This window comes from Dipodomys merriami, unplaced genomic scaffold (assembly GCF_024711535.1).
Source record: "Dipodomys merriami isolate MVZ:Mamm:240054 unplaced genomic scaffold, mDipMer1.0.p SCAF_1, whole genome shotgun sequence".
NCBI lineage: Eukaryota > Metazoa > Chordata > Mammalia > Rodentia > Heteromyidae > Dipodomys > Dipodomys merriami.
Window position 1 is genome coordinate 44,004,269 of NW_027202270.1, and position 56,112 is coordinate 44,060,380.

Here is a 56,112-nt window from a genome sequence, read left to right on the forward strand (position 1 = left end):
TTGAATTCAGGGCTTTGCACTTGCAAAGCAGGCATTCTGCCAGTGTAAGCCATGGGTCCAGTCACCTTTTACATAGGTTATTTATAAGGTAGGGTCTTGCTTTATGGCCTAGATTTCAATCCTCCTACTTGTGCATCCCCATATCACTGGGAATAACAGGTGTGTACCACTGTGCCCAGCTATTCGTTGAGATCAAGTCTCAACTTATATGCCTGGGCTGGCCTTGAAATGTGATCCTGCATCTCTGATCCCAAGTAGCTGGGATTACAAGCTTGAACCATAACACTTACCTAAAATCTTTTTTTTTTTTTTTTTTTTTGCCAGTCGTGGGGCCTGAACTCTGGGCCTGGGCGCTGTCCCTCAGCTCTTCAGCTCAAGGCTAGCGCTCTACCACTGGAGCTGCAGCACCACTTCTGGCTTTTTCTGCTTATGTGGTGCTGAGGAATCAAACCCAGGGCCTCATGCATGCAAGGCAAGCACTCTACCACTGAGCCACCTTCCCAGCCCCCTAAAATCTTTTTTTAAACAAGACTGAAGAAGTTTATTGTAAATATGTAAAAACCATATCACACTTTAATATACCACAACTAATCATTTATTATACTGTTTAAGAATAAAAGCAATCCCAGTGGTATTTCAGACTTATCATTTAACGCAATATATGCTCATAGACTCTAGACAGTATTTTAAAATATACAATCTCTCTGAAAGAAAATATTCAACTAAACATAACATAGATAACTTTTAATGTAAGTAAAATGTTACAAGATATTAAAATTAAAGTCATCATAGGTTTGTCACAGCACAATATACAGAAAATTGCAAGCATCCTGTTCAGAGTATACAATCTTACTCTTGAGCAAGTCGTTCAATAACACGTCTGTAATCTTCTACTAGTTCCTGGAAGCTTTGTTCCAGCTGTTCATGTTGCAACTCAATTTCTATCTGGTTCATCTGATTTGTCAGTTCTTCTGGTCTGAGACATTTTCTCATTTTAGCAAGATCTCTCTGCTTTTTCTAAGTAACAAACAATTATTTGTTAGAAGAAAGAATTTTTTTTTACATTCCTATGATTTTTAAGTCTTCACTATTAAAAGGAGGGAAAAAAAAGAAGGCAACAATGCTCGATAGGAAATGCACTCATTACCTTACTCATGTAACTGTAACCCCTCTGTACAGTATTTCTACAATAAAAAACTTATTTTAAAAAAGGAGGAATATGCCCAAACTTCTGTTATATAGCTATTTTCTTAGGGAAGGTTAAACATAAAGATAACTATGAATTATAAATGCTGCAAAAGGAGTTAAATATAAACAGGTGACTATTAGCCTCCTCCAAAACGTAATATAACTCTGGCCAGGAAAGGAGGTATATAGTTCGTGACAGAGTGCTTGCCTAACATGTATGAAGACAGAAAAACTCTCTCTCATGCTCATCAGTGTTGGAAAACATTAAAACATTCTTTAATAAATATATCAACTGAGGATAACTGATATGAAATGCAAAACAACCACTAAGCTACCTGACCTAATTAGATTAATTTTAAATTCTAAGGTGGCACTCTCCTGGCATTATGCTCATTGCTAGGATACCTTATCAAATGATATATTTATGGACACACTAATTTGAACAAACTTCAGAAAGATAAATTAAAAGTGTTATCCTTAAATAGTATACATACACATATTTTCCACTTATTTATTAATTTTTTATTTTGGCATTACAAGGTTTGAACTTAGGGCCTCATATTTGCTAGGTTGGCAAGATACCTCTGAGCCATACTTCCATCCTTGTGTTGCAATCCACCTAATTTTAGGCTTCTCATCACTGGGATCATAGGTGTAGCCGATGAGAAATTTTCTAGCCTCCTTCTGATGGGGGTAGAGAGGGAAGGTTGAAGTCTCACAAATTTTGTCTGCTGTGGCTGGCCTAAAACCACTACTCTCCCATTTTCAGCCTCCCAAGCAGCTAAGATTAATTACAGGTGTGAGGTACTGGTGCCTGGCTTAAAAAGTATGTATTAACTGAGTTTCTACTAAATTCTAGCTATAAAGTATCTTATTAAATCCTCATTTTAATAAGGAGATATAATATGCAGAGATGTTTGCAATAGTGAGCTGGTATCAATTTTTGTGCAGAATAATACATGCCAGTGATGTCTTATACATATAAATTAAGGTCTAAAGAACCAGTTATGGGGGCTAGTTAGGTGGCACAATGGTATAGTGCTTGCCTAGCATGCATGAAGCCTTCGGTTCGATTCCTCAGTGCCATTAAATAGAAAAAGCCAGATGTAGCCGGGTGCTGGTGGCTCACGCCTGTAATCCTAGCTACTCAGGAGGCTGAGATCTGAGGATCGCGCTTCAAAGCCAGCCCGGGCAGGAGAGACCGTGAGACTCCTATCTCCAATAAAACCACCAGAAAACCGGAAGTGGCGCTGTAGCTCAAGTGGTAGAGCGCTCACCTTGAGCTGAAGAGCTAAGGGACAACGCCCAGGCCCAGAGTTCAAGCCACACAACCGACAAAAAAAAAAAAAAAAAAAAAGCCAGATGTGGCACTATGGTTCAAGGGGTAGAGTGCTAGCCTGGAGCAAAAGCAGCTCAGGGACAGTGCTCAGACCTTGAGTTCAAGCCCCAGGACTGGCAAAAAACAAACAATCAAACAGAAAACAATAAAACAGCTATGTCAGTAGTTCAAACCAGAGATTATGAAAGCCTAAATGGAGCCCAGCAGAAGAGCTGGAGTGGACAGGTTAAATTTAGGGGAGAAAGCACTAAGAATAACAGTTAAGATTTTGATTTTAGGAATGTGGCACTACTACAGTATCTAAAGCATTCATATATTTAAGATAAATGTTCTAGATTATCCCAATTGTTTTATTTATATAATGGAGTTGATTTTATATGGAGATGAGTAATCATGTATATTAACGTGTGATCCTAACCATTCTGATAGGTATTACATGGAGGAGAACAGGAATAAAGGAATGATATCCCAATTCAAACTCTAACAGAAATCTCAACTCTTCCTCTTGTCTCAAACTGCTTTTCAAAAGACAAATTGAAAAGCTGGGGCTGGTGACTCAGGCATGTAATCCTAGATACCCAGGAAGCTTGAGATCTGAGGATTAGTTTGAAGCCAGCCTGGGCAGAAAAGTCTATGAGACTCTTATATTCAATTAAGTAGCAAAAAGCAGAAAGTGAAGGTGTGGCTCATTTAAATAGTAGAGTGCCAGACTTTAATGAAAAAGCTAAGAAACAACACCCAGGCCCTGAGTTCAAACTACAGTATGAACCCAACCCTCCCCTGCAAATGAATAGCAACCCAAATCACGACAGACTATTTCTTGGATTAGTTAAGGGATTCAAAAACATAAAATTTAAGTAGGAATATTATGGAGGATTTCTATAATGGAAAGCCTATTTTCACTTTTAGTAAAGTTAATTTAGTAAAGTGATCTGTACTCTATTCAAATCCTGGCATGTACTAGCTTTATTTCTGTTTTATACTGTAACAAGAATATAATGCTTAAGACTTTTCAAAGTCCTACCTTATATGGGCTAATTAGTCTTCTTTTAATATCCATTTCATAGCTTGTGAATTGCTCAGCATCACTCATGTCAGTTACTAGAAGTCGAAGAATTTCATAAACACGTCTAGCATGTTGCTAAAAAAAAAATGAGGAATATAAAAAAGTAACGTTTTTCCAAAAGAACACAAAATATATTAATTATCTGATATGGGGAATAAATTGTGTTGAATACGAGAGAAAAAGCAATGAAAGAACCTGCATATAAGGACTTAGCAGTATAATGGGGGTAACAAATTATTGAGGATGGTTTATTTAATGACAAATATGCACAGCCTGAGAGTATGAAAAATAGTCAAAGCCATACCTAGAAGAAAAAAATATAAAGCTTGAGCTGAATCTTTTCCTTCTTTTGTGGTACTGGGTAATGAACCTGGGGCCTTGAAAAATGTTAAGACAAGTGCTCTACCACTAAGCTACATCCCTACTCCCTAGTTGCAATCTTTTTTGTTGCTGCTGTTAGTGCTGTGGCTTGAACTGAGGGTCTAAGTGCTCTCCCTGAGCTTTTATGTTCAAAGTTAATGCTCTACCACAGATCTCACCCTCCTAAGTAGCCAGGATTACAGGCGTGAGCCACCACTCCTAGCTCTGAGTTGGATCTTTTTTTTTTTTTTTTTGCCAGTAATGGGTTAAACTCAGGGCCTGGGCACTGTCCCTGAGCTTCTTTTGCCCAAGGTTAACACTCTACCACTTGTGCCACAGCACCACTTCCAGTTTTTTTTTTTTTTCTGTTTATATGGTACTGAGGAATCAAACCCTGGGCTTCATGCATACTAGGCAAGCACTCTACCACTAAGCCACATTCCCAGCTCCCTGAGTTGAATCTCAAAGGGACAATATCATTCTAGAAACAGGGGAGTCCATTGTGCCTATGTGTGCATACATGTACACAGAACAGAGTATTTTGACATTAAAGCACAAAATTGGAATACAGAAGGGATAGAACTTATATACAACATTAAAGAGGTAGATTTCAACCCAGTAGTATCATATTCGTGGCGTGTGTGTATGTGCATGTTGGTACTAGAGATTGATTGAACTCAGGGTCTAGGCTCTATCCCTAAGCTCTTCTGTTCAACACTAGTGCTCCACCACTTGGACCCACAGCTCCACTTTGGTTTTCTGGTGGCTAAATGGAGATAAGAGTCTCACAGACTTTCCTGCTTCATCTGTCTCTGAACTGCAGTCCTCAGATCTCAGCCTCCTGAGTGAGGTATTGTGTTCTTCAATAGGAATGGAAGGGTGTGTGTGTGTGTGTGTGTGTGTGTGTGTGTGTGTGTGTGTGTGTGTGTGTGTGTGTGTGTGTGTGTGTGTGTGTGTGTGTGTGTGTGTGTGTGTGTGTGTGTGTGTGTGTGTGTGTGTGTGTGTGTGTGTGTGTGTGTGTGTGTGTGTGTGTGTGTGTGTGTGTGTGTGTGTGTACACAGACATATATAGAGAGCTGAGGGACAGTGTATTGTGTTCTTCAATAGGAATGGAAGGGGTGTGTGTGTGTGTGTGTGTGTGTGTGTGTGTGTGTGTGTGTGTGTGTGTACACAGACATATATAGAGAGCTGAGGGACAGTGCCCAGGCCCAGAGTTCATGCCACATGATCGGCCAAAAATAAATAAATTAATAAAATAAATTATTGAATATAATGACTGTATTTGCTCATCCCTCCTCTCTCCATTCATGTGTTCCACTCTGAATGTGTTTCAGCTTCCTGGGATTTGTTTTGTTAAGCAGTTTGTTAGCTATTTAGAGGAGTTACACCATTGGACTCCTCCCCCTAAGTATACCATCCTTTAGGAATGGGATGGGGAAAGATGGAAGAGAATGGTCATAACCTGACTTCTAGAATTAAAAGCCCTTTGTACAACTTAATAAAAATAAATAAATTTAGAGTGATCAGACCCTATACACAGTGACAGTTAAAGGGCAAATAAAAGGACTGGGGGTTGGGGGAGAGACATAGCTAAATTAGTAAAGCACAAGGCCTTGGGTTCTGAAGACAGGGAAAAAGTAGTCAAGAGAACATCAGGAGAAATCAGGAAGTTCTAGAAGCAAGCTAAGGAGTAATAGGGCTTTTCTGTTTGTTACTATGCTTGTGTATTTTTTTTGGTGAGAAAATGAGTATGAGAAGGCGGAGAAGACATATTAACTTACTAGAATGAATATGTGAGTCAAGTCTGAAAAACTGAGTACTACTTGGCCAGGCAAACAGAAAAAGGAAGTGTTTTCAATAAAGGAAGCAGTGTAACTTGGTGGTATGGTATACACCTATAATTCCAGCAGTCAGGAGGCTGAGGGATTTGTAATCCTGGCATTTGGGAATCTGAGGCAGGAGGATTGTAAATGTGAGGACAACTTTTGCTACATAAGACTTTGTCTCAAAGGCAAAAAGAACAGAAAACTCCTCCAATCCCAGAAAAAAACAATGATATGGGAGCATTGGGTATAGTATATGTAAAAGAATTCAGAAGAAAGCTGTAGCATAGTTGGGAAATGGCAACAAGTTCTATAAAGCAAGAGAATGTAGGGAAGTCACAGGAAGTTACAGCAAGGCAGGTAGGATCCAGATTACAATGGGCTCAGTAGCCTTTTAAGAGTTTTGACTCCCCTGCCCCCTGTAAAAAAAAAAAAAAAGCTAATTAAAGAATGTGAGCCAGGCACCAAATGCTCATGCCTGTAACCTTAGATACTCAGAAGACTGAGATCTGAGGATCATGGTTCAAAGCCAAGCTAGGCAGCAAAGTCAGTAACTTTATCTCCAATTAACCAGCAAAAAACAAAACAAAACAAAACAAAAACCAACACTGTACTAGCTGGTCGCTGATAGCTCATGCCTAAAATCCAGCTACTCAGAAGGCTGAGATTTGAAGATTGCATTTCAAAGCCAACCTAAGCAGTCCATGAGACGCTTATATTTAACCTTATATCCAAAAAAAAGTTGGAAATGGCGCTGGGAAGGTGGCTCAGTGGTAGAGTGCTTGCCTTGCATGCCTGAGGCCCTGGGTTCGATTCCTCAGCACCACATGAGAAAAAAGCCGGAAGTGGCGCTGTGGCTCAAGTGGTAGAGCGCTAGCCTTGAGCTGAAGAGCTGAGGGACAGCGCCCAGGCCCAGAGTTCAGGCCCTACAACCAGACCCCAAAAAAAAAAAAAAAAAAAGTTGGTAATGGAGCTGTGGCTTAAGTGGTAGAGAGAAAAACCTAAGGGAGAGAGAACAAGGTCCTGAGTCCATGTCAAAATACCATCACAAAAAGAAAAAGCTGGACTGGAGGTTGGCTTAAGTAGTTACTGCATACTTTTTTTTTGCCTATATTAATCTTTTCTTTTTTAATGTGAAAATACTGTACAGAGGGGTTACAATTACATGAGCAAGGTAATGAGTACATTTCTTATCAAGCATTGTTGCCTCCTCCTTTGTTTCCCCTTCCCATCTCCTCCCCACCTCCCTGTTGCATACTTTTATAATCCAAATCCTACCTTATTCTTCAAAGTTTAGATCAAATGCTATTTTTTCCATGAAATATCTTCGTTTATGACTCCCTTTTCTGAATTCCACTATTTTTCTATTCCTATCTTGAGATATTTACCTCTTAGAAATTAAACAAATGTAGGTTTCAGCTCTTCTCCCTATCAACACTGTCTCTAGAAGTATAACCGCTTATTTTTTTTTTTAAGCAAAAGAAAAATAAGACTATACATCTTTACATTTAGTACAGTGATCTAGGTTTGGATCTGGAAAGTCGTGTGTGTGTGCGCGTGTGTGCGCGCGCGCGCATGCGTGTGCGTGCACGCACGCATGCACATATGCTGGTCCTGGGGCTCAAACTCAAGGCCTGGGCACCGTTGCTGAGCTTCTTGCTCAAGGCTAGTACCCTACCATTTGAGCCAGCTTAAATGGAGATAAATGAGTCTCACAGACTTTCCTACCCAGGCTGGCATCACATTATGATCCTCAGATCTAAGCCTCCTGAGTAGCTAGGTTCAGAGTATGAGCCACTGGCACCAGGATCATACGTGTATTCTTAATGTCTTTACATTATCTTTAAGCTAGTAAAAATATTTAAAATTTAAATGTTTTCCTCCTTCAGAATAAAATACCTTATGGGCTGGGAAGGTGGCTCAGTGGTGAAGTGCTTGCCTTGCATGCATGAGGCCCTGGGTTCAATTCTTCATCACCACATAAGCAGAAAAAGCTGGAAGTGACGCTATGGCTCTGGTGGTAGAGCACTAGCTTTGAGCTGAAGAGCTGAGGGACAGAGCCCAGGCCCCACGACCAGCAAAAAAAAAAAAAAAAAAAAGAATAAAATACCTTATTTATTTTGAACTTCTGCTGTGCTTGTATCGCCATATCTTCATTAAATCCTTGCATTAGCTTTTCCCGGGAAAAACAGGACATATCTTGACAAAGCTTCACAAGCACAAAGTCTCGTAATTTCACATAGCTTTTGGATGGATCTTCCGCTAATGAAAGAAAGCAGAATAACATTCCCTTAACCAACGTAACTCTATCATGTTATCTCAAGGTACATTTTAAGATAGGGTATTATATATACAAAAATTAGAATATGAAATGACTATTTCTTAAAATAATTATCTTTGTCAAATAAAATCACAAGTATATTTTTGCGAAGATATTTATTTGTGCTGGGCACCAATGGTTCACACCTGTAAACCTAGCTACTTAGGAGTCTGATATCTGAGGATCACTGAAGCCAGCCAGGGAAGAAAGGCCATGAGACTCTTATCTCCAATAAACTACTCAGAAAAGGCCAAGGGGCGCTATGACTCTGTAAAGGAAATACAAATAAAAACAACCCTGAGATACTACCTTACCCCAGTCAGAATGGCCTATATCCTAAATTCAGACAACAACAAATGCTAGTGGGGATGTGGGGAAAGAGGAACCCTACTGCACTGCTGGTGGGAATGTAAACTAATACAACTACTCTGGAAAGTAATCTGGAGAATCCTCAGAAAACTAAACAGACATACACTACAACCCAGCCATAGCGCTCCTAGGGATCTACCCTGAGCAACAGGAATTAAGATACAAGGGCACCTGCACTTTCATGTTCATTGCTGCACTGTTCACAATACCCAAGATAGGGAAACAACCCAGGGTGCCCTATTACAGATAAATGGATCCAAAAACTGTGGTACCTATACACAATGGAATTTTACACAGCCATTAGAAAGGATAAAATAGTGGCATTCACAGGGAAATAGATGAAACTAGAACAAATCATATTGATTGAGCAAAATAAGCAAAGATTGGAGCCAAATGGCTCATGTTCTCCCTGATATGCAGATGTTAAAATTAAAATGCAATGAGATATGACAAAGTAGAACAGGACTCAAGTTACCCATACCCAGTGAGACCAAAAGAGGATAGTCTCAGGAGAAAAGCACCAAATTGTAATACCCAAGCAATGCTTCATTTGTATATAAAATAATACGCATACTGAAAAGAACAGCAAAGATAAGGAAACAAAGGACCTCGTCTTAATTTGTCCTATCGTTTTTTTAGATGACTCTATTCTTAACCTCATACATGGTATATACATGTGTACATCTGAGGAAAGGTGGGAGCAGAGCACAGAATCAGTGGAAAAAGGGTGAAAAACTACAGCAAAGGGGCCCATCAGCTGCACTGGACATTGATGAAAGTGAACTAAGCAACTCAAGAGCAGTGAGAGGAGGGAGAGAATGAGAGAACGGTTGGTACTAAGCAAAAGGTAAAAAATGTACATTATCACCCATTTTTTTTTTTTGTTTTTTGTTTTTGTCAGTCATGGGGCCTGAACTCTGGGCCTGGGCTCTCTCCCTCAGCTCAAGGCTAGCACTCTACCACCTGAGTCACAGTGCCACTTCTGGCTTTTTCTGTTTATGTGGTGCTGAGGAATCACACTCACAGCCTTGTGCATGCAAGGCAAGCACTCTACCATGGAGCCACTTTCCTAGCCCCTATTACCTGATCTGTTAAAAAATAGTTTTATTGTTAAAGGTCATAGAGTTCATAAGCAAAGTAGATTAAGATAATGACTATCATTTTGAAGACTAAAAGGTGTTTGTGACTTTAAAATAATTTTTAAAAAAAGAATAGGGTGAAGGCTCTCAGAAGTTTCTGGTATTAGTCACAATGTATTGGAAAAGAGATGCTGAAAGGGTGGGTAGACAAATGAAGAGAGGAATGGAGTGGGAAGAATGTAGTCATACTATTGAATTCATATCCTATGAAACTAAGAAAACTGAGGCGAGGGTTCAGGAGGGAAGGAATGGCGGAGAATGATGAAAGGAGTGACATTAAGCAAGATGCATTATACCAATAAATTATAAACTGGGAAAAAAAATAAAGCTCAGGGACAGTGCCCAGGCCCTGAGTTCAAGCCCCATGACCAACAACAAAAAACTTAATCTCACATTCTTACATCAAGTTGCCAAAAGTTTCCCATTTTAAATGAAAGATTTTAAACTGCTAATATTATATTTGTAGCTTAATATTAGGAGCCATAACTCAACTCATTCTTTAAGCTCTTTAATGAGAAGAATTGGTCTAAAAAAAGAATAAATGAAGACACTAAATAATTTGTAACTCTCTTCCTTTGTTCCTGTGCTCCAAAGACAATATAAAGAGGAAATTTGATTAAATATATTCTAGATACGTAGTCAGAGATTATTCTGAAATTAAATTTTCTAAAATTTTTGGAAAATTGGGCTGGGAAGGTGGCTCAGTGGCTTGCCTTGCATGCATGAGGCCCTGGGTTCGACTCCTTAGCACCACATAAGCAAAAAGAAAAAAGCTGGAAGTGGCGCTGTAGCTCAAGTGGTAGAGTGCTGGCTTTGAGCTGAAGAGCTGATGGCCAGTGCCCAGGCCCAGAGTTCAGGCCCCACGACCGGACCCCCAAAAAAATTTTTTTTTGGAAAATTAGGGGCTGTGAAGGTGGCTTAGTGTTAGAGTGCTTGCCTTGCATGCATGAGGCCCTGGGTTCAATTCCTTAGCACCAAATAAGCAGAAAAAGCCAGGTGGTGCTGTGGCTCAAGTGGTAGAGCTCTAGCCTTGAGCTGACGAGCTGAGGGACAACACCCAGGCCCAGAGTTCAGGCCCCACAACCAACCAAAAATTAATAATAATAATTTTTTTTGAAAATTAATTTTTGAAATTTCTAAATTTAAAACATTCTTTTCAAATATATCATATAATAACATGTGTTGACTTATCTTTTAAATTGTTTATTGTTATCATAAAGGTGTTATACAGAGAGTACAGTTAAAACAAATCAGATAAAGAGTACATTTCTTTTTTTTTTTTTTTTTTTTGGGGGGGGGGGGTCCCGTCCTGGGGCCTGAACTCTGGGCCTGGGCACTGTCCCTCAGTTCTTCAGCTAGCGCTCTACCACTTGAGCCACAACGCCACTTCCGGCTTTTTTTCTTTTTGCTTATGTGGTGCTGGGGAATTGAACCCAGGGCCTCATGCATGCAAGGCAAGCGCTCTACCACTGAGCCACCTTCCCAGCCCCAAGAGTACATTTCTTTTTCGATAATGTTGTCCCTTCATCTATCTTTACTTATTTTTTTGGAGGGGAGGGTAGGGTTGGTTGTGAGGCTTGAACTCAGGACCTGGACACTGTCCCTGAGCTTTTCTGCTCAAGGTTAGGGCTCTACCACTTGGAACCACCACAGCTCTACTTTCTGTTTTCTAGTGGTTAATGGGAACTAAAGGTCTCAAGAACTGCCCAGGCTGGCTTTGAATCATGATTCTCAGATCTCAGCCTCCTGAGTAGCTAGGATTAGAGCATGATCCAGCAGCGCCCTGCTTTTCATGTATCATTTTAAAAAGCCTTGCCATTGTTAGTAGACTATGTTTATGATAGAAAAATATTATATTTTAAGCCAGGCATGGTAGTGCTTGCCTGCAGGAGGGTGCTGGATGATTTGGAGATCAAAGCCAGTATGTGAAAAGTTGGTGAGACCCTAACTCAAAAAAACAAAAGGTTTGAAAAAATCCACATATAATAGTGTATAAAGGGACAAGAGCTAGGGACATTTAAGGCACAAATATAATTGCTCACAGTACACTACTGATAGAGTAATTAATAATATGTATATATGTATGTATTTAAGCAAGATCAATTTCTATTGCTACATGACTCCTTTGAGAATTCTGGAGGAAACAGCTGATTCTATCTATACAGTTGACAACCTTAAAAGGAAAACAATACATTTCATAAGGAATTCTCTGCCAATATTTTTACCTCAAAAATGAGTTCTTAAAAAAATGGGTGGTGCTGGGTGCTACTGGTTCATGCCTGTAATCCTAGCTACTCAAGAGGCTGAGATCTGAGGCTTGTGGTTTAAAGCCAGCCCCAGCTGGAAAGTTCATGAGACTCTTTATCTCCAATTAACCACCAGAAAACCGGAAGTGGCACTGAGGCTCAAGTGGTAGAGTGATAGCCCTGAGCTGAAGGGCTGAGGGATAGCGCCCAGGCCCAGGATTCAAGGCTGACAACCTTACAATTTTGTTGGGGTTGGGGGGAGAGGAGGATTAGGTGGGGGGGCAGGGGGGAGGATGGGAAGAGATGGGAAGGGGAAACAAAGGAGGAGGTTACAATGCTTGATAAGAAATGTACTCATTATCTTGCCCATGTAATTGTACCCCTCTGTACAGTATTTTCACAAAAAAAAAAAAAAAGGTGGTGCTGAACACTAGTGGCTCACCCCTATAATCCTAGCTACTCAAGAGGCTGAGATCTGAGGATCATGGTTCAAAGCCAGCCTGGGCAGGAAAGTCCCTGAAACTCTTGAGGGGCAGCGCCCAGGCCCAGAGTTCAAGCCTCACGACTGAAAAAAAAATTAAAAAATGGGTGGCAATTATATCACTAACAACCTAAGCCCCTGACTATAAATTTTAATTATTATTATATCTGCCTGTATCAAGTAAGTCCAGTCAATACAAATAGCAAAGGAGATACAGCCAATGAAAATACATCTCAATGAGAACAGCTGACAAGCATTCTTAGTATTTTACAATGCTAAGAAATGCTAATACCAAGAAGAAATGCTAGCCAATACCCAGTTGTCAAATGCAGAAGTTTTTTGGCATGTTTAACTTTACTCTTTAGACTTCAGTTTCTACTGAATAATAGCAATGAATAAAGGCTACTATTATTGATGACTCTTCACTGAGATTTAAGAAATAAAATTCTTTATCTGCTAATTGGTGCTAAGTATCAAGGATTTTATTGGCTGGAGTAGACAGAAGAAAGTGGTTAAGAGGCTTCAGAGAAACAACCCCTGCTGGCACATTACCCACTAGAACAGACAAAGACTACTTATGTGAACTCCAGATTAAAATCCCTCCAAATGTCCCTCATGTAGCACCAAGTCTCAGCTCTATAACTAAATAGAAGCTAAGCAACTTCAGCTCAGCTAAAAGAAGTGATATAGTTGTACTATTTTAATATACTTTTACATGTTAGTAGACTAGTAAAGGTGTCACATAATTTTAAAGTTTCAATATAACCTAAATTTACTAATTACTCTTCATCTCCCAAGGTCCAGCCCACTTAACAGTAGCAGGACAACAAGAGGAAAAGGTAATTCCACTCTGTACATGTGGATCTCCCTTTAAAAACAACACTCTGAGTCAGGGGTACAGCTCAGTGCTAAGATGCTTGTCTGGCATTCACAGGATTTTGGTTAAATTCCCAGTATAGCAAACACAGCAAATATAACAAATACAGACAACTTCCTTCTAGTTTATAAATCTACTCATACAATTTACTGTTCTAGGGAAACTTTCCATTAGTCTATTTACAACCTGCTAGTCTCATAGTCCCTATTTTTTTTTGGAGTCTTTAAATAAATTATTAAAATTCCAAGCCAGGCACTGGTGGATCATGCATGTAATCCTAGTCACTAAGGAGGCTAAGATCAAAAGTCCATGATACTTGTTCGTGTGTGTGTGTGTGCGCGCGCGCGCGCGTGTGTGTGCGTGCGTGTGTGTGTGTCTTGGTCATGGGGCTTGAACTCTGGGCCTGGACACTGTCCCTAAGCTCTTCAGCTCAAGGGTAGTGCTCTACTAGTGTGTGTGTGTGTGTGTGTGTGTGTGTGTGTCTTGGTCATGGGTGTGTGTGCGTGCGTGCGTGCGTGTGTGTGTCTTGGTCATGGGGCTTGAACTCTGGGCCTGGACACTGTCCCTGAGCTCTTCAGCTCAAGGGCAGTGCTCTACCCACAGCTCTACTTCGTTTTCAGGTGGTTAATTGGAGATACGAGTCTCACAGACTTTCCTGCCCAGGCTGGCTCTAAACCTTGATCCTCAGATCTTAGCCGCTTGAGTAGCTTGGATTACAAGGGTGAGCCACTGGTGCCTGGCTCCAAAAGACTCCTATTTCCAATTACCACTAAAAAGGCCAGAAGTGAAGCTGTGGCTCAGATGGTAGAGCACTAGCCTTGGGGGGTGGAAGGGCTAAGCTCAGGAATAGGCCATGATTTCAAGATCCAGAACCAGCACAAAAATTAATTAATTCCAAAACACTATAAAACAAGTTAATATTTCAACACATATACTATTGTAGCTTTAGAAACGAAAAAAAATATCCAACTTGGATGTGGCAATGTAAGCCTAGAATCCCAGTACTCAGGAGGCCAATGCAGGAGGATTACAAGTTTGAGGCTAGCTTAAATAGTAGGTTGAGGCTAGCCTGGAAACAACCAAACACAAACAAAAGAGCAAACGTTTTGTGTATGTCTATGTGTATATAACACTTGGAACTAAACCGAAGGTCTTGTGCATGACAGACAAATGCTTTGTCACTGAGCTACAACCCTAGCTCACAGTGTACTCAAACTTTTGTGTGTGGGTAGTGGTATTCTCACTAGGCAGGCACTTTACTTAAGACATTCTAGCCTATATTCAAACCTAATTTGGATGAATGTCTGGTACAGGTTGAATAACCTTTTCTGAAATGGGTGGAGCCAAAAGAGTGTTTCAGTTTTCTGAAATTAAAAAATGGTAACCTCCCTGTTCACCTTTATAATAACACACACACACACACATACACACATGCTTTGTATATGTGTGTGTGTGTATGTGTTTACACCAACTTTACCAATTGAACATCCCTAACCTGAAAATCTAAAATAGTGCAGAAACTTGAACCTTTTTTTTTTTTTTTTGGTTGGTCATGGGGCCTGAACTCTAGGCCTGGATGCTGTCCCTCAGCTCTTCAGCTCAAGGTTAGCACTATACCACTTGAGCCACAGTGCCACTTCAGGCTTTTTCTGTTTATGTGGTGTTGAGGAATCAAATCCAGAGCCTCATGCATGCAAGGCAAGCACTCTACCACTGACTGAGTCACCTTCCCAGCCCATTTGAACCTTTTGAAGTGTCTTAGATTTTTGGAATATTATAGAATTCAGATTTTAAGATTAGGGACTTTCCATCTATACAGTATTTTTCATGAGGGAAGAAAAAGTGGTTTTTCATATAATTAGCAACTTTATTTTGCTGTTTTGTTTGCTGGCAGTCCCAGAGTTTCAACTCAGGGTCTTGTGTTTGCCTACAGGCCCTGCTAGACTCTATCACTTGGGCCAAACTGTCACCCATGTTGCCTTTCAGATATTTTTCAGGTAGGGTTCTTTGCTTTTCTTGTACAGACCAGTGTGGAATTTGATTCTTCTACTAGATGCCTCCAGAGTAGCAAGGGTGACAGACAAATACTACCACATTCACATTATTTATTGAGATGGGAGTCTCAGTAACTTTCTGCCTGGGCTGGCCTCAAGTCTGGATCCTACTGAATTCTATCTCTCACGTAGCTAGGATTACAGGCATGAACCACTATGCCCAGCCTTAATCAGAAACTTTTTTTTTGGGGGGGGGGATCAGTTGTGGGGCTTCGACTCAGGGCTTGGGTTCTGTCCCTGAGCATCTATGCTCAAGGATAGTGATCTACCAATTGAGCTACATCTCCACTTCCTTAATCGGAAACTTTATGAGCAACAGGTCTGAAACTAAAATGACAACATAAATGTTCCTAAGGCCACTGTGTTCCTTAGCAGCTGGAGGGTAACTCCTACCTACTTCTTATTTACTTATTTACTTTTTTGAGATAATGTCTTGCTATGTATCCCAGGCTATCATCAATTCATGATTCTCCTGCCTCAGCCACCCAAGTGCTGGGATCACAGATTTATACCATCAGGCCGCTCTTAATACTACTTTTGTGGCTAACTCATTGTGAAAGGTATTTCCAAAATAAATAGGTCTAATTTTGCCTTATCTATTACAGTTATGAAAGTACTTATTTTAAGACTATAAAATACTCACTTTAGGAAATGTATATTCTTTTTTATTTTATTTTTTTGTCGGTCATGGGGCCTGAACTCTGGGCCTGGGCGCTATCCCTCAGCTCTTCAGCTCAAGGCGAATGCTTTACCACTAGAGCCACAGCACCACTTCTGGTTTTCTGAGTAGTTTATTGGAGATAAGAGTCTCACAGACTTTCCTGACTGGGCTGGCTTTGAACCTCAATCTTCAGATCTCAGACTCCTGAGTAGCGCATGAGCCACCGGTGCCTAGCTTAGAAAATACATATTCTACTCAGGAACTATTTACCTCAATTTTTTTCTCCCTAAGGTTTAAAAAAGTCTGTCTCTACATGAAAATGAATGCATGGGCACTTTTTACATGATGCAACTGTTTGTCAACTAAATTGAGCATAGTAAAATTAGACCATACTTGCAGTGTATTTATACATGATCAAGATTTCCCCAAAGATATTTAGTTCATTATCTTCAGTTTGTTCAATTAAGCACTTCACAGTTAAAGATGCAAAGCAATCCTCACCAAGGCTTATGATCTAAAATGTAACCTGGAGGCATCTTTAACCACCTAAAGAGACCTGAGGGTATTGCTGTTAGTTTAAATGGATAGTTACATCTAACAAAACACATAAAGAACTTACATACCTGTAATATCAAGAACTGAAGGAGATGTAATATAGTATCTATGAACTGTTTCAAGAAGTTGAGCACCATGGCCTTGACCTTGAAATGGAGTTAATATCAGCATCTGACTACAATAAAGAAATTATTTTAAAATTAAAATATCATGACAGCCAGTTAAAAATTACTGTATATTATGATCATTTTAAAGGTTGTGATTTTTTTTTTGAATCAACCTTCAGGAAACCCAAAAATTGAGATACTCAAAATTGGTTTACTATGCCATACTGTTTCAAAGGAAACAATCAAATAAATCAGTACATAGGCAATGAATAATAGTGATTTTTTTAAACAAATCAACACTATTATAACAAGTATTGGAAACTTCAGCAGTTCCTTCTTCTGAAATAAAAGACAAGGCACGTGTTATACTGCCAATTACCTTACACGTGGCCGGGTTTTGTCTGGGTACACATAGTAATTATAGACTGTCATGTAGCCTACGGTCGCAAAGAGCGTAGCTCCATCCTTATTATACTTCTCAAATCTGCAGATAAAACAGAAAGCCAAGCAGGTCAATTACAGTCGCGCTCCCATGCAGTGTCCATTTTCTTTTCCATTCTCTGACTGAATTTTCAGTGTCAGCAAGCTACTCTGTGAGGGCCCAATGGGTACACCTGCTATGTTCTGAATGTACAATTCACTTAATTGGTGTGCAGCAACTTGGATAAATCAGACCTCTTTACATCACTTCAGTGCACTTGCCTATTATAAAGATGAATAGGTGGCAAGTAAAAGAAAACACAGGCAAAGCTCATTTTACTGTTTAAGCCTACATTCAGGGCCCTAACGGACAACAGCATTTAATTCAGCTCTATTCTCAAGGTCTCCCAAAGCATAATGAAGGAAAACTCAAGCCTCATAAACAATAGTTTTTCTTTCCTGGGAAAAATATCATTATACTGTCCCAATAATTGGACTGCCACAATTAAAATGCTGCCTTTGTGGAGGTAATAAGGTCTACTGTGGCTTTAGAACTGTACTTACACTAGAAAGTAGTGCCATCTTTCATCATCCACGTCAATAAAGCTAGCAGTTTCAATAAACCACATCAAAAAGGTCTGAAGCCTTTCATGATATTCTCGAAAGCCTCTACATGTCATGTCAGCCTAGGGAAAAAGCCAGGAAAAGTCAGGTGAAACTCATCACAGAGGTAAGTGAAAGTCTGTGGAACACAAAACTATCCTGTGGGAAAATGTTTAGAAGTCTCAGATTAAATGTGTACACAGACACAGACACAGACACACAGACACGACACACAAACACACACACAATAGATGTTTTTAATGCCAACAAATCTTGTTTCTCAAAGCTAGAATACATCACTGAAAATAACAACAAAACTGCACACTGGTTTTAGGCAAATGGAAAGACTTTGCTATTTATATTTTTCTTTACCTTGTATATCTGAAATGTAAAGTTTTCTCCTCCCGTTGGACTGAGAACTGAGTATGTATGGAGTAAGGTTCCAAAGGGCTTGAAATCAACTTCCTTTTCCAGCAGAGAAAGAAAATCATTTGTGTTTGTGCAAAACCCAGGTGGAATGATTTGTCTGATTTTACCCTCAACATCATCTGCCTGCCATGAAGGATAAAGAACACAAAAATTAGCAGCAAATTTGATTATAGTTGAACATGTTTCTTTTAAATGCACGTTACAAAATTTTAGTTCACAAATTAAATATGCAGTGAGTTTGAGGTGAAGTTTGTGTGCACAAACTACTGTCACATGAAACTGAGATAAGCGTAATATAAAAGTAGGTAAGAGTCAGGTGGCCTAATATCAAGTACAGAAACAATGGCACTGCTATTGAAATTTCTAGATCATGTATAAAAACATTGACTACCTCCTTCATAAAAATCTGAACTGGACAAAACAAAAGGCTGCCTATTATTTTATGTGTGTCAAAAGAGACCATATTATTCAGGATACAAAAAGATCACCAGCAGTAGTAAGGTTAAGGCTAGAGTATGACTAAATGAGTATCAACTTCACAGTGAACAAGTAGACAGGTAACTCTCTCATATGTCAAACTAAGATGATAATTTTTAAAATATCCCCATTTAAGAAATATACAAATTTATAAATGAACATATTATCCACTCATCCCTATAACATAACAATTTTTATAACCTTGGATTTGTGATAGTATAAAAAACACAAGACTGGACAACAAAATTAAATCCCAAGATTAAAATTACCCTTGTTAAACCACCTCAATGAATGTTTAAAACTATCAGCTGAGCAGACTTCATAATCCTTTTCAAGACCCCAAAAGACCACTTGATTGAATACATTTACTACTTCTCTTTAACCATGAATATTTGATGAAGTCTTACAATAAAGTATTACTTCTTCTCACCAGGCAATAAAACTTAATGAATTGGTCTCAACTTAACAAAACCTTATCCCTCAATACAGTCCCTAAAAGCCTGACATTACATTCAACAAAATGAGCTAGCATTCTATTCAAACTTTTTCCTGAACAATGAAGCCAGGTTTTTACTTAATGGAGTTTGCCGTGAGTTCAGCTGTAATGTTTGTATTGTATCTATTTCCACAAGGACTGACACAAGAACACTTTGTGTTAACTTACTAAGCAGCTCTTTCATACCGTTTACATGCATGATGGGTATTAGTTCTAAACCAAGACCCTTGCTACTTAGCATTCAAAACAGGGAAATTAAGATGCTTAGAACAAAATACACTACAAAAGGCTAATACAACATGCTACTAATTCCTGTCCTTTCAACCATCTTAACTAAGTAGAAGCAATGCACCTGCAGCTGAATAGCACTTTATTATCATTCAGTTACATTTTAGGAGAACGAAGGATTGAGTTGATCACAAACAAGTTTTATTTTCAGTGCTTTGGTACCACCAACATTTATATGTAATTTGTTTATAGCTATAAAAATAAGAACTATTATTTAAAATGTAGTTCTTCAACCTTCTGCCCAGCCGTTTATTTCTAATACATACACCACCAATCCTTGCAATCAATCCATTTATTCTCATGATCAAATAAAGTAAGTCTAATAGTATTATTTTTACTTGTCCTAAAGTATACACTATTTGATAAATATTCCTTTGAAAGTGCTATCTAATGTAAAAAGACCACCTTAAGCATATCCTTAATAACTGTACCAGGAAGTTATTATGAGGGATGGTTCCAATGATTTGTGGTATAGAAGGTAAGTCAAAAGCGACGGATAAAAGTAATATAATTATAGCTCAGGTTTTTAAATGTCATAAATATATTTTTAAATAAAAGGAGTTTATAATCTGTTAATTTTTTTAAATCTGCACAAAACATTCATGGCATGTACCACTTTAATCTTCAATAACTTTCTTTATATGTCCTGTCTTCTAACCATGATCATTCATGTCAAGCATGATCAAGTCACTTTACCTATCTTGCACCAAATGTACTTCAAAGGCTCTCAGAAACAATGTTAAGTTTCAAGTGGCAGTTCTGGTGGAGGAGAGAGCTACCCAAAGGTCTAAGCTCCAGAAAGTTGAAAGAGTTAACATTTAACCTTCATCCTTCAAAAAATACGTACTGGAATAAACATCTTCAAATAAAATACTTCACTCTGGGCAAATCTGTATGTTATTTTAAGAACTTTTATGGGGAGCAAAAGCTAAGTTTTAAAGCAAGGAATCTGTTTATGGGTGTGTAAATGTCTTACGTGTATGTATCTCATTTACTGATATAAAACACAACTTAAAATCAAATCTAGAATTAAGAAGCTGGCCTTATTAAAAAAAAGTCAACTAAAGAAAAATGTCTGTGGAGTTGTCTTTTATGACGTTCATTCTTCATTTTGGATATACTTGTCAGATAATAATAAAAACAGCACTGGAAAAAATATAATCAACGTAGAATTAAAAAGAACTGAAACTTTTAGATCCTACACTTGTGATTAAAAAATTAGACTCTATGTCTGAAGTGTTCTTGTGTCACTACCTTCAAAAATGTTAATTCTAAATTTCAGTTAAAATCAAGTAAAAATACAGAAAGAGTGGCTGGGCACCAGTGGTCCATACATATTCAGGAGGCTAAGTCAACCAGGGCAAGAAAGTCCTTGAGATTCTTCTCTACAATTAAGCACAACAGAAGCTGGAAGCGGCTCAAGTAGTAGAGAGCTAGCCTTGAGTACAAAGTCTCAGGCAGAGTCAGCTCTCAGATGCTGAGTTCAAGCCCCAGGACTAGCACTCTCCCTCCCACCCCCAAAAAAAGGAAAAAGAAAAAAAATATAAAAACAATAAGAAGCTGGACGCTGGTGGCTTACGACACCTTTAATCCTAGCTACTCAAGAGGCTGAGATCTGAGGGTTGAGGTTCAAAACCAGCCTGCAGGAAAGTCTGTGAGACCCTTATCTCCAATTAACCACCAGAAACCCAGAAGTGTCACTGTGGCTCAAGTGGTAGAGCACTTGCCTTGAGCTGAAGAGCTGAGGGACAGTGCCCAGACCAAGTTCAAGCCCCATGACTGACTAAAAAAGATGAAATTCACAGGTAATTCATAGGCAATATAAACCTATCCATGTATTTCAACTTTTTCTATCAAATCTCTCCCAGAAATACAATTAGCAAGATTGAACAATATTAGTTACATACCCTTTCACTGAAAATATTGAAACTACTCCAAGGCAAGAAATATTAATAAAAGCAAAGGACAAAGACAAAAAAGAATAAATCAACATATCAATAATCAATTCTATTGTATTTATAAAATTCAGAATAATTGGGCTGGGAAGGTGGCTCAGTGGTAGAGCGCTTGCCTTGCATGCCTGAGGCCCTGGGTTCGATTCCTCAGCACCACATAAGCAAAAAGAAAAAAGCCGGAAGTGGCACTGTGGCTCAAGTGGTAGAGTGCTAGCCTTGAGCTGAAGAGCTGAGGGACAGCGCCCAGGCCCAGAGTTCAGGCCCCACGACCGGACTCAAAAAAAAAAAAAAAAAATTCAGAATAATTGTGTTTCATTCAAAGTAGATGTTTAGTGAAGTGATTTTATAGGCATCTTAACTATGACTAGAGAATTTCAGGAACAATTAGAGAATCAGCTTGGGAAAAAAAGGATAATGGAAGATTAATGACAAACAATTATAATAAGCAATTTTTTTGTGTGTATGTATGTGGGGAAGTGTGAAAGGTGCTGGGGCTTGAACTCAAGAGACTCGGTGTAATCTCTTAGCTCAAGGCTAGCACTCTACCAATTGAGCCACAGTTCCACTTCAAGCTTTTTGGTGGTTAATTGGAGATAAGAGTTTCTAGGATTTTCTTGCCTGAGCTGTCTGTGAACTGCAGTCCTTAGATCTCAGCCTCCTGAGTAGCCAGAATTACAGGTGTGGGCCACTGGCACCTGGTGAAAGTTAATTTTTGTGAACAGACTTTCTGTGTATATGAACTCTCTAAAATGTATGATTTTTTCATATTCCAAAACAATGCTACCTAGGTATGATAAATAAAAATTCAAATATTATATGTAGAAGTTTCATACCGAATACACACCCAAAATTTTGATTTTTCACTAAAATTATTTCTCAATTTTTTTCCATATTAAAAAATTATTTTCCAAATTATATTAAGTGAAGTAAGCCAGGCCCAAAGAAACATAGGTCCTATGGTTTCCCTTATTTGCAATATCTAGTATAGGTATGAGTCAAGTGGAAAAGGTCAGATAATGTGATGTTAGGAAAATGAACCCTTAAATATGTATTTTAATGTTTTCGTTTCTTTCATGCATGTGTTTCTAACGCATTTATAAGATTATTTCTTTGTTGCTTTGTATGTCCCTCCCCCACAGTGTAACCCCCGCTTTCACTATATTTGATGTCAGTATAACATGTGGAGGAGATGGGGACAAACAAGTCGTTTAAGGATTCAGGTGGACCTGTTGCAACAATGAGAAGTACAAAATGTCATGTCAAAACCAGCTTTACAATGTCGGTGTGTGGGGGGGGTATGATTGGGTGGGGGGGAGGGGGGAGGCTGGGAAGGGAGGTGAAGGGTAAACAAGGAGGAGGCTGCAATGCTTGGTAAGAAATGTATGCATTATCCTGCCCATGTAATTGTAACCCCTCTGTACAGTATGTTCTCAAATAAAATAAAATAAAATATTAAAAATAAAAATAAAAAAATAAAAAAAATTATTTTCCATATTAGTACCATTAATACTTAGGCAATGAATGGGGTTCTCTCATCTATCACTTCCAATTCATTTCAAACCCCAATAGCTCTACCTCCAAAGAGATCCAAATATCTCCTCTTAACACTGCAATGCTCTGGTCTTCTTTCTTTCACTTCTGTTTCCTACAATGCATTCTCTATATAGCAATGAGAATCATCTTTACTTTTGTGCCAGTCTTAAAGTTTGCAGGTCCTTGAACTCAGGGCCTGAGTGCTATCCCTAAGCTCTTTTGCTCAAGGCTGTGCTCTACCACTTGAGCCAGACCTCCACTTTCTGACTTTCTGATGGTTAATTTGAGATAGGAGTGTCAAGCAATGTCTTGTCTGGGTTGTCTTCAAGCCTGGATCTCAGATCTCAGATTCCTGGGTAGCTAAGATCACAAGCACAAGCCACCAGCACTTGCTCACAATCAGAAGCTGAGTGCCCATGGCTCACACCTGCAATCCTAACTTCTGAAGAGGCTGAGATCTGAGGATCACAAATCAAAGGCAGTCTAGGCAAGAAGTCTGTGAGACTTTCTAATTAACCACTAAAAAAGCCGGAAGTACTGCAAAAGAGCTCAGGGACATCAGTCAGGCCCTGAGTTTAAGCTCCATATCCCTATACACACAAAAAGGTAAAGTACATTTACATGACTTTCTTCTACCTGCTTAAAACTTTCCAAGGGGGCTGGGAAGGTGGCTTAGTGGTAGAGTGCTTGCCTTGCATGCATGAGGCCCTGAGTCTGACTCTGTACCATATACGCAGAAAAAGCCGGAATTTGTGCTACGGACTTATGACCTCTCAAGGAGGCCCCAAATGACTCTCGAGGCTTGCCCGGCTCTCCTCTGCTCTGCTCTGGCAGGCTTTCTCCTACTCCGTCCTCTACTCCCTTCAGAACTCCGGTTGTTTTCCCTTTACTCTCCTCACCTCAGGACTCCCGGTCTCTTCCAGTACCCTCCGGACTGTTTTCCTCTGGACTTCGGTCTCCTCCAGACTCCTCTCTCCTCCCTCCAGACTATTTTCCCCCTAATCTTCCCCAGCCCCCACCCTGGGCCTCAGAGCACATGCAGCCTATATATAGATAGGCTGAGCCCCTCCCCTACTAATGGTTTCAAATCGCCATTCATGCTCCTCCCCCAAGTTTGCCCCCTGTCCAATCCCTATAGGCAGCTTACCATGTGGGGTTCCATGCCCCACTCACCTCCAGTAGCACACCCCGCCCCCTTTCGGTGGTATGCCCCACCCCTTTCGGCGGTATGGCACGCCCCGGTGAGGCGGTGAAGTCAGCCTCTCAAGGCCCTGGGTTGTTACATTATGGCTTAAGTGGTACAGTGCTAGCCTTGAACAAAAGAAGCTCAAGGGCAGTGCCCAGGCTGCGAGTTCAAGCCCCAGGACTGGCAAAAACAAAAAAACAAAAATAAACAACAAAAAAACACCTTTCAAAGATTACCAACTACTCTTGCCTCTTACAAATACTGAAAACAAAACCCTAAGATCATACACAATCTAGCTGTGTCATCTGTTTAACCACTCCAGCAAAAATGTTTCTTAATAATAACCAAATTAAATGTTTATTATTTACCTAAGTTCTATTATTGTAGTATCTTTGTTTTATTTACCACTGCATCCCTGGCAACAAGAACACAGAACTGTGGAATGAACACTCTCACTGCTGAGATAGAAGAGGCAAGCCCATTACTCCTACATTCACTGACAATCTTATTTTTTTAATGGGGGGGGGGGAGAAGGGAGGTAACTTTTGCCTGAACACTATACAAATGATCTTTGACCATTACAAAAGATTGATTCCTGATAACTGACTACAGTACATCAAATGGGAAAAAAACTTTTTCAGAAATGGAGCAATTAGAAGCAAAGGTGAATACATAGTGATTTTCATTTCACATGGCATTTGAAAGATTTATCAATAACCAGGTCTATTGATTTGATCCTTTGGAAGAAATCAATTTAGCTCTATCAGCTCCAACTTGGGAAAAAAACCTGCATATGATAATGAGTTTTATATAATACAAAGAAGAACATTATTTGCCTCTTAAGAATTGTGAGCTGGATACTGGTGGCTTATGCCTGTAATCCTAGCTACTCAGGAGGCTGAGATCTGAGGATCACAGTTCAAAGCCAGCCTTGGGCACTTATCTTCAACTATACATGAAAATTCTAGAAGTGCAACTAGAGATCAATGGGTACAATGCTGGCCTTGAGCACAAAAGCTTAGGGACAACACCCAGGCCCTGAGTTCAATTCCTAGAACAGTCACAAATATAAAGATTTAAAAAAAATTTTTTTTAAAGAATATCTAGGGCTGGGAAGGTGGCTCAGTGGTAGAATGCTTGCCTTGCATGCATGAGGCCCTGGGTTTGATTCCTCAGCACCACATAAGCAGAAGAGGCCGAAAGTGGGACTGTGGCTCAAGTGGTAGAGTAGTAAGTAGCCTTGAGCTGAAGAACTGAAGGACAGCGCCCAGGCCCAGAGTTCAGGCCCCATGATGAAAAGGGGGGGGAGGTGGGAGGGGGGGAGGGAGGGAGGGAGAGAAGGGAGGGAAAAAGGAAAACTTAGTTGAGCTTGGGTCTGGAGATGTTAACTGTCTAGTGAAAAAAAAAAATTGAGGCTGGGTACTGGTGGCTCATACCTGTACACCTAGCAATGCAAGAAGTTAAAATCAGAGGATTGCAGTTCAAAGCCAGCCCAGGCAGGAAAATCCATTAGACTCTCCAATTAATAACCAAAAAGGTGGAATTAAAGCCATGGCATTTGTGGTAGAATGTAGCCTTGAACACAAAAGCTCAGGGACCATGCCTGGGCTCTGAGTTCAAGCCTCAGAACTGGCACAATAACAGTAAAAAAAAAATTGGCACAATAATAGTAAAAAAAAATTGTTTTTAAATTAAAAACTATGAAGACAACTTAAGACCTCTTTCATACTATGCACAAAATTCATGTTATACATAATTCCACCAAATTTACCAATATAATATGTATATCCACAGATGGTTTGTTAGAAGAACACCCCTCTCAAGGACTGTAGTAAATTTATGATCTAATAGCACAAAACATGGACAAGTAAAAAATATATATATAAACAACAGATATAAGTGATAAGCATAAGAGCACAAACCCATTTGTACACATTACATTCCTAAAACCTTTTTTTTTTTTTTTGCCAGTCCTGGGGCTTGAACTCAGGGCCTGGGTACTGTCCCTGAGCTTCTTTTGCCCAAGGCCAGCATTGTACCACTTGTGCTGAAGAACGTAAAAAAAAAAAATCATGTAAAGACAGCACCTAACAGCCATTTTTGCTTCTGTATGAATTGCTTTGTGCTAGATGATTGTATGGTTTTTGTATGATTTTTAACTGTGACTGGTTTTAGTTACTTAGTTGTGGAATGTCAGCCTGGGAGCCTAGAGTTGCTTAGTAAAAAGACTTCAAAGGGTTTACAGTCCTCAGAATCATCCCCAAAGCTGCAATGCCCTTCCCAGAGGCTGGGGCAGTAAGGCCCTAGGGAAGAAATATAATGTTTTAAGAAACCTAAGCAACTCCATTTTTGTTTAACACTCCATCTCAGTTCTGCGACTTGACTCGTGATCCATTTTAGCCCCAAATGCTAGGAATTTATGACAGAAAGCCATGCACAATTCTTGGAGCCATAGATGGCGTTTGCTTAAGGCAGGTGCTAGCCCCCAAGTGGTGTTGCCCCCCACCCACCTCGGACTGAGAGTTTCTAACCAACCCATTCTTCAGAGGCCGGGGCGAGACATGCCATGCATTCTGTTGGTCTGGGTGTGACTGGTAACCTTGGGTGTGAATAGTAACCTTTTTCTGGTCAAGTTATGGACCGAGGACATTTTTACTGTAAAGATCGACCAATCATTATTTGCCCAGTTTAGCTTGCTTTAAATGTAAATGTTAACCAATCATGTAATTTCTTATGTAAAAGTTCCTTAAAGTTGTTTGTTCAATACTATAAAAACGGCCCTGATTCTATGCTCAGGGCCTCTGAGCGTCACCAGTTACCGTGTATGCGGAGGACCAAGCTCGAGCTTGCAATAAACCGGCTCTTTGTTGCTTACATTGATCGTGGTCTCTGGTGGTCTTCTGGGGGTCCCCGAATTTCGGTATAACAGTGCCAGAGTGCTACTTCTGGCTTTTTCTGGTTTTTTTTTTTGGGGTCCGGTTGTGGGGCCTGTACTCTGGAGCTGGGTGCTGTCCCTCAGCTCTTCAGCTCAAGATTAGCGCTCTACCACTTGAGCCACAGCACCACTTCTGGCATTTTGCTTTTTGCTTATGTGGTGCTGAGGAATCGAACCCAGGGCCTCATGCATGCAAGACAAGCGCTCTACCACTGAGCCACCTTCCCAGACCTGGCTTTTTCTGTTAATGTGGTACTGAGGAATCGAACCCAGGGCTTCATGAATGCTAGGCAAACACACTTCCACTAAGCCACCTCCCCAGCCAATGTGAACGTATTTTAAGATTTTATAAATATGAATCAGTGACAAGATTGAACTTAATTTAAAAAATCAGTTGTGACTTGCTGATTCCTGTTAATGTCTTTAAATGAGGAATGTCCAGTAAAAGAACAAGTTTAAAATACGTAATTTTCTTAAGGCCTTCAAAGATTTATGAGGGCCTGTAAAATAAGATTCATCCCAGCCCAACATGCCTAAAGTCTCAACCATAACATAGTATAACATAAGCAGTCTAAATAAAGTCTTGCCTAAAATTATCAGCTCAAAACCAGAAACCTCATCACTTAAATTATGGGAATTCTAAGTGAGATTCTAGGTATGATATCTCGTATGGCAAAATTCTTTCTATCTGCGCACCTATAAAACTAGAAAATAAGTTAATACTTCTATATGACAATTGGTAAGGAAGAGAGAATAGCAGTTACAGATTTTCTCATCCCAAAAAGGAGAAAAATACAAAGAAAGGAGTCATTGGGCTTGGCTCCGGTGGTTCACGCCTGTAATTCTAGCAACTCAGGAGGCTGAGATCTGAGGATCGAGGTTCAAAAGCCAGCCTGGGAAAGAAAGTCCTTGAGAATCTTATCTTATACCACAGAAAATCAGAAGTGGAACTGTGGCTCAAGTGGTAGAGTGCTAGCCTGAGTAAAACAAGTTCAGGGACAGTGCCCAGACCCTGAGTTCAAGCCGTACAACCAACAAAAAACTTCACTGGTATCAAACAACTAAAAAAATTCCATTGGTGAAAATTCCATTAGCTTTCAAAGTCTGAGCAATAATTACAGCATGCAGCTCCACCCTCATTCATTCTCCCTTATTTGTTTAACCTTCTGTGTGTGTGCATGCATATGTAATATACCAGAATTGGGGTTTGAACTCAGGTGGTCTCACTTGGCTTTTTCACTCACAGCTAGTATTTTACCATTTGAAATACACCTCCAGTTTAGCATTTTGCTGGTTAGAGGTGGCTCAGTGGTAGAGTGCTTGCCTTGCATGCATGAGGCCCTGGGTTGGATTCCTCAGTATCACATAAGCAAAAAAAAAAAAAAAGTCAGAAGTGGCGCTGTGGCTCAAGTGGTAGAGTGCTAGCCTTGAGCTGAAGAGCTGAGGGACAGCGCCCAGGTCCAGAGTTCGGGCCCCACAACCGGACCCAAAAAAAAAAGAATCTCTAGAACTTTTCTGCCTAGGTTGGCTTAAAACTTCAACCCTCTGGGTCCCAGAGGCTAGGTGAGTCACCAGCACTGCTCTCCCACTTTTTTTGGGGGGGTGGGGTAGGGGGGAGTTGTATGGCTTGAACTTGCCCCCACCCCATTGTCCCTGAGCTCTTTTGCTGGAGGCTAGTGCTCCATTACTTTGAGCCACAGTTCTACTTCCGGTTTTCGGGTGATTAATTGGAGATAATCTTGAGGACTCCCAGGCTGGCTTTGAACCTTGATCCTCAGACCTCAGCCTCTTGAGTTACCAGGATTATGCCAGCCTTCTCTCCTTGTTTTGAAGGCACATGTTTATAACTAAGGAACTAGCTATGGAATGTGGAGAATTTATTGGCTTTTCTTCATTTTTCCCTCAGTCCTAGCTAGTCTGCTGTTTTGATTGTCAATACCACTCACAAATGTTATGAAGATCCTCCACAGATCTTCCTCAGATCTCTTATTTCTGACTTTGAACTTTTTTTTTTTGTCAGTTCTGGGGCCTAAACTCTGGGCCTGGGCGCTGTCCCCCATCTCTTCAGCTGTAGACCAGTGCTCTCTACCACTTGAGCCTCAGCTCCACTTCCAGCTTTTTCTGTTTATGTGGTGCTTAAGAATCAAACCCAGGGCCTCATGCATGCAAGGGAAACACTCTACCACTGAGCCGCCTTCCCAGCATGGGACTTTGAACTTTAAAAAGGCTCATAGTTACAAGTCTAATCTCTTTAGCACTAGCAAAGGTTATCCTGCCACACCTTGGCTTTTTCTCCAGAAGCAGTTAATCTCTGAATTTTAGTGTAGTTCACGATTTAGATGAAACTTTTTCAAATCCTGGACACTCTTTGCTTTAACAGTTCTTTCTTCAACTTATCCTTTTTATCTCCCATTTTACCATAAGCAAACAAATTAGGTCATACCTTCAATACTTTGTCTAGTATTCTCCTGAGCTAAACATCTAAATTCAGTGCTTTAAAGTTCTTCCTTCCAGGGCTAGGAAGGTGGCTCAGTGATAGAATGCTTGCTTGGCATGCATGAGGTTCTGGGTTCAATTCCTCAGCACCACATAAGCAGAAAAAGCCAGAAGTTGTGCTGTGGCTCAAGTGGTAGAGCGCTAGCCTTGAGCTGAAGAGCTGAGGGACAGTGTCCAGGCCCAGAGTTCAGGCCCATGACCGACAAAAAAGAAAAGAAAAAAGTTCTTCCTTCCACATTACTGCAAGACACAATTCAACTAGGTTTTCTGTTGATATATATAAGGCTCCCCTTTTCTCCAGTTCCAAAAACATGTTCCTTACTTTCTTCTGAGCACAACAGACGTATCTTTAAAGTTCCTATTTTTAAAAGCCTGGAGCCCGTGGCTCATTAGTATAATCCTAGTTACTCAGAAGGCTGGGATCTGAGGGTCTCAGCTCAAAGCCAACCCAAGCAGAAAAATCTGAGATTCCTGCACAAAAAGCAGGACTGGAAGTATAGCTCAAGTGGTGGCGTGCCAGCTCTAATAAAAAAAGGTGACTGAGAATGTGAGGCCTTGAGTTCAAGCATCAGTATTGACACACAAAAAATTTAACTGCTGCAGTTATTTAAATTCATTGTTATTTTAAAACCTGAAAGTTTCAAAGTACCTGAGGACTGTTCAACTGGGTACAGCATTGTCAAACATTTGAAAGAACCAAATTTAAGTAAAAATTTCTTATAGAGTAACAGATAAAATGGCACTTTAAATAATTGTATTTTTTATTAAAGTACATTTGGTATTCTAAAAAGATATGAAAAACTGAAATGAAGTTTCTGTTTTCATCAAAATTATGTTTGTTATATAAATATTCTATAATAGAGAGGGCAGCTCAGGAACACCCATGGTTTCTACTCTATAAATGGAAAGAATATGGTAACACAGGTGAGACTAGATTCTGAAGAGACAAAACAAGAACCAAAAACTATGAAAGAAGTGGTGAGGAGGTAAGAAACTGCTGACAAACAAATCTAGAAGAACAGCAAGGAGTTCAGACTTGATCCCTGTCTCCCTGACTGAGGGAGGAAAAACTGAAGACTGTTAATTCTATCTTGCTGCAGGAAAAGCCTACACCAGAGCAAGCCTTCACTCTAGTACAGAGATTTTTGAGGCAGCAACTACTTTGGTGTGGGAAGCTAGAGGTGGTGAAGTCAGTCATAAGAAGTAAAGACTGAGAGGCTGGGAATATGGCTTAGAGATAGAGTGCTTGCCTTGCATGCATGAAGCCCTGTGTTTGATTCCTCAGTACCACATAAACAGAAAAAGCTGGAAGTGGTGCTGTGGTTCAGTGGTAGAGTGCTAGCCTTGAGCAAAAGAAGCTCAGGAACAGTGCACAGGCCTGAGTTGAAGCCCCAGGACTGGCCAAAAAAAGAAAAAAGAAAAAAAGGTGAAGACAGGGAAGAGTTTATGTGTGACAGGGCCCTCTACAGAGAAGCTACATTGTCAGCTTAGATGCCAGGGGTGGCAGTTTTGATACCTGACAATGTCTAGTAATGGAAGGTTTTGATTCCCTGCCAAATCATACAGCAGAGAAGAGACATGGGTGTGGCAGCCCATGTGTCAGAATATATAGTTCAAAACCCCAGGGCAGAGGTGCCATTAGAGGCAGCTGGGACGGCTCTACCTTTCCCAGCTAGAAGAGAATCCCTTTGACTCTACCTTTCCCAGCCAGAAAATCCCTTCTCCTGAGACCAGAGAGAAATGGAGATTAGAGCCTGAGTTTACAACATGTTCACTGTTCAGGGACTGCTCCCTAACTCCAGGTGCTGACTGTTGAGTGGGAGAAAGCCCTCCCATTGAGACAGACCTCAACTACATGATTTCCAATCTCTGCACACTACAGTCTGTCTGTCTACAGAAAAAGCAGACACACAACATACCCAACAACTGAAAACTCATATTTTATTTTATTTAAGCCTGTTTTGTTGTGGTTTTGGTTTGTTTTGTAAATATAGGCCATTTAACTTTTTAGTTTTTACCTTTTAGGATAGGTTCATTTATTCCCTCCTGTTTCCTTTAGTTCTGCTTTTTCTTTCTTTCCTTTTCTCTGAAATCATCATGGCCAAATGACAACACCTAATTTCAGTTTTAAGTTTATTTTTTTTGTGTGCCAGCCCTTTTGTGTTCAGGGGACAGTACTCTAATACTTGAGCCATAGCTCCATTTTTGGCCTTTTTGGTGTTTACCTGGCAATTATGAGTCTCATGGACTTTCCTGCCAGTGCTGAGTTTGAACCAGGATTCTCAGAACTCAGCTTCCTGAGCAGCTAGAATTACAGGTGTGAGCCACTGGCACCTGTCTTAAATTTTAAATCTTATTTTCATATCCCTGACCCATTTATGCTTTTCTTCCACCTATAAGCAAAACTCCTCGATTGTATTTTCTTTTATCCCTGTTTCCCTATCCCTAATCTCTCGTTACCTACCCCCATCTTCTACAAAAATCAACTACAAATGGATCAAACGACTGAGTAAGACCTGAAACATTGAGAAATCTCTGGAAGTTATTATAGGTACAGTTAATTATTTTCTAAATAGGACCCCAATTACCAGAAAGCAGGAACAAGAACTGACAAATAGAATTACATCAAATTCAAATTAAAAATGTTTCTACAGTGTAAGAAACAATTACCAGAACCAAAAGACAACCCATAGATGGGAGAAAATCTTCAACAGCTATTCAACAGCTAAAGTATTAATATCCAAATACACAAAGAGCTAAAAACAGTCTAATAGAAAAAGAACAGCGCCCAAGCCCAGAGTTCAAGCCCCACAACCGACAAAAAAAAAAAAAAAAGAGAACAATCTAACCAATAAATAAGCAAACTGAGCAACCAGCTGTCAAAACAAGAAATATTCAAGATGTATTGTACTCATAAACTGACATGTTGAAATAATCCCTCTGCATAACTTTTTAAAGATATAATTGTTTTTAATTAGGAAAAAAATCTCATGATTAATGCATGAAGAAATGTTCCAACATCCTTAGCTATAATAGAAATGCAAGTTAAAACTATAGTAAGGTCCCATCTTATCCCAGTGAGGACAATCACCAAAAAAATAATAAATGCTGGTGAGAATTTACAGAAAAAGGAACCTTCACATCTAGTGTAACCACTACATTAAGTTTTGATCATATCATTATTAAACATATATTCAAAGGAGAGAGCTGAGTGCCGGTTGTTTACACTTGTAATCCTAGCTACTCAGGAGACTGAAATCTGAGAATCGCAGTTTAAGAAAGTCTAGGAGACTGGTTTCCTATAAACTACCGAAGAGCCAGAAGTGAAGCTGTAGCTCAAGTAGTAGAGCACTAGACTTGAGCAAAAGAAGCTCAGGGACAGCTTGAGTTCTAGCCCCAGGGCAGACAGAAAAAAGCAAAGCAAAGTAATCAATATACAAAAAAATTCAAGAATTTACCTGCAGCCAGGTGCCTGTAGCTCATACCAATTAATATTTAGGAGGCTAAGATCTGAGAGTCGTGGTTTGAAGCAACCCAGGTACACAAATCCAAGACTTACCTCCAATTAACCAGCAAAAAATTAAAACTAGGGGCATGGCAAGAATGAAAAAACCTGAGTGAGAGCATGAGGCCCTGAGTTCAAGCCCCAGTACTGGTGGCCCCAGACAAACACATGTGCACACACACAAATAAGAAATGTCCTCTTTACCTGCTTATATAACTGTAACCCCTCAGTATATCACCTTTATATCAATTTAAAAAAAAAAAGCAAGGTTTCATGTTAGCATTTAGACGTATAGCCAATAAAACACCCAACTGCTTGATAAACTAGCATGTCAGCAACATGGGAGGGGGGGGGGGGGCTTGAACTCTGGGCCTGGGCGCTGTCCCTCAGCTCTTCAGCTAGCACTCTACCACTTCAGCCACAGCGCCACTTCAGGCTTTTTTCTTTTTGCTTATGTGGTGCTGAGGAATCGAACCCAGGGCCTCATGCATGTAAGGTAAGCGCTCTACCACTGAGCCACCTTCCCAGCCCCTGTCCCTCAGCTCTTCTGCTCAAGGCTAGAGCTCTACCACTTGACACAGTGCCACTTTCAGTTTCCTGGTGGTTTATTGGAGATACGAGTCTCAGGAACTTTACTGCCCAGGCTGGCTTTGAACCGCGATCCTTAGATCTCAGCCTCCTGAGTAGCTAGGATTACAGGTGTGAGCCACCGGCCCCCTGCTCAAAGCAGGCTTTTTGAAAAACTTAGAAAATAGAACCTGTTATAAGTATTGCCTATTTATAGTTATCTAATGCACATTAGAATAATACCTTACAAAAAAACTTGACTCTAATGCCAGCATAAAAGGTGACTAACTCTTGAAAGCATCATCTCTCATAAATGTCAACATTGCCAGTTTTTGCTATTTTCCTTAGCCCTGTAATAGATCACTTTGTTTAGACCACTGAAGCAATTTGTCTTGAAGGTCCATAAGGTATGGAACTCATTGGTTCCCAAACTCTGCAATCATATTTACATAGCAAATGTCCATCTCTGGTGGCAGAGAAGCCTGACACAGGCAGACGCTGCACATTTCACAAGTTGTGTGAGCAAACACTCATTGAGGCATGGCAGTGGAATTTTATTCTCCTCTTTTAGCTTCTGTTCATGTGTTTGCTAAACATGTATAGTTGAATCTATATAAGCTAAGTTCAACTCTTTAGCATCTGAAACTCTATTTTCACACTCTTTTTTTTTTTTTTTTTTTTGTCGGTCGTGGGGCTTGAACTCTGGGCCTGGACGCTGTCCCTCAGCTCTTCAGCTCAAGGCGAGCGCTCTACCACTTGAGCTACAGCGCCACTTCCGGTTTTCTGGTGGTTTATTGGAGATAGGAGTCTCACGGTCTCTCCTGCCCGGGCTGGCTTTGAACCACGATCCTCAGATCTCAGCCTCCTGAGTAGCTAGGATTACAGGCGTGAGCCACCGGCGCCCGGCTTATTTTCACACTCTTGTATGTATTTTTTGTTGAAAGTCACTAACCAAAAAAAAAAAAAAAAAGAAAAATATCTGCATACTCATGTCAACTGCAGCACTGTTTACAACAGGTAAACAATGAAATCAGAAAAGGTTTTAAAACAACAAATGAATGGATAAAGAAGATATGGTGTGTGTATTCATACATACATACATACATATGTAATGGAAAATTACAGGCTTAAAGAAAAATGAAATCATGTCATTTGCAGGAAATGGATGTGTTGGGGAGCATTATGTTGAGTAAGATGAGCTAAGCTCAAAAAGCTAATACTGTATTCTCATTCTTAAATGTTAAAGGTAAAAGATACATATACTCATGGACATAGATCTCACACACACACACAAACATACACACACTTATATACAAACACACAAAAAAATATAATTCTAACTATGGGTCTGTGGGAGAATGAAGAGAAGAAAGAAGTGATAAAGAAAGATGAAGGATAAATAACTTTGAAATATGGTATAAATGTATAAATATGAATAAGGAACCTCAATGAGCAATAGTGTTTTGCGAGGGCAGGGGAAGGGAAAGCAATAGAATGGATTATTCTAAACAAAATGTAATGTATGCAAATGTGAAATGTCTGTAAAAGTAATATATAAAAGAAAAAATGATGACAGAAAAATAAAATAGGCTCAGATGGGATAGTAGGTACCAACAGAAGAGGAAAGGACTAAAAAAGAGAATAAACAGGAATGGATATAGTCTATGTAGTTTATTTACAACAAAACAACTGGGCTGGGAAGGTGGCTCAGTGGTAGAGTGCTTGCCTTGCATGCATGAGGCCCTGGGTTCGATTCCTCAGTACCACATAAGCAGAAAAAAAATTTAAAAAAAAAACTGGAAGTGGCGCCATGGTTCTATGGTAGAGTGCTAGCCTTGAGCTGAAGAGCTGAAGGACAGCGCCCAGGCCCAGAGTTCAGGCCCCACGACCGGACCCAAGAAAACAAAACAACTAAACCTAGTAAGACTATTTTAAGGGGAGGAAAAGGAGAACAATGGTAGGGTGGGAGCATGGAAGGGTTTGATTTCATGTGTGGAAATGTCACGATGAACTCTCTTTGTACAACTTATGTCATATGCTAATAACAAAAAGAAAACAAACATCAAAAAGAATATAAGGTTTCAGGCTGGGAATGTGGCTTAGTGGTAGAGTGCTTGCCTAGCATGCATGAAGCTGGGTTCAATGCCTCAGTACCACATAAACAGAAAAGGCTGGAAGTGGTGCTATACCTCAAGTAGTAGAGTCCTCGCCTTGAGCAAAAGCAGCTCAGGAACAGTGCCCAAGCCCTAAGTTCAAACCCCAGGACTAGCAAAAAAAAAAAAAAAGAATATGTTTCTTCCTCAGTACCACATAAACAGAAAAGGCTGGAAGTGGTGCTATACCTCAAGTAGTAGAGTGCTCACCTTGAGCAAAAGCAGCTCAGGGACAGTGCCCAAGCCTTAAGTTCAAGCCCCAGGACTGGCAAAAAAAAAAAAAAGAATATGTTTCCCACATTCCTAACTGCAATTCCAAGTTCTACTCTGCCTTGTCTTTAATGCTTACATTTCTATCAAGTCTATTCAAGGCAACACATTTTTCTATCACTCACCTGAAAATTCTGTGTACATTACACATTTCCAGAGTTATTTCTAGATTTTTAGTTATGTGTGACAAGTAGCACCCTTACTACCTAGTATGAAAATCTATACTTTTTCCTCTGACTACTGTAACAAATTATCCCAAACTTGGTAACTTAAAGACATTTATTCTCTCTCAATTTGGAGGCATTCTACCATGACAATTTTTCTTTCTTTTTGTCTGAAGTGCTAGACATTTGAACTCAGGGCCTCATGCTTGCTAGGCAGGCAATCCTACCACTTGAACCAAACATGCAGACCTTGTCAGCAAAGTCTAAAGTCAGGACCACTGGGTCATATATAATTAGGGATCTACTTCTCTTTGGAGGCTCTAGATTCTTTTCTTAACTGCAAAAAGCCTTTCAGTTGTTTTTGGGGGGAGAAGGTAACACAAGGTTGTTATATAGACCACTCTGGTCTTTGATTCTCAATCTATGTTCACGCTGCCAAGCCTGAAATTACAGTACACCTGTACCCTTGGTTATTTATTTCAGCTTCTAATGGCTAGGTATTATTTGGCTTGTGGCCACATCACTTTACCACTATGGTCACACTGCATTCTCCTTTTCTGTCATCATATTTCCTTTTACCTCTTTTTCAAAAAGATACATTTAGGGCCTACCAGATATTCTAAAATAGTATTAATCATATCTACTGTGAGTTTTTTTTGCTATGAAGTAGTACTAATGTAGGTTCCAGAGACTAAGAGATATGCTTTGAGAGGCCATTAAGCTACCACAGATGTGTGTGTGTCCGTGTGTGTGTCCGTGTGTGTGTGTCCGTGTCTGTGTGTGTGTGTCCGTGTCCGTGTGTGTGTGTCCGTGTCCGTGTGTGTGTGTCCGTGTGTGTGTGTCCGTGTGTGTGTGTGTGTGTGTGTGTGTGTGTGTGTGTGTCCTAGAGCTTGAACTCAGAGCATGGGTACTGTTCCTGTGCTTTATTCACTCAAAACTAGTTTTTTACCATTTGAGCCAAAGCTTCACCTCCAGCTTTTCTCTCTCTTTTTTTTTTTGGTGGTTAATGAGAGATGGAAGTCTCATGGACTTGCCTACCCAGACTGGCTTTGAACTGTGAGCCTTAGAGATCTTAGCTTCCTGAGTAGCTAGCATTACAGGTATGAGCCTCCAACACCTGGCTGCACACTTTTTTGTTGTTGGTGGTAGTTGTGGGGCTTGAACTCTGGGCCTGGGCGCTGTCCCTCAGCTCTTCAGCTCAAGGCCAGGGCTCTACCACTTGAGCCACAGTGCCATTTTCAGCTTTTTCTGTTTATGTGGTGCTGAGGAATCAAACCCAGGGCCTCATGCATGCAAGGCAAGCACTCTACCACTGAGCCACCTTCCAAAGTCCTACATTTTTTTTAATGTCTCATCATTTGCCTCCTTTTGAAACACTTTTCAAATAGTTTTATAATAATCTTAATTACCAATTTTCATAAAGAAGTATGTTAGAAAAATGTTATAGAATTAGAAATGCAGCAAAATAAATCTAAAGAATCTAATAAAATGGCATGAAGATATGTGCCTATCATCCTACCACTTAGGAAGAGAGATAGGAGGAACCAGAGTTTATGGTCAGACTGGGGCTACATAGCAAGATATGGTCTCAGAAAAAAGACAGAAAAGAAAAATTAAGTGTCAAATTTAGGTATTTCCCTCTGTCGTTGTAGGGAAGAATTTCCCTGTCCACTACATTTATTTACAAAAGCTAGGAAATAAACCTCTCATCATAAAAGTGAAGGTTTAATAGAAAAAGTCCACCTAGGAAATGTATATGCTAAAGACCATATTCATGTTAGACAACCTACAGGATTAGACTATTTATACAGGGAAGTAAATATTTCCATAACTAAAAACTGAATATGTGATTTAAAAACTTTTGTATTAGTTTTTCCTTCCTCAAACATTAAAACTTTAAAATGTCTCAAACTCAACTGGAAAACAGTTTAAAATAAATGTATTTCTGAAAAAAAAATAAAATAAATGTATTTCTGTTCTTACCTCCACACAATCAAAATTTTCATCAACTTTAGATGCATATTCAACACGGAACATTGTTGACAGGCTACCAGCAATATAGTATAACAAGATCTTGAGACCCTTGTAGCCAAAAGCAGTTTCACTGAAATGAAAAAACAAAAGTCACTAATAAAAAAGTATTACCCGCTGGGCTGTGGTGGCTTATGCCTGTAAGCCTAACAACTCAGGAGGCTGAGATCTAAGGATTGTGGTTCAAAGTCAGCCCGAGCAGGAAAGGCCATGAGACTGGCACTGTGGCTCAAGTGGTAGAGTGCTAGCCTTGAGCCTTGAGCTGAAGACACTGGGGAGCCTCATAGACAGTTTTAATTTAATTTTGTTTTGTGTGCCAGTCCTGGGGCCTGGACTTGGGGCCTGAAGGCTATCTTTGAGCTTTTTTGCTCAAGGCTAGTACTCTACCATTTGAGTCACAGCTCCACTTCCAGCTTTTTGGTAAGTTGTAAGAAATTTCCCTGTGTCAGTGGTTCATGCCTATAATCCTAGCTACTCAAGAGGCTGAGATTTTAGGATTGAGGTTCAAAGCCAGCCCAGGCAGGAAAGTCCCAATTAATAACAACAACAAAAAGCTGTAAATAAAGCTGTGGCTCAAGTGGCAGAGCACAAGCCTTGAGCAAAATAGATAATTGACAGTAGCCAGGCTGAGTTCAAGACCCACTCCCAACACAGGGGGGAAAAAAAAAAAAGGAAGGGAAGTCCAGGTAATAGTATTTGTTGTGCTATCCTAATTTTCTATAATCAGAATTTTTTAAAATCAGAATAAAAAGAAAATACTATTTTAATAATACAATGAAGGTACAGGAAATCAAAGAAAGTGCTGAATACTCAGGAAGGTATCTTTAGAGTTGTTTCTTAATTTAATCTGATAAGAAATGTTCTCATTATATTGCCCATGTAATTGTAACCCCTCTGTACAGTATTTTCACAATTAAAAAAAATAGAAGTAATTTTAACAAAGTAGAAAAAAAATAAGACAAAAAGCAAGTATGGACTTTAAAACCGGGTTGTCTGAATTTTAATGCTAACCATTCATATGTCCTCTGGCAATTCCAACAATGTACAATGTAGTAAATAATCCCACAGCTAACATGGCTATCAGAATTAAATAAAACAATGTGTTTACTGCTCTAAGATGTTAGGTATTATGTAGACTGCTGTCATCTATCTATCTATCTATTATATTCTAATATAGATTTTAAAATCTATATTAGAATATATACATAAAAAGATATAAAAATATATAAAAAATATACATAAAAAAGAACAGTAAAGAAAATAAAATGAGGGGCTGGGAAGGTAGCTCAGTGGTAGAGTGCTTGCCTTGCATGCATGAGGCCCTAGGTTTGATTCCTCAGCACCACTTAAGCAGAAAAAAACAGAAAACCGGAAGTGGGTGTTGTGGCTCAAGTGGTAGAGCACTAGCCTTGAGCTGTACAGCTGAGGGACAGCGCCCAGGTCTAGACTTCAAGCTCCACAACCGACAAAAAAAAAAAAAAGAAAGAAAATGATTTCCGAATTTTAAAGAAGAATGGAGGGCTGAGAAGGTGGCTCAGTGGTAGAGCACTTGCCTTGCATGCATGAGGCCCTGGGTTCAATTCTAGCCTTGAGCTGAAGAGCTGAGCTGAAGAGCAGGGACAGCACCCAGGCCCAGAGTTCAGGCCCCACGACTGACAAAAAGAAAAAGAAAAAAAAAAAAAAAGAAGAATGGAAAATTTTCTTATTGCTATACTCATTTGTCAAGTACTTTACTAAGTTACTTACTCATCCCCAAAGAGTTGATGGGTATACTCAGGAAAGAAAGTTCTAATGTCATTCTCAAGATCTTCAGGAAAACGAACTGTTTAAAAGAATTAAAAATACAGCAATATGAGATAAGCATTTCTACATTAAGAATTTTACTATAGAATACAGCAAACATTTTTCCTACTTAAAATATCACTTCATTACATGATTTATACTAGATTCTCATGAGCGTAGAAAACAATGAAAATTATTAACTTTGAAAATTTCAACATCAACATCTTGTAATTCTAGAATTATAAGTCTAGGAATGATACAAACACTTTTTATTTAGTTTTTATTGTTCTGTATGTTTAAATGCAATTCAGAGTAAGAAGAAATATAAAAATCTATGACATCTGGAGGGAATAAAGCTATGAATCATATGAAGTCAGAATGTTAAAAGAAATATTCTGAGAACAGTTATATGCTGAATTTGATGAACTCACTATCATTCACTATAATGAAGTAACTAGCATTATTTTCTTCTTTTTTTGTAGTACTGGGGTTTGAACTCAAGGTCTTGTACTTTGGTAGGTACTCTATCACTTGAGCTATACTCACAATCTTCTTGCTCTCGTCATTTTCCAGCTAGGGTCTCACTAACTTTTTGCCTGCATTGCCCTTGAACTGTGATCCTCTCAAGGATCTGCCTTGAATTTGTCTCCCAAATAGCTAGAATTACAGACATGTTCTACTATAACCAACCCACATCATTTTGTTTTTTGACTGCTAGATGCCACTAATGCTGTTGCGTTGCCACCCATTCACAGCTCCACTGGAAACAACATTGTATGGGGCTAGGGATATAATTCAGTGTAGAGTGCTTGCCTAGTACAAGTAGTCCCTAAGTTCAAACACAACAATGTAAACAAATAAATTTAAAATGCTACAATGATGTCAGGTGCTGGTGGCTCATACCTGTAATCCTAGCTACTCAGAAGGATGTAAAAGCTAGAAGTGAAACTGTAGCTCAAGTGATACAGTGCTAGCCCTGAGCAAAAACAGTTCAAGTCCCATAACTGGCACACACAAAAAAAGCTACAATGACATCCTTATATACATTTTGCTGTATTTGTATACTTGGTAGTAGAAAAACCAGCTTACTGAAATATTTTTCAAAAAGAATAAGCGAGCTGGGCACTGTTGGCTCACACCTAGCTCATACTGAGATCTAAGTACTATAGTTCAAAGCTAACCTGGGCAGGAAAGTCCATGAGACTCTATCTCTAATAAACTACAAAAAAAAAAAAAGAAGAGGAGAAGAAGAAGAAAAAGGAGGAGGAGAAGGAAGAAAGAAGAAGAAGAAGAAGAAAGAAGCAGCAGCAGCAGCAGGGAGAGGGAGGAGGAGGAGGAGGAGGAGGAGGGGGAGGAGGAGGGGGAGGAGGAGGGGGAAGAGGAAGAGGGGGAGGGGGAGAGGGAAGGGGAGGGGGAGGGGAGGAGGAGGAGGAGGAGGGGGGGAGGAGGAGGGGAGGGGGAGGGAGGGAGGAGGAGGAGGAGGGGGAGGAGGAGGAGGAGGGGGGGGAGGAGGAGGAGGGGGGGGGGGAGGAGGAGGAGGGGGAGGGGGAAGGAGGAGGGGGGAGGGGGGAGGAGGAGGAGGAGGAGGAGGAGGGGGAGGAGGAGGAGGGGGAGGAGGGGGAGGGAGAGGAGGAGGGGGAGGAGGAGGAGGGGGAGGAGGAGGAGGGGGAGGAGGAAAGCCAGAAGGGGAACTGTGGCTTAAGTGGTAAAGTGCTAACCTTGAGCAAAAGCAGCTCAGGAACAGTGCCCAGACCTTGAGTTCAAGCACACACACACACACACACACACATGAGTATATAAGTGTTTTTAAATATTTCTGACAGCAGCTATATCAACAGCTTTGTAACCTAAAGGCCTGTGAATAGTATATTCTCAATTTTGATTTCTACAAATATAAGATAGAGATGGGTTTTTTTGTTACTTTTATTTGTATTTATGAGAACTGATATTACCATTTTCCTGATACAATTTAACTTATGATAAACAAAAACTTTTATCAAAAAAGCTCATAACATGGCTGCAGCTACACATAACTCAAATAGTGCTTTTCTAACATAATCTTTGAAAACATGGTTATGAAAGTTAAGGCAAAACTACAGTTATAAAAGTAAAAAGAATTGTTGGTGGGAGTGTAAACTTGTTCAACCACTTTGGAAACTAGTGTGGAGGTTCCTCAAAAGACTCCACATAGAGCTCCCCTATGACCCAGCAATACCACTTTTGGGCATTTACCCAAATGTTTACAAACAAGACCACACTAAAGCTACCAGCGCAACTATGTTTATTGCAGCATTATTTACTAAAGCTAAGATATGGAACCAACCCAGATGCCCCTCAACAGATGAATGGATCAAGAAAATGTGGTATATATACACAATGGAATTCTATGCCTCCATCAGAAGAATGACATTGCCCCATTTGTTAGGAAATGGAAAGACTTGGAAAAAATTATATTAAGTGAAGTAAGCCAAGAAACATAGGTTCCATGGTTTCCCTTATTTGCAATATCTAGTATATGTATGAGTCAAGCAGAAAAGGTCAGATAAGGTGATGTTAGGAAAACGAACGCTAAGATATGTATTTAAATGGTTTTTTTCTTTCATGCATTTGTTTCTAACGCATTTATAAGATTATTGCTTTGTTGCTTTGTATGTCCCTCCCCCACAGTATAACCCCTGCTTTCACTGTATTTGATGTCAGTATAATTTGTGGAGGGGAAGGGGAAAAACAAGTCGTTTAAATAAGGATACAGGTGGACCCGTTGCAACAATGAGAAGTACAAGTTGTTATGTTGAAAACGAACTTTACAACTTTGGTGGGGGGGGAGAGGATTGGGTGGGGGGGCGGGGGGAGGCTGGGAAGGGATGGGAAGGGGAAACAAAGGAAGAGGCTACAATGCTTGATAAGAAATGTACTCATTAGGGGCTGGGAAGGTGGCTAGGTGGTAGAGCGCTTGCCTTGCATGCCTGAGGCCCTGGGTTCAATTCCTCAGCACCACATAAGCAAAAAAGAAAAAAAGCCACAAGTGGCACTGTGGCTCAAGAGGTAGACCGCTGGCCTTGAGCTGAAGAGCTGAGGGACAGCACCCAGGCCCAGAGTTCAGGCCTCACAATCAGACACACCCCCCCCGAAAGAAAGAAATGTACTCATTATCTTGCCCATGTAATTGTAACCCCTCTGTACAGTATTTTCACAAAAAATTAAAAAAAGTAAAGATTAAAAACTGTAAAACTGTTCCAGTCTACAGGAGATGATAAAGGAGATAACCATAAACAACTGCAAACCATGATTTTAATTTAGGGACTGCCAAGAGCTGGAGGGTAAGGTAAATGAATATTTACTACTTATCTGGTACTGTTTTAGAAATAGTAGTGTTGGGCCGGGCGCTGGTGGCTCACGCCTGTAATCCTAGCTACTCAGGAGGCTGAGATCTGAGGATCGTGGTTCAAAGCCAGCCCAGGCAGGAGATACCGTGAGACTCCTATCTCCAATAAACCACCAGAAAACCGGAAGTGGCGCTGTAGCTCAAGTGGTAGAGCGCTCGCCTTGAGCTGAAGAGCTGAGGGACAGCGCCCAGGCCCAGAGTTCAAGCCCCACGGCCGACAAAAAAAAAAAAAAAAAAGAAATAGTAGTGTTGGGAAATGGGAAGGTGGCTCAGTGATAGAGTGCTTGCCTTGCATGCATGAGGCCCTGGGTTTGATTCCTCAGCACCACATAAGCAGAAAAAGCCGGAGGTGGTACTGTGGCTCAAGTGGTAGAGCACTAGCCTTAAGCTGAAGAGCTGAGGGACAGTGCCCAGGCCCAGAGTTCAGGCTCAAGGACCCACCAAAAAAACAAAAAAAACAGTAGTGTTGGTAGCACACTATAAAAGCTATTAGCTACCTAATTATAGACTTGAAAACTGATAAAAATGAGCTGTATGCCAGTGGTTCATGCCTGAATTCTAGCTACTCAAGATACTGAGCTCTGAATACCACCATTTGAAGTCAGCCTGGATAGAAAAGTCCCTGAGACTCTTATCTTCAACTAACCAAAATTCTGGAAGCAGAACTGTGGCTCAAGTGGTAGAATGCCAGCCTTAAGCAAAAGAGCTAAGGAACAGTGCCCAAATCATGAGTTCAAGGTTCAGTGCCAGCACATACAAACACAAAAAAGTAAAACTAAAAAAAGATTTACTCTTCCTACAATAAACTACTCCACAGCATCCATTCCCTATGCAAAAGGGTACCTGTCGGGGCTGGGAAAGTGGCTTAGTGGTAGTGTGCTTGCCTAGCATACATGAGGCCCTGGGTTCAATTCCTCAACACCACATAAGCAGAAAAAAGCTGGATGTGGTGCTGTGGCTCAAGCGGTAGAGCCCAGAGTTCATACCGCATGACCAACCAAAAAAGAAAAAAAAAAAAAAAAACAAGGGTACCTGTCAACCCCTCACATGGAATGTGAAAAATCTGCTGCAAGTGAAGCAATAAACCTTAACTGCATTATTGGTATGTGATCAAAAGTTAAATTACTTCATTCTTAGCACTTTACCTATCACATAAATTTCAATAAATGTTTGGTCAAAGAGGGTATGGATAAGGAAGAATGAAGTGTAAGAGAAATATCAAAGACTGGTTTGAGGAAACAAAGGTATCTGCTACTGACTGGAAAAGTTAGAATGGCCAGACATGTAGTATTTGTTCATATATATGAATTTAAGGTGCACAAATTGGATTTTGATATAGGAAAATATATACATACTTGGAAGTTTTTCCTAAAATTTCCCTGCACATCACAAATAAATATAAACAATAAAACCAAGTGTGTTGGCACATGCCTGTGAGCCCATCTACTCAGGAGGCAGAGACAAGAGGATAACAAGTTCCAGGCCAGCATATGGGTTCGTGAGACTTGATTTCAAAAACAAATATATAAATAAACATTATGGGGCATGCCTCAAGTGGTAGAGTGATTTTTTTTTTTTACTCTTTTTTTTTTTTTTGGGTCGTGGGGCCTGAACTCTGGGCCTGGGCGCTGTCCCTCAGCTCCTCAGTTCAAGGCTAGCGCTCTACCATTTGAGCCACAGCGCCACTGCTGGCTTTTTTCTTTTTGCTTATGTGGTGCTGAGGAATCGAACCCAGGGCCTCAGGCATGCAAGGCAAGCACTCTACCACTGAGCCACCTTCCCAGCCCTAGAGTGATTATTGTCAGGTGCAAAGCCTTGCACTCAATCCCTAGTAGGGAAAGGAAGACGATAACAGAAGAGATCACAATTATAATAGCTACAAAATAGATAAAATGCTTAGGAATAAACTTACTAGTTATCTATGAATAGTTTATAATTCTATAGATAAAAATTAAAAAGGCCTGAAAAGACATTCTTACTACTAAAAACTGTAAGGATTCTGCACAGCTTAAGCTGAAAATATAACAGAATCTCAATTTAAGAAAATTAACAAAAATTCTCTTGGGAACCTAATAAAAAGGTTCATATGGAAAAATGACAGATAAAAGAAAACTCTTAAAATAAGAGTTGTGGAGCTGGGAAGGTGGCTCAGTGGTAGAGTGCTTACCTTGCATGCATGTGGGACTGGGTTCAATTCCTCAGCACCACATATATAGAAAAAGCCAGAAGTGGTGCTGTGGCTCAAGTGGTAGAGCACTAGCCTTGAGCTGAAGAGTTGAGGGACAGTGCCCAGGCCCAGAGTTCAAGCCTCAGGACCAACAAATAAATAAATAAATAATGAGTTGCAAGGAATATGGAAGACCCACTGCGTACTATTGACTTGTACACTTTTTTTTTTTTTGGTCAGTCGTGGGGCTTAAACTCTGGACCTGGGCACTGTCTATCAGCTGTTCAGGTCAAGGCGAGAGCTCTACCACTTGAGCCACAGCGCCACTTCTAGTTTTTTGGTGGTTAATTGGAGATAAGAGTCTCATGGACTTTCCTGCCCAGGCTGGCTTTGAACCAGGATCCTCAGCCTCCTGAGTAGCTAGGATTATAGGTATGAGCCACCGGCACCAGGCTGACTTGTATACTTTTAAATGATAAAGATTTTAAAGCTGGGAGCAGAGGTGCCCACCTGTAGTCTTAGCTATTTGGGAGGCTGAGGGAGAAAGATCACACATACACCGGGAGTTTGAGCCTGTTTAAACAGTGAGACCCCCATCTCAAAAAAATCTCAAAGTGAGAAATGCAATAAAATTTAGGGATTTTTAAACCACAATTTTAAAGTTTCCTTTAATAAAAGGAAATATGCTTGATCTCATTAATGATTATATAAAATACAAATTAAAATAAGAAAACTTTTTCATTCACGAAGAGGGACAGGGGTTTTGTGTTCTGCTTTAAAAAATATGCAGTACTGACAAGGAAATAGGTAAATACTGGCAAAAGTATGAATATTATTTTGGAAGGCAATTTGACAAAAGGAACTGAAGTACAATATGTTCATTTATTTTCATCTAGCACAATGATTCTCAGAAGGGGGAAACTAAGTTTAGATTCATTATCCCAATGTTTGACAATATCTGGTGATATGTTTAGTAGTTAAAATTGGAGAAGTGTTACTGGCATCCAGTGTGTAGAGACTAGGAGGAACATGATTGTAAACCTAATACAATGTATTAGACGGACCATTAAAAAACAGTCAATAGCCAGGCGCAGGTGGCTCACACCTATAATCCTAGCTATTCAGGAAGCTGAGATTTGAGGATCTGGTTCAAAGCCAGCATGGGCAGGAAAGTCAGTGAGACTCTTATCTCCAATAAACCACTAAGAAAACCAAAAGTAGCACTATGGCTCAAGTGGTACAGTACTAGCCTTGAGCTGAAGACCTGAGGGACAGCATTCAGGCCCAGAATTCAAGGCCCACAACCAAAAAAAAACAAAAACAAAAACAGTCAATAAGCTGGTGCTGGTGGCTCATGCCTATAATCATAGCTACTCAGAAGGCTGAGATCTGAGGATCACGGTTCAAAGCCAGCCCGGCCAGGAATGTCCCTGAGATTCTAATCTCCAATTAACCACCAGAAAACTGGAAGTGGCACTGTGGGTCAAATGGTAGAGAACTTGCCTTGAACTGAAGAGCTCAGGGACAGCACCCAGGCCCAGCATTCAAGCCCACAACTGACCAAAAACGAAACAAAACAGTCAATAGTGGTAAATTGGAGAAATTCACCCTAACATTTCAATTTGTAGTCAGATTACACATTCACACATATATGTTATAAAATTATTGTTTTAATTTCTGCACCAGTCCTGGGGCTTGAACTCAGGGCTGAGGTGCTAATCCTAAGCTTCTTTTACTCAAGGCCAGCACTCTACCACTTGAGCCTCAGAGCCACTTCCAGCTTGTTCTGAGTTGTTTAACAGAGTTGTAAGAGTTTCACAAACTTTTCTGTCCAGGATGGCTTCAAATGGGAATCCTCAATCTCAGCCTCCTGAGTAGCTAGGATTACAGGCATGAGCCACCAGTACCCAGCTAAAAATGCCTTTTTTTTGGTCGGTCATGGGGCTTGAACTCTGGACTTGGGCGCTGACCCTCAGCTCTTCAGCTCAAGGCTAGCACTCTACCACCTGTTCCACAATGCCACTTCCAGCCTTTTCTGTTTATGTGGTGCTGAGGAATCAAACCCAGGGCCTCATCCATGCGAGGCAAGCACTCTACCTTCCCAGCCCTAAAAATGCTTTTTTTTTTTCCAGTCCTTGGGCTTGAACTCTGGGCCTGGGTGCTGTCCCTAAGCTTCTGAGCTACTGCTCTACCACTTGGGCCACAGCGCCACATCTGGCTTTTTCCGTTTATGTGGTGTTGAGGAATCGAACCCAGGGCCTCAAGCATGCAAGACAAGCACTCTACCACTGAGCCACTTTCCCAGCCCCCCCACAATGTATTTTTTAAACATTTTTATCACATTGAAAAGCAACATAATGCCTCTTTACAATTACTCTCCATTCCTACCTCCAGTCCTAGGTAAAACACTAATTTACTATGTCTTTATAGATTTTCCCTCCTCAGTATTGCATGTAAGTATATTCATGTAAAGGTTTTTTTTTGCTAATTTTGTTTTGTGCAGATCCTGGGGCTTGAAATCAGGGCCTGAACACTGTTCCTGGGCTTTAGGCTAAGGCCAGCATTCTTCCACTTGAGCTACAAGTCCACTTCCAGCTTTCTTTGGAGATAAGATTCTTACGGACATTTCTGCCTGGGCTGGATTCCAACTGCAATCCTCAGATCTCAGCCTCCTGAGTAGCTAAGATTATAGGAATGAGACACCTGTGCCTAGCAGTATGGTGTTTCTATTTGGCTTCTCTCAATTAACATAATGTTCTTTTAGGTTTCTCCATGTATTCAAACTTCATCCTTTTTATCCTCAGTATTCTACTGTACAGATAAATTACATTTTATTCATTTTTAGCATATATATATATATATATATGGGTTGTTTTCATTTTTGGTGAATCTAAATAATGTTACATGGATAGAAGTGTAATTTCTCTTGTTCTTTATTTTGGGGTGGGCCACTGGGATCTGAATTCAAGGATTCTCTCTAACTATGCAGGGCTTGAGTCATATCTCTAGTTCTTATTTCTCTTGTATAGATAGGTATCTGGAAATAGAATTGCTGAGTCATAGTTAATTTATTCTTAAATTTTCAACTGCCAAACTGTTTCCTAAATGATCTTATATTATTTTACACCAGCAATGCACAAGTGATTTTTCCTCCACATCTTCACCAACACATTATTAACTCTTTCTTTATAGACAAAAAAGAGGCTGAGACTACATACACCTGACTTTTTGCCACAATGTCTTTCCCATGTTAAACCTTACTGGAGAAAGGAAACAAGCCAGATTTGATCTTCAATAGGCTAGGACTGTTTATTGTCAGTGAGGAGACGTTCCCATGGGTATGGAGGTTGTATAAGGGGCTGGATTTGGGGTCAGGCTTATATGAACCTTAACAAAGAAGCAGAAAATAAGAAATAGGCTCAAATGGAATGCTCCACCTGGGTTGGGAGCTAAGGGTGGTATCCTAGACCATGCCTAGAATGGAATGCTCAGCCTGGGGTGAGGGGGCTTTCAGCTAAGCCAAGATCAGAGTGACATGCCTGCTGACAAGCATGTGAACATGAACCTGGTGTTTTGCTTGACCTGGGGGACTAAAGTAGGAGTCAATCCTTCAAATTCCATCTTTAGATATATAAAAAGATTGGACAGAGAGGGGAAAGGCAAGTCTTTCATATAAGGTCTTTGGATACATAAAAATATTGGGCTGAAAGGAGAGCAACACAGAGTTATAAGAACAAAGCAGATTCCCATCACCTACCATCTCATAAACACCTACCTACTCCGTAACATAAACCAAGACTGCACAAAATCTGAATGAGCTCAATGTTTCTACATAAAATTCTATTCAAACTTTAAAATATCAAATAGAAATATACAACCACATAGATAAATACACACCACAGTCACCTAGAAATTGTATACATACCTAATTTCAGTTCAATTGCTGTGTTGGTGTTACATTTGTATTCTGCCAATTTTTTTTCCACTGCACTCTTATATTCTACCAAAAATTTCTCCATAGCACCAAATCCTAAGAGAAAAGTTTTAAAGTTTGGTTTAAAGTGATTTAAATATATAACTAGAAGTAGGATAAAGATAGGATTTAAAATCTCAACAAAGGGTGACACTCATCAAGACCCACTGTATTCATAAACTACAACTACTCTGTACAACTACTTAAATTTTAAGAAGTTTGAAAGTACAAGTCATTTTCCATATATTCCTCAATAAATAGTACATATGAACATTTCATTACAAAACAAAATAAGTGAAAAATGGTTTTTTGGCAGTAGTAGCATTTTGAACTCAGTTCTTAAAGGCTCTTCTGGTTGGGCCACATACTTTCAAGTGCCTTTTGGTTTTGTTTGCTTTTCAGAGAGGGGCTCTGACTTTTGTCTTGGCCTCAGACTGCAAGTCTCTTACCTGTATCTCCAAAGTCCCACCATACTTGACCCTCAAAAAACATTCTGAAACCTAGATGCTGGTGACACACAGTTGTAATTCTAGCCACTCAGGAGTTCAAGATCTGTGGATTATAGTTCAAAGATAGCAACCAGACGAATTTAGGACTCTTTATATCTATGTAACCAGCAAAAAGCCAGAAGTAGAGATCTGGCTAAGTGCTAGAGTACCAAGCCTTTAGCAGAAAAAGCTAAAGGATAGCACACTAGCCCTGAGTTCAAGCCCCAGTACTGGTGCTTTTTAAGAACAAATCACAAGCCGGGTGCTGGTGGTTCACACCTGTAATCCTAGCTACTCAGGAGGCTGAGATCTGAGGATCACAGTTCAAAGCCAGCCCAGGCAGAAAAGTCCACAAAACTCTTCTTTTTTTTTTCCTTCTCTTTATGTGGTACTGAGGAACCGAACCCAGGGCTTCATGCATGTGAGGCAAGCACTCTACCACTGAGCCACCTTCCCAGCCAAGTCCACAAAACTCTTATCTCCATTAAACCACTCAAAAACCAGAAGTGGTGCTGTGGCTCAAGCGGTAGAGCACTGGCCTTGAGCTGAAGAGCGCAGGGACAGCCCCCAAACCCAGAGTTCAAGCCCCACAACTGACCAAAAAAAAGAACAAATCACTTCTGGGATAGCCATGGTAGCATATGTCTTAGGGGTCTGAGGCAAGGGGATCTGGAGTTGGGGGTCAACCTGGGCTACATAGTTAAGCCTTGTTTCAGAACAAAAAGCCTGGTCATAAGGCACAGGTGGCTTATGCCTCTAATCCTAGCTATTAAGGAGGCTGAGATCTGAGAATCAAGGTTTGGAGCCAGCCCAGGCAGAAAAGTCCAAGATTCTATTTCCAATTAGCTAGCAATAAAGGCAGGCAGGAGGTGTTGCTCAAGCAGTAGAGCACCAGCCATGAGGAAAAAAGCAGAATGAGAGCATGAGACCCTGAGTTCAAGCTCTGTATGGCACGATAACAAAAACAAAACCCTGAGATTAAAGAATTTACTTTAAAAAATACATGTATGGGGGCTGGGAAGGTGGCTCAGTGGTAGCGTGCTTGCCTTGCATGCATAAGGCCCTGGGGTCAATTCCTCAGCACCACATAAGCAGAAAAAGCCAGAAGTGGCGCTGTGGCTCAAGTGATAAGAGCACTAGTCATGAACTGAAGAACTGAGGGGCAGTGCCCAGGCCCAGAGTTCAGGCCCCATAACCAACAAAAAAAATATGACCTAAGCAATACAATTTGTGTGAAATTATATATTAACTTAACCTCAAGTCTATAAATAGGTACTGTATCAATTTTTCATTTAAAAAAATTTTAGTTGAAAGGACCCAACTACTAAGTGGTGAGGTGGACATTTAAATGCTGATGTCATTTTTGATGAATTTTGATTTTTTAATGTAATTCTTAGAAACATGTACACCTTACACAGTATGTATGCTCCCGCTCACCTTTTACGGTAACACCAGTATCATATAGTCTCTATCTGTAAGAACAATTTTCATGCAGACCTCACTTTATACCTCGTTCAAGCTGCATTACCTATAAGACTGAAATGTTGAACTATCAGTGATACTACTGCTAGGGTACAGTGATTAAAACTGATTACTGCCCATCACTTCAAAAGATAGGTGGGAGGGGAGAGGGCATACTTAGAACCACAAAGAGTATCAATTCAAGTACAAAGAAAAAGCAGTTTTAAATTTTAAACATTGTAAACTGATGGGACTGAACTTAAAAATAGACAAAGTAGAACCCAAGATAACAGCAGTTCAGTCATATTCGTTTGAATATGAAAGAAGGGGGCCACGTCTCTCCCCAAGGACTGCTAACTACGATTTTGGAATATTAAAATAGAAGGGATAAGGAGGTGATTACAAAGTGGGTCAAGATGGAAGTGAATGCGCTAGCTCAAAGTTGGTTGTGGAGGAGACCTGCAAGAGGAGGATTTGAGTATGAAAAATCAGCTGGCGGGAACACAACCAGATGTGGCAGCGCTAAAACACTACTGCAAAAGGAACTGGAAAACTAGCAGGCCCCCAGACGTGTGGCACTGAAATGAAGTCCATAACGCTCTTCCCCACGTCTCGGGTCCTCGGGCCGGGCCAGGCTGTTCGCAGACGGCGCAAAAGCCCTGAGCGGTGGGGGCGGGGGCGCGGAGCGCGGCCGACCAGACGCTAGGCTCGGAGTTCTGAGCTTCCCGACCAAAGCCACCCTTCTGGAACTCAGGCTAGGGACCGAAAGTTCCAAGCGGGTACTGTCACAGCCGTTCCAGCGTTCTTTTCCAGACCTGCCCGCTTCCTCTCCTTGGTAAACTTTTTCCCGGGAACTTACCCGCCATTTCCGAGCTGCGAGCGACCGCGGCTGAGGAAGGGCGAATCAACCCGCGCGCTCCCGGGCCGGAAATTACCTCACTATCTGACGTATTTTCCCCCGCCTTCTTCCAGGGGGATGTTGACCAATGAGAGGGAGAGTACTGGGGCTCGCGGTAGCGGAAGTGCCTCAAGAGGCGGGGCTAAGAGCGAATTGTGTTCCGTGGGGTTGCCTAGCCACCACTGGGGCTGGCTGTTGGCCGCGTTGCTTTCCTGAAGTGGAGGATCCCGGAGGAGGGACAGGGACCCTCCATGTTGAGGTGCTCACTGATCTCGGGGAGTTTCTTTGGTCTTGACGTGACTGAGCAAACTCCTTAAGGATATTTTCGTATCTCCTCTTCAGAGAGGTTCTGGAGACTGAAAACTTTCCCTTTGGCCTGAGCTATAGACACAAATGACCTAATCCTGCCTAGGTAAAAATGTGGGCATTTTAGTTTGAGGAGAAAATTTCACTTCTTACTTTCCTTATTTTGCCGTTAAATAGTTTTAACCTCGGCTTATCGGTGGATTTCTCTTTGGTCTATTGGCTGGGTTTTTCGTTTTGTTTTGGTTTTGCGTTTTGGGTTGGTTGGGTAGTCTGGGCGCTAGAGCCATGCATGTCTAAGCAAGATCTATTACTGAAATGTACGTCCAGTCATCACATTGGGTGATCTAGAAACACTCTGCTTTCTGTGCTTCAGGTTATTAGGCAACTATTTAACTCACCAAAATGGTTACCAAAAACACCTCCAAGTGGCCTGATTTAGTTTTGCATGTTTGAAGTTATGGTTTGAACTCCATCCTAGTAGGATGCTACCTGATTTTGGTCAGATGCCTTGGTATCATTTATTTCTACCAAAGGATAAGCTATGGGCTAGGAATGTGGCTTAGTGGTAGAGTACTTGCCTAGCACGCATGATTCCTCAGCACCACATAAACAGAAAAGGCTGGAAGTGGTACTGTGGCTCAAGTGGTAGAATGCTAGGCTTAAGAAGCAGCTCAGTAAGCTGGGCACCGGTGGCTCAGGCCTATAATTCTAGTCACTCAGGAGGCTGAGATCTGAGGATGGTGGTTCAAAGCCAGCCCAGGCAGGAAAGTCCATGAGACTCTTATCTCCAATAAACCACCAGAAAACCAGAAGTGGCACTGTGACTCAACTGGTAGAGCTAGCCTTGAGCTGAATTGCTGAGGAATAGTGCCCTGGCCCAGAGTTCAAGCCCCACGACAGACACACACACACACACACAAATATTTCTAAGATGAGGACTGGTGGTTCACACCTGTAAAACTAGCTACTCAGGAGGCTGAGATCTGAGGATCCTGGTTCAAAGCCAGCCTGGGCAGGAAAGTGCATGAAAGCACTGACATTTTTTTTTTTTTCTTTTTCGGTCATAGGGCTTAAACTCTGGGCTTGGGCACTGTCTTCAGCTCAAGGCTAGTGCTCTACCACTTGAATCAAAGCGCCATTTCTAGTTTTTTCTGCTTATGTGGTGCTGAGGAATCAAACCCAGGGCCTTATGCATGCAAGGCAAGCACTCTACCATTGAGCCACCTTCCCAGCCCCAGCACTGACTTTTAACTAGAGGCTAAATATATCTGCTAGGGCTGGGAAGGTGGCTTAGTGGTAGATTGCTTCTACCACTGGGTACAGTACCACATAAATAGAAAAAGCCGGAAGTGGCACTGTTGCTCAAATGGTAGAGTGCTAGCCTTGAAGAAAAGAAGCTCAGGGACAATGTCCAGGCCCTGAGTTCCAGCCACAGGAATGGCAAAAAAAATTATATGTGGGTGTGTGTGTGACAAAAAGTTTATATCATCTACGTTTCTTCATACTGTTTCTTTTTTCTTTCTTTTCTTTTTCTGGGTAGGGCTTGGGGCTTGAATTCAGGGCCTGGGCATGTCCTTGAGCTTTTTTGTTCAAGACCAGCACTCTACCACTTTGAGCCACAGCATTCCCTGATGGTTAATTGGCAATAAAAGTCCTATGGCTTTCCTGCCTGGGGCTGGCTTCGAACTTTAATGCTCAGATCTGTTTCCTGAATAGCTAGGATTACAGGTGTGAGCCACCAGTGCCCAGCTCTCATACTATTTCCTTACTGCCCCAACCTTTAGTTCAGACTCTACTGAACTCTGAATGTAGACAAACCAGTTGAGAGTCATTTTATTCAAGACTTTATTTACTCTGGTACGGAGCCTTGAACTCAAGGTCTTGTACTCTCTTTTAGTTTTTTTCTGCTTAAGACTGGCACTCTACCACTTGAGCCACATCTCCATTTCTAGACTTTTGTTATTAGTTAAAAATAAGAGTCTGGCAGACTTTTCTTTCTTGGCTGGTTTGAACCTTGATCCTCAGATTCTAGCTTTCTGAGTAGCTAAGATTACAGACAGATGTGAGCTACCAATGCTAGCTATCCAAAATGTTCCTAGATGGTTAACTTGGCCTGTTGCTTTTTGGAGCAAATGTGCATTTCTTCTTTCCATAACTGCTTCCATCTCAGAGCACTGAGAGTTCTTTAGCCCTATCAAAAGGCCAAGATGCTGGACACTGGTGGTTCATACCTGTAACCCTAGCTACTCAGGAAGCTGAAATCTAAGGATCACAGTTCAAGGCCAACCTGGGCAGACAAGTCCCTGTGAGACACCTTTCTTTTTTTTTTTTTTTTGGTCGGTCCTGGGGCTTGAACTCTGGGCTTTGGGGCATTGTCCTTGCACTCTTCAGCTCAAGGCGAGTGTTCTACTGCTTGAGCCACAGCACCACTTCTGGTTTTCTAGTGGTTTATTGGAGATAAGAGTCTAATGGACTTTCCTGCCCAGGCTGGCTTTGAACTGTGATCCTCAGATCTCAGCCTCCTGGGTAGCTAGGATTACAGGCGTGAGCCACCAGCGCCTGGCTTCCTGTGAGACTCTTATCTCCAATTAACAACTGAAAAAGTGGAAGTGGTGCTGTGGCTCAAGTGGTAGATCATTACCCTGAGTGTAAAGAGGCTCAAGTACAGCACCCAGATCCTGAGTTCAAGCCCCACAACCAACAAAAAAACACAGGCCAAGATATTTATGCAATGTGATAACACCAGCTGTAAGTTACCTGTTCTAGAGCTAGAGTTTACCCTACTGTTAACTACCAAGAACAAAAAAAGATACCATGACCAACAACAACAACAACAACAAAAAATGCTTGCACACAGAAAGGAAAACATCTTTGAAAACTCTAATTATAACCAATGGACAATTATCAGACTTTAGCTCACTCCTGTCTCTCAAATAAAAATCAGTAAAATCTGCTTCTTTCCTTTTCTCAGCAAGCAGCAACCTTATTCCTTTATAGATTTGCTATCTCCCTTCACCTTGAGCTCATGTCCCAATAAAGGAGTCATGCCACTGGATACCAGTGGGTCATACATGTAATCCTAGCTACTTGGGAGGCTGAGATCATGAAGACTGCAATTTGAGACAAGCAAAAAATATACACAAAATCCCTTTTTTTCTTTTTTCTTTTTTTTTTTGTGAGCCATGGGCCTGAACTCTGGGCCTGGGCGCTGTCCCTCAGCTCTTCAGCTTAAGGCTAGCACTCTACCACTTGAGCCACAGCACCACTTCCAGCTTTTTCTGCTTATGTGGTACTGAGGAATCAAACCCAGGGCCTCATGCATGCAAGGCAAGTACTCTACCACTGGGCTACCTTCCCAGCCACAAAATCCCTTCTTAACCAATAGCTGGACATAGTGACATTTTCTCCTCATCAGAGCTACTGAGATTGCAAAGTTTGCCCTTCTAAGCCATATGAGGCAGAAAAATCTCCATTAGACTCTTATTTCCAATTAACTACTCAGAAACTGGAAGTGACACTGTGGCTCAAAATGGTAGAGTAGTAGCTGTGAGCAAAAAGAG

At 40.6% G+C, this 56,112-nt stretch overlaps 1 protein-coding gene across 2 annotated transcripts; it reads right to left on the reverse strand.

The window, feature by feature from the left end:
• Positions 1-572: 572 nt before the first annotated feature.
• On the reverse strand, positions 573-52,290 carry Hat1 (histone acetyltransferase 1). Of its 2 annotated transcripts, none has more exons than XM_070020918.1 (11): positions 52,208-52,290; positions 49,352-49,456; positions 39,839-39,914; positions 38,045-38,165; positions 17,980-18,159; positions 17,569-17,690; positions 16,964-17,068; positions 16,546-16,652; positions 7,886-8,037; positions 3,552-3,668; positions 573-1,017 (listed from the first exon to the last, which is right to left on the reverse strand). In XM_070020918.1, the coding sequence occupies exons 1-11, from the start codon at positions 52,212-52,214 to the stop codon at positions 850-852; spliced, it is 1,260 nt and encodes a 419-aa protein (XP_069877019.1). In that variant the 5' UTR covers positions 52,215-52,290; the 3' UTR covers positions 573-849. The 2 variants fall into 2 exon arrangements, with proteins under 2 accessions (XP_069877019.1, XP_069877029.1); XM_070020928.1 differs by lacking the exon at positions 52,208-52,290 and adding an exon at positions 51,325-51,416.
• Positions 52,291-56,112: the final 3,822 nt, after the last annotated feature.

What these genes read in the sequence shown, in the direction of transcription:
- Hat1 (XM_070020918.1), bottom strand. An exon ending in AAAATTTTGATTGTGTGGAG is followed by an intron (nt 18,160 to 38,044) that starts GTAAGAACAGAA and finishes CCTTCATGGCAG; the next exon opens with GCAGATGATGTTGAGGGTAA. An exon ending in AAAACCCGGCCACGTGTAAG is followed by an intron (nt 16,653 to 16,963) that starts GTAATTGGCAGT and finishes TCTTTATTGTAG; the next exon opens with TCAGATGCTGATATTAACTC.